Genomic DNA, 61794 nt, shown 5'->3' on the forward strand with positions numbered 1-61794 from the left:
CAACAATAGGAAAAGTCAGCTTCATTCATGAAGAAGGGGGCAACGAGGAGGAAGGAATGTCTGTTTGTTAATGTTGCCCTAAGCTAAACATTAATGAAGTGCAACACTTCAGATGCTTGCATGCCTCAATTATGTCCACCAGCTCGCATGTTGCCTTTCCAATTATGCAGGCTAAAAAATGAGGTACGTGTGAAGAGACTGCTGCCTGCTCATTACCTCTCTCCGCAGTAGTGATTCTGCTTGCTTTCAGATGCTTGCGTGTGTCAGGTGTAGTTACATACACAGGGTTTCAAAGAGCAACAACCAAACGGTGCAAACACACCACGTGGCCTTGTGGAAATGGATTTTAACCAGGGAAATTGTGTGGGCTGTGGGCTTAGTGCTGGAGATGTTGTTCTGCAACCAAGGAGGTGAAGCTTGGAAAGGCTCAGATGTTGTCCGGTGTCTGAGGGTGTTGCTTACTGACCGGTGCTGACCTTGAGGGAAGGGACTGAGAACCAGCCAGATAGGTGATTGCATTATGAATGTTACTGGGACCTTCTTAGTGGGAGTCTGCTGTTCCTTCTGCAGACAGCTCCGTTTTCCTGTTTCAGCTCATCCTGTTAGGTTACACACCACGGCCTTTTTCTTGCGCTAGACACACAGGGACTAGGTAATAAATCTGGAAGGCAGAAACAGTTTCGTTTACCCAGTCCATTTTTATTATTATCATTAAGTGGGGGGAAAAAAAAACCTTGACAGACAAAACTTCCTTCAAAACTGTGCAATAACACATAGCAGAAATCAATGAATGGAGAAAGGACAAAAGACACAGAAGCAATTTAAATGGTATAGCATTAAACTTCACTTAAGGAACCAGATTAGAAGTTGACACTACCTCTAAAAAGCCTCATTAGAGACTGGCTGCTCGTAGACAGCTGCACGTTTTGAAGGATAAATTATAGATGTTACAGCTACTTCCAATAGTGAAGATGCTCTCTGGATCCAAGAGTAACTAAGTCAATTGCACCATTTCCCTTCTGAAGTCCATTTGAAGGAGACTCGAGTGTTGTTTTGGAAAACATTATTTCAGTCTTTCCTGAACACACTTTTGCTTTTCCACCAGCAAATCATTGAAGCTTGTCATTAAATACTACTCCTACAAAGAGATTTCAAGCACGCAGATCCCAATAGTGTGCTGCTCGGTGGGAGTCACAGGCTCAGGGGAGGTTTCTTTAGTGGCTAATGTGAATTTGAGGCTGCTTTTGGTGACTCTAGGAAGGCAGATCGCTCTCTACCCAGAGAGCTTTCCAGTCCCAGAGTCTCTAGAAACCAGCAGGAAGCAATGCCATTTTGAAACCACCAATGCCCTTTGGTCACAAAGCCAAAAGATGGTAGTAGGCATGGATGGTAGTAGCCTGCATTGCTCCCTCACACTCATATGCTCTCTCCTCCCCTTTCTGGCTGGGTATGCGCTCCTATACATCTATATATAACTTGATCTTTGTCCAAGGAAAATAGTGTTTTCCCTGGACTGAAGCTGTGTCAAGGTAGGAGCACATGGAACAAGTTATGGCAGGGTTAGCCGAGGTGTGAACTTGCAGCACGCCAGCTATTCTGCAGCTTGAGTATCTCTGCACACCCTTTTCCCCTGTGGTCACCACGACAGGCTTCACACCCCTCTGAAACCCTCCAAGGGTTTACCTGGGGTACAGGCTGATGGCTGAGCAGCAGAGGAGCTGCTCCTGGGTGTGCTTGGAGTGGGTGCCCCATGGAGGTGGTGGCCTGGGGATGCACTGCTGCCGCTGGGGCCGTTTCACATAGCAGCGGGCAGATGAGAGGCAAAGGAGGGATGTGATTTATTGAGGCTGATAAATCAGCTTTTTTGGCCTTGAATAAGTGTTCAGGTCTCGAGCATAGAAAATGGCACCTCCTCGACTTTCTTGTAAAAACCAAAATCTGCACCCCCCAAAAAATGTGTACAAAACCTTTGCCGAAGCAACATGCACCTCACAGTCCAAAACCCCACCAGATTTTAGTGTTCAACCGTAGTCTTTCATTTATAATGGACTTCAGAGTACCAGTGGGCAGCTGCAGTGAAATGGATGCAAACACAAATTAACTGGAATAAGTTACCAAGGTACTTCCCATACTCTTTTTTTTTTCCTCATGGATCCAAGCATTTCACTGGGTCCCTATGAAGTAAACCCAAATCACTTCCCAAAAGTTAGGGTAACACGTTATGTCACTTTGCATAAGGCTACTGAAACAGAACCAGAACAAAATGTGCATCCACATCCATGTACTGTATTTACACCAGCACCCTCCCACCCCCTATATTGTCTCTGTGAACAAGATTCCGTGCTTCAAAAGTTCATAAAAATAAATTTACCCAGAACTGCATCTGTCCAGCTCATTCCCCACCTGGGGCTCAGACTTCTCTATCTATCTATATATATAAAACACACTAGCCCTGTGAAGTTGCTTTGCTGAGAGCACAGCAGTGATTTTTGCACTGAAGGGAAAGTCTCGGAGGGTAGGGAATGCCTCTGCATTACAGTACTGTCTACGTAAGGTGAATCTGGCTTGACACAATGCCTGGCTGCTGCAGTGCCCCCCCAACCCCTGTGTAACACAGGAACGTGAGGCACAGATCCTGCTTTTGAGTATTACATCAAAATGCTTTGCTGGCAATAGACTGAGCTCTGTACTGCGGGTGCTGCTGAACCACGGGTACAAAAGCCTTTCAGAGTGGCCAGAAGTGACCTGTCCCCCAGCTGATGCTTGAAAGCATCCAGCAACGGGATTTCTGTGGAATACAAAGTGGTTACAAGGGTTCCCCTTGGCATCTGCCTGCCAGACAGAGATGTGCTAAATTCTACTCCCCTTACTGGAGTAGGATTTACCCTAGGGGAGTAAAGGAGCAGTAGTTAACCAATAGTAATTCTCACCAGAGACGTACCAGCTTCTGGGATACTATATTGTAGTTACAGATACCTGTGCCAGATGCATCTGCTTTGCAAGGAAGGGGTTCTGTACTCCAGCTCTGCTTTTAGGCTTTATATTTCCCTGCATAAAATCTGGTTTATATCTTTAGAATCATTTAGTGTCTGGGTCAGATTCTGGTTTCTTTAGCTGTAATTCTAGGCAAACTGAGCTATACATGCTGGGTGGATTTACTCAGCACCTGACCCACTAACAAGGTAAAAATATTGTAACTCTGCAAGCTTGCTGTTACTTATAAAAATCCATTATAGTTTGGTCCCAGCTTTGGGGGAAAAAAACCCTGTCACTGGGAATGGTAATATGAGTAATTGAAAATAGAGTTAGTATTTCTATAGAGTATCAAACCATACAGAACTTTGACTTCTTATACATCTTCTGCATGTGAAATTAAATGGATAAGTCGCATATCAAAACATAGGTGGCCTCTCTCATTTCATCTGTAGGAAGACTGCAATTATAACTTAATCTACACAGCAAAAATACTTTGGATTTCAACAAAGAAAGCAGTGTGACACAACAGTGTGCTGTATTTCATGGGTGTGAAGTTTTGCATATATAGAGCGTGACCTGGGAACATCCGCTTGTGTCGATGCTCTTGGGTTGGCAATAGTTGGATTCATGGGGAGGTTCACATTGTGCTGTCACAAAGAAAAGCTCGGTAGTGGAAACCAGATATTTCTACTGCTTAGCTCTGTAGCCAGTATTATGTCTACTGGAAACGTGAGATGACTAGCGATGGGAAAATAATACATATGCATCTGTATGTTATTTGTAAGGTACTCGAAGGTATAACCACAGCTGCTTTTAGGAAATGCTAATGGAGGAAGACCGAATCCCTGCTCCAAACCAAATGAATTCAGATGTTTAGTATTGGCTGCTCTGTGTGACTGTGGAAAATGTGTATGCGAGGCTGTTTCCTAGTTGTGTACAGTAGAGGCTCCCCCTTCTGTCCCACCAACATACTAGCATCTTGGAGAAGCTCCACAGAGGAGAGGTGTCCTGATTACCTGGGAAGGGTGGTTTAAGTTCAGGTCATGGCAAATCTTTTTCAGTGACATTACTGATGTAAAGTATAGATGAATTAGGCCATGTGCAATGAGCAGTGGTTGGTAGGGATGCTTTTGGCTTATAGGTATGGCAGCAGGAAACCAAGCTCATACACAAAGTATGCGCCGCAGAGTCTTGACTTGGGCTCTGAGATTGCTGAAAGACTGGGTCTTTCAGTAAGGGGGAGACATGTAAAATGGTGGGGGTGCCAGGATACAACTGCCTTGCAAGATAAAGTGGCACATGTTCTACACAATAACGTGTACAATGTCTTGACGACTTTGGAAATCTGTTCTCAGGCAGATTTCCCAATAAATTAACACAACAAAAAATACTTCCATATAAAACAAAACCCAAGGATTTTCGTAAAGTAAAAGCAGAACCTTCAGGGACTATATTACTTCTCTCTCTCTACATATATAATCTCCTGAATTTTATGTTTAAATAAATTTATTCTTGTCTTAGAAAAATAAAAGGAGTAGCCAATTTAGTCAACGGAAAATATCTCACAGACTTAAAAGCATGCCCAGCAAGCATAGCCTTGTAAGACTAAATTAATGTTCAATCAAAGCAATTTGTTACTCAATTGACCTAGTCTGCAATTCACAGTTGATTACTACAAAGTGTATTTTTAAGTTTCTTTTCTCTTTTTTTGGCCCATATAAAAATAACGTATTGCAACTCAAAGTGCATTTTTAAAATAAACCATTGACTATTTTTATCAAATAAAATATTTACACCATTTGGTTTTTACAGTCAGAAACGCGCTTCATGCGATGACCATGGGAACATCATCTGAAAATCCAGTTATCATTGGGGCTTCGTCATCCTCATCTCCTGAAAAACAAACCCAGAGTGCTGTTATGCTGCTCGCAGCATGTCATAGGGCATGACTAAAGAGGCTACTAAAACAGCCCTCAAAACCAGTAGATTGTGGCCTTATTCATGCTCCTACTTGGTTGTTATATCTGTTATATTCCGATTTGCATTAGAGGGAGTGGTTTAAGTGAAGTTGTTAAAAACATCCATCCTGGGCTTTGTACTCTTAGGACAAAATCAAATCTATAGAGATGTTTATGCCAAAGGTGTCCTAAAGCATGACATAGAAGTCAGCTCTTGCACTGACTTCACTGTATCCTTCAATGCCATTGCATGAAACCAAGGCCTTACGTACCTAAATCATCTCCCGAGGAGAATATGGCCGAGCCCAGGCGGGAGCTGTAGTGGCTGTTTGCAAAGGCAGTGAAGCTGTTCTGCAGCCGTCTGTGCCTCATGTACAGCACCACGAAGCCAATCCCCAGGGTCACCAGCAGCAGGAACAGCACCGGTACCACGATGGCAGCCACATCTGTGGATCTACCGGCTTTTGCTGCAGAGGAGTCCTCACCTATGATAAGGGAGGGAGAGAAGTGCTATTTGCAACTGATAGCGCATTTCTCTAGTGAGCTTGTGAGGCTTTCATTGCTCTTTGTTAAGGAGGATGGGGAAAATGACAGGGACTTACCAGTTCCTAGTTCATCATAGAGAAGCGTGGCTGGTTCACCACACATCTGCCCACCGTACAGGCACCTGGCCTGCACGGTGAAGGAATAGTTATGACCTATCTTCAGGTTGGAAACCTTGAAGAAGTTTTCCGTGGTGTTCCCGAGATAAGCTGTGATGTTCATCAAGCTGTCAAACATGTGGATCTCATAACCCTGAGAGTTGTGAAAACAAAGATACATACCCCATATTACTCAGCGGCAGAGGTCAGGTTTGCCTTTCCTATTAGGGCTTTGATGCTTGTTTTTCCTTCTGTACCTAGCTTTGCTGCAATGTGTTGGGCTATCAGCTGGGAGAGTCTCTGTCCGTGCCTGTCAGCGTGCATTGAGCTTGGCCAGCTAAGGGTGGAGAAAACACTTTGGTGTGTCTGGTTCACTCTGTTCTTAGCATCTACCAGACCACCCAAAAGACAGGGTCCAGTAAAGGTGATGTCTTGTTTGCTGACGGAGAATGTGCCACAGATTTGCTATCAGACTCTCAATAATGACAATTCTCGGGTACTACTGATGTGCTGGACAGTGTCCTATTCCCAGTCCTTCCACATGTGTGACAGTTGACCTTTTCCAAGGGGATAATTATACCCTTAAAAGGTGACCGATTGGATCTATCAGCTTTAGTTCCTTAATTGTGGTAGGAATTGAAGCGAGCTCTATCTAGAGGGCTCATCAAAGACACTTCGAGGATCAGAGGGTGTTGGTGTATTATAAAGAGTCTGTGAAAGGAGAATTGCAGGGACTCTGCTCTAGGTTTTTCTGAAACACTGCCTGTAGGACAAGAGATATATCACAACTTACCCGGCTTTCATTGAAATTACTTTCCTTTAATGCCAAACTCTTCCAAAAGAGCAAAATATGGTCCTTTTCTGTTATAATTTTTAAGGCATCAGGTGCAGACAGTGGAACTGCAGAGGAAAAATGGCAGGTCAGGTTTTAACAGTGGTGACACTCTGCTTTTGGCTGAGAAACAGCAACGGGGTCACTTCTAAAACGTAGTTATCTTTAAGGGCTCAGCGCAATACTCTCCTTGGAAAAGGGCTGTACTGGGAGAGAGGATGCTGTGGTGTGTAATCTGGAAGGAGGCTTTCAGTGGGTTTTATGGAAGGACTGTAATGGTACTTCATGCTGTCTCCACAGCCAGCCAAACAGGTGTCTTTCCCATCTCCATCCAGGCAGGAATATAATTCCCCATGCGTTGTCTGAGAGGCTTCCTCTCTGCTCCTGCTGTTCAGGGGTTCAACTGCCTTCCCTGGGAGCTGCAGGGAGGCCTCTCAGAAGTGGGCTTTGGCTGTGGGAGAGGATTAAGCAATGCAGAAACACTCCTGCAGCCCCCAACCAGCACAGGGGTGGGATGGATGATGCGCAGGACAGGCTTTGTGTTCCCTCTATGGACAGTGCTGCAAAGGACTTGCCCTGGCACCCACCCAGTAGTACTCTTTACCTGTGTTGATCTTCATGCTGGATTCCTTGCTCATGTTTCCCAGTTGAACAATCACATGGTATTTGCCTCCCGGTTCAAGTTTCTTAATGGTGTACTCCACTGTACTGTTCCGGGTTTTCACTTTGTAGATTTTATCTGTTTTTCTTACTAAGTCTTTAACTGCCACAGCATATAACTGGAGGGGGAGGAAAGGCACACAGTGAAAGGTCTTAATTTGCTACAGACTTGCTAGTAACCTCGTACAACCATAGGATGGGGGGGGCAAAACATGCATTAAACTATGCCTGTGCTGCACAGAAAGCCTGGGAAGTAAGGTTTGACTCACTGCCTGAGATCAGTGTTTAGATACAGAAAACGCAGTTACTGGAACAGACGAGGGCAGGAGGAAAACCTCAGGTTGTATTTCTTAATGAATGAAAGGACGCAACGCAACCTCCTGCTCTGCCAAAGTTTCCCGTTTTGCCAGGCAGATTTATACCCCTCAGCCTTTGCTGTTAAAGTCTCTGCACCAGAGTGGGAGTGGGAAGCTTGCTGAGAAAATGCCTCGCCTTCAGCGGAGCGAGACCTGACTGTTCGCCAGCATGGCAGAAAACAGAACCAGGCTTTGTTGGGGCTGGAGCGGGAGGCAGAGCCCACGGCACGCCAGGCCCAACGCCTGACCTGTGCGCTGGGCTCCAGTGAGCTGATCGGAGCTAGCCCGGCTACAGCCGCAGCCGGCACGCTTCAGCGACCGCGAGGGTCAACGGAGATGAGGAAACTCAGAGGGGATAGCGCAGAGATATCGCGATTCCCGACATGTCCCGACCCCCGAAGCCCCAGCAGCCCTTGCGAGAGAGAGGCTCACGTGGCGGGGGGCGTTCCCATGGTGACGGTGACCACGCCCCTGCCGCTTGCCTTGAAAGAGGCTCGGAGAGGGCAGCGATGTCGCTGCCCACCGGGCGGGCGCAGGGAGGAACAAGCAGGTCGTGTTGCTGACCCTGTTGCTGGTGTCCCAGACTGCGGACCAGTGTGGTCGCCTCCAGAAGGAGAGCTTGCAGTAAGAAGACTGCAGCAACTCAGACAGAGACCCCGACCAAACCGTGGTCTCTGGATGCAGGGAGTGCCAGAGCCTGCTGCTGCCGGGGAGGGAGGACGGCATTCCACCTGTGTGAGGTGTGAGCAGGTAGAAGATCTGCTTAGCCTGGTGGCAAGACTTAAGGAGGAGGTTGAGACGCTGAGGACCATCAGGGAGTGTGAAAGGGAGATCGACTGGTGGAGTAACTCCCTGGCGGGCCAGTCGGAACGGTTCCAGGGAGATACCCCCCAAAAGGGGAAGGACCCCCTGCCTTCTCACACAGAGGAGGATGGCCCGAGACAGCCCCTGCCCTGTAGCTGTTGCGCAGAGGTAGGGGACCAAAAAGACGACGAGGGTTGGAAGCGAGTTCCAGTTCGGCGTAGTGGGAAGCCCTCCCCCCTTCCTGCCCTGCTTCCCCAGGTGTCCCTCTGTAATAGGTTCGAGGCCCTGGATCTTGAAGGAGAGGTAGGTGAGGATGTGGTGTAAGGCCAGCCTACGAGGCCATATAGGAAAAGGCGGTCGACTTCTCACCTCAAGACTGCCTCTGATAAGAAAGAAAGAAGGGTCATTGTAGTAGGGGATTCCCTTCTGAGAGGAACAGAAGGCCCGATATGCAGAGGTGACCCTCATCATAGGGAAGTGTGTAGCCTGCCTGGAGCCCGGATCAGGGATATCACTAGGGCGCTCCCCAGCCTGGTGCACCCGACAGACTACTACCCGCTGCTGGTCTTCCAGACAGGTGAGGGGAAAGCTGCTTCCCGCAGTCTGAGGGGGATGAAGAAAGACTACAGGGCCTTGGGGCAGATGGTGAAAGAGTCTGGGGCTCAAGTGGTCTTCTCCTCACTCCTTCCATCTTCCACTGATGATGTGGGAAGGAATGGGAAGATTCAGTTCATAAACGATTGGCTTCGAGACTGGTGCTACAGGCAGGGCTTTGGATTCTTTGATAACGGCTGGTTTTATAGGGCACCAGTCTGGACAATGACAAGTGGGAAAGGTTTATCTCACAGAGGCAAAAGGATGCTGGGGCACGAATTAGCAGGGCTCATTTGGAGAGCTTTAAACTAGATTCGAAGGGGGATGGGGCTGTAGCTGGGCTTGCCCCAGTGGGGCAGCGCTCCAGAATTGATGAAGACTGGGAGGCCTCCTATAATCCTAGGGTGAAATCGGTGTGCTCAGCTCGCTCCCTGAAATGTCTGTACACCAATGTGCGCAGCATGGGAAATAAGCAGGAGGAGTTGGAAACCTGTGTTAAATCGGGAGACTATGATCTGGTGGCAATTCCAGAGACGTGGTGGGACAGCTCACATGACTGGAATATAGTCATGGAGGGCTATGTCCTTTTCAGGAAAGACAGGCCAGCCAGGAGGGGTGGTGGGGTTGCTCTTTATGTGCGGGAGCAGCTACAATGCACTGAGTTCTGTCCGGGGACAGATGACGAGCGAGTTGAGAGTCTGTGGGTGAGAATTAAGGGGCAGGCTGGCAGGGGCGATACTGTTATGGGTGTCTGTTACAGACCACCAGATCAGGGTGAGGAAGTTGACGAGGCCTTCTACAGGCAGCTGAGAGCGGCCTCACAGTCACAGGCCGTGGTCATCGTGGGGGATTTTAACTTCCCTGATGTTTGCTGGAAGGACCACTCGGCAACCCAGCCACAGTCCAGGAGGTTCCTCCAGTGTATGGATGATAACTTCCTCCTGCAAATGGTGGATGAGCCGACCAGGAGAGGAGCGCTGCTGGATCTCATCCTCACTAACAAGGAGGATCTGGTTGAAGCAGTAAGGGTTGAGGGCTGCCTTGGTTGCAGCGACCACGAGATGGTGGAATTCAGGGTCTTGTGTGGTAGGACTAGTAGAATAGCAAGTAGAATTGCAACCCTGGACTTTAGCAGGGCAAACTTTGGCCTTTTCAAGCAATTGCTAGGGGAAATCCCATGGGCAAGGCTGTTTGAAGGTAAAGGGGCCCAAGATGGTTGGCATTCAAGGATTGTTTTTTCCGAGCTCAAGATCGGAGCATCCCGACACGTAGGAAGTCAAGGAAGAGGGCCAGGAGACCTGCGTGGCTAAATAGGGAATTGCTGGGTATGCTCAAGTGGAAGAGGAGAGTTTACAGGTCATGGAAGGAGGGGCTGGCCACTTGGGATGAATATAAGGCTGCTGCTAGAGGATGTAGGAAGGCAGCTAGGATGACTAAGGCCTCCTTAGAATTAAACCTGGCGAGAAGGGTCAAGGACAGCAAAAGGAGCTTTTTCGAATACATGGCAGACAAAACTAACACCAGAGGCAATGTAGGCCCACTGATGAATGGGATGGGTGCCCTGGTGACAGAAGATACAGAGATGGCAGAGTTACTGAATGCCTTCTTTGTCTCTGTCTACTCTGCTGCAGGCAGTCCTGAAGAGCCCTGTACCCCTGAGACCTTAGATGAAGTCAGGTCGACGGAGCGGTTTGCTTTAGTCGATGAGGAATGGGTTAGAGACCAGTTGAGCAATCTGGACATCCATAAATCCATGGGTCCAGATGGGATGCACCCGCGGGTGCTGAGGGAACTGGCGGAAGTCATTGCTAGACCACTCTCCATCATCTTTACCAAGTCTTGGGAAATGGGAGAGGTGCCTGAGGACTGGAGGAAAGCAAATGTCACTCCAGTCTTCAAAAAGGGCAAGAAGGAGGACCCGGATAACTATAGACCGGTCAGCCTCACCTCCATCCCTGGGAAAGTGATGGGACACCTTATCCTTGGTGCCATCTTAAGGCATATCAAGGATAAGAGGGTTATGAGGGGCAGTCAACATGGCTTCACCAAGGGGAAATCATGCTTGACCGATCTCTTAGCCTTTTATGAGGAAATAACACGGTGGATGGATGATGGCAGAGCGGTGGATGTAGTCTACCTTGACTTCAGCAAAGCATTTGACACAGTCTCCCACAGCATCCTCACGGCTAAATTGAGGAAGTGTGGACTGGATGATCAGGTAGTGAGGTGGACTGTGAACTGGCTGAAGGAGAGAAGCCAGAGAGTTGTAGTCTATGGGGCAGAGTCTAGTTGGAGGCCTGTAACTAGTGGAGTGCCTCAAGGGTCAGTACTGGGACCGGTATTATTTAATATATTCATCAATGATTTAGATGAGGGAATTGAGTGTACTATCAGCAAGTTTGCTGATGACACTAAGCTGGGAGAAGTGGCTGACACGCCAGAAGGCTGTGCTGCCATCCAGCGAGACCTGGACAGGCTGGAGAGTTGGGCAGGGAATAACTTGAGGAAATATAACAAGGGAAAGTGTAGAGTCCTGCATCTGGGCAGGAACAACCCCAGGTTCCAGTATAGGTTGGGAAGCGACCTGTTAGAGAGCAGTGGAGGGGAGAGGGACCTGGGGGTCCTAGTGGACGACAGGATGACCATGAGCCAACACTGTGCCCTTGTGGCCAAGAAGGCCAATGGCATCCTGGGGTGTATTAGAAGGGGGGTGGTTAGTAGGTCGAGAGAGGTCCTCCTTCCCCTCTACTCTGCCCTGGTGAGACCGCATCTGGAATATTGTGTCCAGTTCAGTTCAAGAAGGACAGGGAGCTGCTGGAGAGAGTCCAGCGCAGGGCAACTAAGATGATTAGGGGAGTGGAGCATCTCCCTTATGAGGAAAGACTGAGGGAGCTGGGTCTCTATAGTTTAGAGAAGAGGAGACTGAGGGGTGACCTTATTAGTGTATATAAATATATAAAGGGGGAGTGTCACGAGGATGGAGCCAGGCTCTACTCAGTGGCAAACAATGATAGGACAAGGGGTAATGGGTACAAACTGGAACACAAGAGGTTCCACTTAAACTTGAGAAGAAACTTCTTCTCAGTGAGGGTGACGGAACACTGAAACAGGCTGCCCAGGGAGGTTGTGGAGTCTCCTTCCCTGGAGACATTCAAAACCCGCCTGGACACATTCCTGTGCAACATTATCTAGGTGTTCCTGCTCTGGCAGGGGGATTGGACTAGATGATCTTTTGAGGTCCCTTCCAATCTCTAGCATACTGTGATACTGGCCACAATGGAGCCCAGGGCAAAGCTGAAGGCCAGAAAGGTGTTTCAGCACATGCCCAAGTTTGCTTTCAGACTCAGTAACAGCTATCCCAGACCTGACTCCTTTTAAATGCAGCATGAATGTTATAGACCTGTAATGCAAACAGAGGAAATGCAGGTCTCCGAGGTGTCAGCATCTTGATGATGACTATCTGAATGGAGTGTAAACCTATCTCACACTCACTTCTCTATTAGCAGCAGGGCAGGGATCTGTCTTTGCATGCAAAGGGACAGGAGAAGGTGCTGTGAGGTATTACCATGTCCTGGTCGGGTGAATCATAGGGAGATTCCCACTTAATGACCGCAAAAGTCTTTCCAGTGTGCACTGAGTGGAGGTGTCGAGGGGGAAGCCGGTTGTCAGGGATCATCTTCACCACAACGTAGTCAGAAGGTGGTCCTTGGTAAGGGGACATCACACGGACCTTGAAGGGATGACGCAGTGGTTAATAGTGTGCCTTTAAGCTTCAGGAGCAAGCTACAGCCCACAGCGCGGATAGGAGTGGGAACAGAAAAGGAGCCTACCAGAAACAGGTACTGCTCGTCCCGCTGCACGAGCACAGTGATGTTGTGGGAGGTCGTGGTGGTGTTGTGAGGGCTCCTGTACAGCTCTAGGAAAGATGTAGCATAGAAGATGCCATAGACCTGTGAAGAAAGCAGCACAACAGGGACAATACAGTTTGGTATGGCCCAGAGCATCCACCCAAACTTTTACTGGCTGTCACTTTCTAGGGACATAAAGAAAAGACCCTTTTTTTTTGTTTGGGCACTCTATTGCCCAAGTTCAGGTTCAGTCTGTCTGTGTGCTCCCCACCCTAAAATCTGGGGCTCATGTCCAATAACACAGCAGTTAATTGACAGACCACTGGAGCATCACGTTACCTGTCTTTCAGCCACTTCACTGCATCAGTGGCTGAACAAATAGACAACATGAAGCTTTCTGTGCTTCTGTTTAAGGGCATCAGGTGCTTTCCCTATTTTTTTAGGGCATAAGATTTTCAGGGCTTTGGAATTCTATCCCAACAAATAATCCTGACTTCAGATTTTGCTTGTGTTTTGAGGTTTTGAGCTAGACCTCCTCCTAGATGGGGGAGAAAAGAGCTGGTGCCTTACGACATTCCTCGGTCCAGTCCAGCTGCACTCCACCGCAGTCTGATTGATGGCCTTGGCCTTGAGACTTGGTGATGCAGGTCTTGTCCCACTGGTCACGACATGTACAAAAGACAGAGGGCTGTCACCCAGCTCCGTCTTAGCCCAAGCAGAAATTTCATAGGGGGTATGTGCTGTCAAATTTGCCACTGAGCAAGAAGAGAAACATGCACTATTAGGTGAGGCAAAGTACTGCGATGGCAGGGTGAGAGCACGAGGAAAGGGTCACCATCACCAAACAGGCTTGGTCAGGAGCCTGCCTCCCTTGGTTAGTGTTTTCACTAATTTTGAGTCATTTCCTTTACACAGAAGCACATGGGACTCTGGTATCTAAGCTAGCCAGTGCTTTGCTTTCCAGTATCGGGATGCTTTCCTGTATTGGGATGCTTGCCTTGCATCTACGCTATACACTCCAAACCAGCAATCTGATTAACAGGGGCATGTATACAAGCCCAAGAAATTGCTAACCTTTTGCAGAGCAGATAAAGAACCATAAACAAAATGTGTTGAGAAAAGGCTAGTGCAGCTCTGGGGGCTAAATCCCAAATCTGCTTGAAATCTCCAAGTCCTGGCAACAGAGGCCAGGGATTTGCTGGCTTGTCCTTTCCAGATGTACTTTATACTAAACAGAAACTACTAGTTGCAAAAGTAGAACACGTCCTTCTGTAAAACCTTCCATTTGCTGTTGACTAAAGCAGAATTTTATACTTAGCACAGAATTTACCTTTTTGGATGGACTTTTCTCCTTCTATGATCAGAGTCCTTTTTTCCTGCCTGTGTGTGTCAAACGTCCAGTAGATGTTCACAACGTAACCGCTGACCTGTCAAGCAGCAAGGGCACACAGAACAGGAACCCTCAGTTCAGCCGGTTTCCATACAGTGAAAGAGTCACTGCTGAAAGTCTCTGCATTGTATTTTCCATCCTAATTAAGAGCTGGGGCAGTTTATGAGTAGTAAGAAATGATTTAGCATGAAATAAGTTAATTCCAGCGCTTACATAGTGACAGCTTATCCCATCCAGTATTTACCACTTACTCAATGCATCCCTTTCCTTCAGTTTCAGAAGGTGAAAATGTTACCTTGATATTAGTAGTCATTTTTAGGCTGAAGCTTATGGAGTCTTCACTGTAGCTCTCAATGTGTATGACAGGAGGAGGAATGACTGGAAGGAAAGAGAAACACAAAGAAGTACAAATACTTATTGAGAGGTAAAATACAGGCTTTCATTATGACAACCAGCTCTCAGACCAGGAATCCCCCATCCTTCGAGCCCCAACCTTGCCTGTAAGCCATACATCCCTCAGAGAAGACACTGACAGGCTGTACTTCCATCATTTTCTGTCAACCACCCACAGTCTGCCTTATCCGTGCCTTGCTCAGAACAGGCTGGAAGCAGAGAGGTTTGGGCTCAGGTATTTTACTTCTGAACTCAGTGGGACAAGCTCATATCACAGTTAATGGCCTTCTGAGGGAGGGGAGGAGGTCTTGGTGGGGACAGTTGCCAAACACTCCTGCAAAGCCAGAAGTGAAAATTAGTACAGTTCTTTCTACCTCTGTTTTTTTATCTGAATCCTGCAGTTTTAATAGCATGGTGTTTCCTTTCCTTCCTTTGTCAGCAGAGTGAGGATACACTTTTATCTGACAAATTAGCAGATGATTTTGACATCGGAATGCGGGTTTGGGAGATAAAGCTTGGCATGAATACAAACGATTTCAAAAGGCTTTTCTAAAAACAGTTTGGGGGGAAAATTGACTGTGATTGAATTTATCTGCTGTCAGACTGTAATGTTGTGGTAGTTGCTGGGAGCTTTAGCAGCCTTTCAGTGGTCTAACCTACATGAGATGCAGAAACCTTCATAATCGTAACCTAAGAGGGAGAAGAACGAGCAAGCATCCTTTCAAAAGGAGTTGGTGGTAATGTGTCTTGCCTATCTGAAGGTAGGATCTAGCCTACGTAAGCCAGAGGGAATCCATCTGCAGTCTAGGAGAGAGGGGCACCTTCGGCATAGGCTTCTTGCCCACTTCCTGGGCAGTACATCCATCCTACATGCCACAGAGTTCAGAGGGAGAGTCAGAGACCTGTTCAGTCTGGTATAGCAAAGTAATAAATAGTGTACAGCCTTCCATAGGGAAGAACAGAGGACAAAGGGGTGGTTATGCTGGTAGTGGTATGCTGATGCTAACACTTCAGGCTTAGCTTCTGCCTTTTTGTTATGTTATCCAAGTCGATTGAAACAACAACATTTACCTTTGCCTTTTATGGTGGTTATGGATTTGGAATCACTCCAGTTTCCCACTCCTCGACTAGTTACCGCAGCAACCTTTTCAAACAAGAGGGCTGGTTAATATGAACAAATGTATAATGCCAACATTGTATAATGCAAAAGGAGAATGAGGTTAAAGCAAGGTTATGGACATGGCAGAGCTCATGGGAAAAGGACTTTGAAGCAAACAATAGCTTAATTACTTGGCAATAAAATGGGTATTACAGAGATAAAGCAGGCTACTTTAAGTCAATTAAAGAAATCTAAGAGGAGGGAGGTGCATCCTCTTTGCAGATAACTGTTCTCTTATGAGATCTTTATGAGAAGTCCAGCAAGATAAGGAGCTTTGGACTCTATCGGTCCAAAGAATCATGCTGGTGAAGCCCATGCAAGCTCTGAATCTAGTTCCAAAGGCTTATTTGGGAATAGATTAATATGGGAAGGAATACCGTGGAAGGAAAGACTTGCTCCAGCCTACTGTAAGAATAACACTGATTCATGGGAGTGGGGTCTCATTAATCCCACCTCCCCGTGAGCTATCCATGCTCATTCTGCACAGGGAGGGGTGGACAGTGGCAGAGCATGTATTTCCCAGGGTTCAGTGTGCAGACTTTTGTTTCTTATTCTTATTACTTCTGTCTATAATTACCCAGCTTCTCCCACGTGCATATATTCCCCACGGGTCGATCTGCTGCTTTTCCTGGTGATATAGTAAGGACCAGATTTGTCTGTGACCCAGATACTGTGCAATTGCAGTGACATTGGAATGGACAATTAGTGCAGATTTCATAATACAGCCTGGCCACCTGGGATGGCCAAATGAAGGGCCTTAATTCAGGCCTTGAAACTATATACATTAGCAGTGCAAATGCCAAGCCCCCATTGTGGGTTGACATTAAAGGGCAGGGTTTTAACAGAATACTATTTTAGCAAGTACTTGACTGTGCAGGACTTAGACCATGCAGTGAAAAGTAATGAGAGCATGCATAGACAGAGCCTTGAAAATACTCACTCTAACTGTGTACAGTGTGTTGGCCTGTAAGTTCTTGATCTCAGTGTAGTTCTTCGTGGTCCTAAGAGATGACCACTCCTTGGATCCACTCCTGCTGTATTCCACCTAGAAGCACCAAAACAAAGGATGAGGGTTCCACTGCAGGGTGACTTGACCCTCTGTGTCAAAATATCGATGGAAAGAAGTATGAAAGCTTAGAAAGGGAGCCAGAAATGAAGCTATGAACTTAGGGTGGCAGTGCTACCTACAGCCCTGCAGCATTTCTTCTCCCAACTTGCTATGATGCTCTCAGCAGATTGCCTCTACAAAATGCCCTGTTCCTGGCCCCCCTCCTTTGCAGGGATAGCTGTGTTCAGACAGGCCAGCCCACGCTGCTGTGAGCCCCCAACAGCCTTCCCTATCCCTCCGTGGACTCACAATGAATTCCCGTATGAGGCCGTGGGCATTCACAGGGGGACTCCAGGAGCTCATCACCACACCCTCAGCTTCTTTATTCAGGGACAGCTGAAGGTTAAAGGGAGCATCTGGTACTAGGGAGAGAAACCAAGGTGTTAGTGACTGTCGCAGTTGTGTTTCCAGATCACACAGGGAAAGTCTAGGACAAAGAGGGGATGGCTAAGCAGGTCTGGCTCATGGGAGATGTCTTATTCCTACAGTTGTGTCCCAAATCCCTATCACCTCCCTCTGGAGCAATGAAGCCTTGCTTGTAACAGCAGTGAAGCTAGGATTTCACCAAGATCTTTGCTCTCTTTTGCATCCCTTCCTTCATCTGATCTCCAATCTGCAGATAGAAGGCTCTTGCTCCTTGTGTGTGGTACTGAACAATCCCACAGGCTCAGCACTGTGAGAAGGGATGAACTTCCCAGGGATACTAAACCACTAAGCCATGGGGAAGAAAGAAGGCAGGCTAGTGACTCAGTGCAGGGCTGACTCTAGGCTGGGAACCCATGGCCCTTTTCCCAGTCCAGCACAATTCCCAGGCCTGTGAAAAGACTCCTTTTTTATGTAATAGGGATACCTCTGCAGTAAGTACTGTGTAAGCCAAAGCAGCATGCACCAGGTCACTGGTATGATCCGTGCAGGTTTACTTACATCCTTCTGGTGCCCGGAGGGTGATGAAGTCATTGGTGTTGTAGACTCGGCTGAGACACTGCACTTGGACTTTCACCTGATAGGTACAGTCAGGCTTGAGGACTTTCAAAACGCTGTTGGTTTTGTTGCTGTGGGTTTCCAAGATCTTCCAAATGCTTTCACCAACTGTCCTGCATGAGAGAGTCCCACCTCTCCAGTCAGGATGGTGTTTAGTAATACAGGGGACACAGCTTGTCCCAAAGAGTGAAGCCATCTATCTGTATGTTAACAGCTTGCTGCTTAGTGTTCTTTTCAATGAAGCCACACCACCAACTTGAAAGATGCTCTTTGAGAGCCTGAACTAAACATAGCTTAGTGACTTATAAGCACCATCCTCTGAGGTTTTCTGTAACTTCTGTGCCCTCATTTCTTGACTTTGTTCTCAATGTTAGTGGTCCCACAAAAGCAAGACCCTCTCCACCTCGAAGAAAGCTACATTACACGAGTAGTGGACAAAACAAACATAGCCTTGGTTTTCTGAGCAGAACTAGATTGCACAGCTCAGTCTTTCAGGCCTGATTCTGTACGGTACTTTGCTGTAAGCACGGGCATATTGATACCTTTGCTCATGCTTCTCCTACCCTATACTTGATATGAGTAGCACCGGGTCATGCAGTGCAGTGGGTGGTGTACCTGTAATAGATGTTGTAAACACAGGAGGTCGAGGACATTCTTTTTGGCCGAGCCCAGGTCAGAGTGATGTCGCCAGAGAAATCAGCCGTCCATTGGAGGTTCTGGACTTTGTACACGATTGTGTCATCTAAGCAGGCAATGGCAAACGTTAGCCTATCGCCGGGAAACAAGTCCTTTCCCACAACAGAAACAAGAGTTGTGTTTGTAGCCCAAACAGGTGGAGGTAGGAACAGCAGTGTGACCGAAGGGAGTGTCTGCACCATTTGAATTAGATGTGTAATTTAGGTGGGTGTTATCAGTGGAGAAGAGCATGCTTGTCAGGAGGCAGTTCAGAGCAGGAACGTACCCCTGGTGCTCTCAGCTTTCCCCACAACCTCTTGTCTGTCTGCATGAAATACTCAACATCATTTTGGAAGCGTATGTGTGCAAAAGGATCAGTGCAAGCTAAGTCACTTTTCTACTTGTGCAATGGATCCGTGCTGTCACTGTAAGCTATCCAGGGCCTTTCTTGGTGTGGTTTTCCTTATCAAATCTTGTGTTCAGAAGGACCCAAGCAAAGGGTGGTAATTAAAGAAGTAGTCTGGGGATTGCTTTGACGCAAGCTCTGCAGCTGAATCACTACCTGACCTTGGGAGAGGCATTTAGGGGGTAACAGGGCTGTGAAGTCCAGTGCTGGCAGAGGCAGAGACTGGTGGTGCTTGTCTGAAATGGCCCCAGTCCATGCCCTGCTCCCACTAGGCCATTCCCTGCTCTCTCCCTCCAGGGACTACGTATCAGAGCCCACATTCAAATGCCATGGCCTGGCCCCGCTTGGGTGCTCAGCTTCGTTCCTCATGCTGTAGAGAAACCAAGTGGAGCAGAGCCAAACTGCTGCTTCATTTTCCCTAACAATCTGGAAATGAAACCCAGCAGGGATGCAGGTCCGCAGACAGGCACGGCGAGATATCCAAGGGAAAAGAGATGGTTTCCCCTTGGTGTAGCAGCCAAGCCATGAATCTCAGCAGCTCCTTCCCCCTCTCCTGAATCTGCTAGCCTCCCCCAATCAATATCTAATTAAAGAACTATAACCTGATTGATGCTCAAACCCCCAAGCAGGTCACTAGAAAAGCAGCTCAACCTCATGGATGTCCAGAGGCAGCGATTGATCGCTGTTATCTGCCCAGGGCCGGCTGCTGCCTGCATCCCCTGTGCCTCCACAGGACCACCAAAGGCCAGTGTGGGAGGACCAGTGATGGCAGCAGGGGACTTGCCATTTTCCCAGGGTCACCCTGCAGAGGAGGACAGAGCTGGAGACCATTGCTTCACTATGTAAAATAGACAGCTTTGCTCCCATCCTCAAGTTGTTTTTCTGTGCTTGAGGCTCAAAAGACAAATTGCTAGTGCAGAAGCTGGCTGGGAAGTTGGGTATAAATGGGTGAGGAGGCAGGCTGCACAGCTGAACGCAGGCAGATGTGTCTAGGATGTTATGAATGCAAGGTCATGTAATCAGGAGAGCTCCTCTGCGTGCTAACACAGAGCAGAGCATGGGAAATGGGAGAGGGCTGTTGCTTACCGGTACAGTTCTTCTCATCACTGCTGTCTGTGCAGTCCAGGAATCCATCACACCGCTCTGTCAACATAATGCAGGTCTCTCCATCCTCACATTTATAACCATTAGGGCATGACAGGGTGCTCTGAGTAGCTGAAAGAGGCAGAATGGTTTCAGGACTCAAGGCATTAAAGTTTCCTCACCAGCACTGGGCTGTTTCCAGTGCCAGTGCTGCTACAAAGCTGGCAGGGTGGTGGGGCAGCTGCATGTCGAGCAAAGTGTGTCAGTCACAGGGCTATCTCATTGTGGCTGCATCTTCTGACATGATGGCATCAGAAGAACCTGGAGTTTATCCCACAGAAAACAACCCCACTGGACTTCTAATGGGAATATCTCTTCTTGGTTGGGTCTTTTTTACTCTAATGCTGCATTTACTGCAAGGATTTCACCAGCAATAACATTCCTCAGTGGCTCCACTGTCCTCACAAAGAGGTTCCCAAGGGAAAGGGCCAGGGAGTCATTGTCCCCTCCTCACACTTACGGCAGTTCCTCTCATCCGTGCCATCCTGGCAGTCCCGCACGCCATCGCACCGCTTCCAGTTGGGAATGCACTTGTGCAGCTGCTGGCACTCGAACTCGAACCTGCTGCAGCGTCCCTGCAGCGCCGGGGAGGTGGCCGTCACGTTGGGTCCTGCACACAGCAGCCAGTGAGGAAACCACCCAAGCCATGAGGCTGCCACAGGCACCAAAGACCAAAACCTGTCTCCAGGTCTCGACTCCACTAGATGGCAATCTCTTCCCATCTAGCAGGTAGGTGGCTGGTGCTGGGATGTCCAAAGCCATCCTCTCTTCTGACTGCAGAGGGCTGGAAAAGCAACTGGTTTGCAGGAGATGTGCTGCACCAGCTCGGAGCTCAGCAAGCGTTAGAAACGACCACGGTGAGAAAAACCCCTCTTTTAACCTTCAGCATAGGAGTGAGTTGGAAAACCCGCTCTGGAGCCCTGCTTCCCATGTCTCTACGCACTCTAAGACCTGTCATTTGAGCAAGGACCTGTTGTAATTCAACCCTGTTATCTGGCAAGGAGCTGAGACCAAAAGGCCAACAGTCCCTGGGGACACGATCCTACAGAGGAAGAGAAAAGCTTACGCGAGGTAGGACAAGCTTCCTCATCAGAGCCATCGGTGCAGTCCTTGTAGCCATCACAGACCCAACTGTTCATGATGCAGGTGCCGCTGTTGCAACGGAAGTGGTTCGGTAAACACGTCGGTGGGATGGATGTAGTGATGGGATGAACTGGAGAACCTGCAAATACACCGGGGAGAGCTGAGCTGAAGTCCTGGTTCCTGCATATGGGCTGTTCCCATCAGACTGAGGGCCACTGTCAGTGGAAGGCAGTGAGCAGCAGGCAAGGTGTTACAAGCCCAGTTGTCATCTGCATCGTATCTACACAGCTGCTAATCGGCATTTCCAAAACCACAGAGTTAAAAGATGCACGAGAGTGCACACTTGGCCATTTATAGGGGATTTTTGGAGCCATGGGAGCTGGCACAGGCAGCCCTGTGGGAAGGCAGCTGATGCTACAAGTAGTCCTTCAGCATGGCACAGCCCAGCCTCAGCCAGGGCTCCTGTGAGCAGAGTGCTGTGTTCCCTTACCCTCACAGTCCTTCTCATCAGACCAGTCCCCGCAGTCGTTCTCCTCATCGCACTTCCATCGGTTGGGGATGCAGTGCCCGTTGCCACACTGGAACTGGTAGTACCGGGAGCAGTTCGGGGCTTCTGTTGGGTTTTCTGACAACAAGAGGAGAGCCCTGTGAGCTCCAGTGTTATCTCGCCACTCTTCATCAGAGTTGAGGCATGGGAGCATCTCAGGCTGGGCCACGGCTGATCCAGAGAGCATCACACTATCTATCTGCCTAAGCAGCGTGGGCAGAGTCCTTTCTCTTCATCCCCAGCATCCCCATTCCTGTTGTCATCACTATTACGTCTGTGTGCTTCATGGCCAGACACCACCTATGGTCTCAGAACCAGCAAAATTCAGACAGAGCTTGGCAGAAAGGGAGAAGCAAGCCCTGCAACTCTGAAATGAAGAGGCAGCTGCTTCATCTGGCTGGGTACAGCTCCTACAGCTCCCCAGGGAACAGTGGTGTAAATATTGAGTCTGGCTGAAAACTGCCTGTCTGCTTTGGGCTGGGAATCTGTGGAGTAAATATGGTCACATATGACTTAGTCAGCCACAAGATGTGCCAGCCGTATCAGGTTATACACAAGTCCTTATGTAAAACATGAAGAATGCTCCTGATATTCAAAGGGGGCTGGAGCTACAGTGACAAGAGACCCTGAGGTACTGCTCACCACAGTTTGCCTCGTCAGAGTAATCGCCACAGTCATCCATCCCATCGCACTTCCATACCAGGCTGATGCACACACCATTCTGGCACTGGAAGCTGAACTGGTCGCAGGTCCGGTGGAACTCGGGGTCCTGGGCTGCATAGAGAAGCATGAGAGGTAAAGACCAAGGGCTTGAGGGAAGCTCATCATTGAGGAAGCAGTCAATCACGGATTTATAAGCAGAGCATTACCAGAGCCACCTCTTAGGAGATGTGGCAGCTTTCTGGTACCTTGGGGGATACATTTTCTTCTCCACGCATCTGGTTTCATTCTCTACCCAACCTCCTTTTGCAAAGATGCACAATATCACACTTACAGCAGCCAGCATAGTTGGCATCTTCATCTGATCCATCTCGACACTGGATGATGCCATCACACACCATGGAATGGAACAAGCACTGCTGCCGGTTCTTGCACACAAAATCCATGTAGCGGGTGCACAGGGGTTCTAGAGAGGTGAGGAGGAGAAGGGATGGCACCTCTGCTGTCCTTGGCAGAAGGAATGCCATCCACTGTGATCTGCAGACCTGAGTGCAGCAGCCAGATTTCAGCAAGTTACACAAAGTTTCCTCACCCGCTAACGCATTGGGGTGCAAGCAGGTTGGCACAGGCACCAGGAAGGGTTTGGTCACCTCCTTGAATACAGCTCCTGACAGCGCATCCTTCCTATGGGCGACAGCCCTGCCAGGGCCTTTTGCTGACACTCACAGACCAGCTGATTTCCCGGGGGGCTCCTGAATGCTAACTAAGGCTTTCCCATTATCTCACCGGGGCTTTTTTTCCCAGTGAGAGAGGCTTTGGCAGACTGTGAAGGGCTGTCAGTCCTCACTGGTAGAACCCCGCCAGCTCCCCGCAGCTCTGGTACTCACCACAGTGCTGCTCATCCGAGGCATCGGAGCAGTCGTTGATGCCATCACAGTGTTTGCTGGTTGGGATGCAAGTGCCGTTGGGGCACTGGAAGCCGTTGCACTTCTTTTCTGAAATGCAGAATTGGGTAGATGCTGGGGGCGGGGGGGGGATTGTCTAAGGCTGCCTTTAAGTAGCCACAGCAGAGCCCCAGTTGTCTTCTCCCTGCTTTTGGAGGGATGGGAGTCATCCCCCTGCGTTTGCTGCAGGTTTATCTCGGTGGGTTTGTAGCAATCCCTCCCTCCCCATTGCAGAACCCCATCCTCATGTTACCGCAGTTGGCAGGGTCCTCATCGGAGCCATCCTGGCAGTCAGCATCACCGTCGCACGCCCAGCGCTGTGGGATGCAGTGTCCGTTGTGGCACTGGAAGCTGGAGGCCTCGCACGTGTGATATACTGCTGAAACCAGAGCCGGGGGGGGGGAGGTCTGAGTGTGGGGCACTGCCACATCCCCACCAAGCTGCAATATGTGTCAGGCCCCTGGCAAGAGATTCCAGGATCTCCTGGGTCACACTGTGGTCTTTCCTTCTCCTGCTGTGCATGCTTTTGGAGGCTAGCAAGCCCTCCCAAAGATGTCCCTTTGATCTCAGCCTTTTGAGTGAGTGGGAAAAGGTGGCAGCGGTGGCATCTTGCCAGAGATGGCAAGAAACATCACAGCATAAGCAAGGCTTGGCGGGGCGGCGCGGTCCCCCATGCAGGGCAGGACAGATCAGAGACAGCCTTTAATTAAGGCAGGCAAGGCTGTTCTGTGTTGCCAAACCAAATTAGAAATGCAATTCTCCTCGGGTTTCCAAGGGAGGAGGGCCCTGGCTTTCCTCAGGCTCCTGTCACAAGAGTATCTGCCTGTGGCGTATCTTGGTTGAAGCCTAGTCTATGTTGTCGCTTTAGAGACAAATACTGTTCTTCATCCAGGAGAGCGCTCGTCGTTATTGAGCAGAAAAGCAGTGTTCAACTTAATTAAATTGCACGATGGTGGATTTTAGGCTAGCGAGTGACATGCGCTTGCAGATATTTCAAAATACTGCAATCTTGTGGCAGTAATATTCTATTAGATATTCAGTGTGAAATGTAATTATTTGAGATAAGAGCAATAATTGCCGCTGTTGAAGTCAGATGAAATGTTTCTCCAATAACTGTGATCCTCTTAGATAATTCCAACTTCAGGCTTTACAAACCTGATACACTTTTTGAAGTAGGTTCCTTTCCTGTAACAGTTCTCCCTGGAGAAACTCACATGAGAGATAAGTGATACCATTATAAATTAAACCTTATATAGCCACGCACTTGGAATACTAACAGTGAAGATCCCCTGCGCCATGCTATAAACCCAATAGGCTTGAGGCATGGTAAATGCCACAGGAGGTGAGCACGCAGGAGCTTGGAGGCCTGAAAGGGATCTTCTAGATCCACCCCAAGCTGAGCTGCAGGCTGCCTGGCTGGGTGGTGCAGTTCACAAGCAGGGAAACTGAGGCACAAGATGTTAGCTGGTATTTATAGCATCTCGGGCTGCAAGTGTTTGCAAAGGAAGGTTATTGGTCACATCAACATGCTCACCAGTGCAGTTTGCTTCATCGGACCAGTCCCTGCAATCGTTATCACCATCACACATCCAGGAGAGACGAATGCACATCCCTGAGCTGCAGCTGAATTCATCACTTTTACACTGATGGGCCTCTGCAAACAAGCACACGCAGTTCAGATGATGTCAGGACCAGAGGAGAGGAGGAGGAGGAGCAGCCAGTACCCAGTAAACACGTAACACCCTGCCCCAAACCACTGTGCCCTTACACAGGGACAGGGAAGGAGGTTTGGGTGAGGGCACTCACCGCAGTGACTTTCATCGCTGTTGTCCCCGCAGTCGTCCTCCAGGTCACATTTGTAGGACAGTGGGATGCACGTCCCTGAGCCCTGGCAGCGGAACTGGGTCTCGGCATCACACACAGTGGTAGCTAACACAGCGAGGAAGGAGAGGAGGAGGAGCAGGAGGTTAAGGTGGTGGTTGGGAAACAGCTGCTGTTGCCCAAGTGCGTGTACTCGATGCATGGAAGTGAAGCGAGAGGGATGGCATCCTACAAGCTTCGCTCGATGCTGCTCCTGTCTTTAAACCCAGCCTTTTTTTCCATGGTGCACTATTCCAAACCCTGCAAGCTCTGCAAAGCTATGGAACATCTGCCCCTCCTGCATGCATTGGCAGTCCCTAATTTTACTCAAAATGAGACCTCCATCTTTAATGTGTGAACTTGATTTATTAGCTCAACAAGAAGCCTATGTCTGCACGATGCAGACAGAAAGTCGCTTTCTATCTGCACTCTTTTCCTCATCATTGGCTGTGTCCTCAATTAGGCTCAGAAGACAATTACTGCAAGGACAAACACACACCCTCCTGTGAGAGCTGGCATCAGTCTCGCTGCATTTTAGACGTTTACACCTGAATTGGTCAAGGGGGAAATACTGGCCCTTGCAGGACACAACTCATCTGACTGGCTTCAGATGCCTATCAAAGGAGCACCTCTTGCTCTCCATGACCGTCAAGGGAGCATACACCATAAGCTCAGGTGCACTGCCAACACAGCAGACATCTAAATTTGGACAGGCAGACACCACCTCAGGACACTTACGGCAGTTCTTCTCATCACTCATGTCCCCACAGTCATTATCGTTGTCACACTGCCAAATGCTGTTGATGCAGTTCCCATTGAAGCATCTGTACTGATTCGGCAGACACGTGTTTTCTGGTGCAAAAGGGAAAACAAAACCGAGCTGGCACGAGGCATGACGCTGCGCTTTCAGAGGACAGGCCATACTCCTCCTTGGAAAGATCATGCCGACCTCTTGCAATGGCAGGAGCCACCCCTCAGTATAAAGCCGCAGCAAGAACCAAGCATGGTTTTACCTTCCTTTATGCAGGTGTTGTTCTTCATGATGTAGCCACGAGGACAGTCGCACCTGACCTCCCCTGTGGGCAGCACGGTGCTGGACACCCCGTCGGGGCACTTGCAGCTCCTGCCATTGTTCGACTTGGGCAGGCAGAGCAGGCTGCAGGGCTTGGTGATGCAGGCGTTCTCCCCTGGTGTGAGGGCAGAGAGGAAGGGGACGCTGTTAGGACAGAGGGCTGGAGATGCAGTGGGAAGCCCAATTTCACCTGATATTCCGGGTTTTGGGTTCATATTCCCACTGGGAGCTAGCTCTGTTAAATCACATCCCTAAGTATCATCTACGCACTCATGCCATTACCTGTTGTCTTTCCTCTGTAAAAGATTTTCATATCCATGATCCCATTCAATCGACCCACTAAGATCTCCATTCTTGAGCCACTGTTTTTGGATGCTCTGAAAATACTCAGCTGTGACCAGTCGTTCCAGTAGATTTCATTCTGAAACACAGGCTTTGCTCTTAGCATGCATGCTATGGAAATGTGTGCGGACAGGAAAGGAGCCGCCATATACATACCTTAAACACAGCAATAGCATAAGGGTGAGGGAGGCTGTCCAGGATCACAGACCTCTGCATCCCATTGAAATCCACCCTCTCAATCCTGTCCATATAGGCTTCGGTCCAGTAGATCCAGTGGTCATCCACAGAGATGCCATTTGGCCACCGCACGCCCTCTGAAACGATGCACCCAGCCGATGACCCATCCATGTCGCTGCGGTAAATGCCAGCTCTGGAATCTCCCCAGTCTGTCCAGAACATCAGCCTGGCAAGAGGCAGAGAGATTACTCGACATAGTAACAAACCAGCTCATCAAAAGGAAACGGGGCATGAGCAGAGGTTTGAATACTTTACATTCCGTATCTCTTGCAAGACATGCTTTGGAAAAAGGGAGCTCTTTGCAATTCAAATGAATGCTACCAACAGATCTACAAGCAGCACAGAGGCTTCCTTAGCTGCAGGCTCTGTGGTGTGAGTGCAGCTGTAGGTTACCTTGCACTGAACTGCTTTGCTTTAGCACATATGCCTAAATACAGCTCAGGTTTGTCAGGGCTGTATTTGCAGTGCAGCAAAACTGTAGCTTCCATTTGGCTCTTGAATTTGAGTACAGCTCAGTTTCTCATGCATTACTGCAGTGCTTTCCTCAGTGACCAGACCAGTTTTACTGGCAGGAAGAGTTATTTACTAGTAGATATGTACAGATAGGAAAAGCAGCAGTTAAACTGAAAGGAGAAACAGTTTGTGATCTCTGCTCCTGCTTTAGTTGGGTATGAAATGGCAGGAAGGGGCTGCATGGGGCAGGACTGCTGTGCTGCCTGCCATCACTCCTGTCCCCCCATCCCACCCTTTGGGACTGAGTCTTAAAAGCTTTCCATGCAGCACAGTTCCTCATGTTTGCTTCTTATGAGGGCAGCAGTGAAGGACCAGAATGATTCCCCTGGTGAACACCAAGGCTACTTGCGATGCTTTCTTTCTTACCCATCTTGGGGAACTAGAGTGAGGGCTCTGGGTCGTTCAAGGATTGAGGAATTGAGGACGGTGAGTCGCAGGTCTCCGTCTGGATTGGCAACCTAGAATGGTAACCAAAAGCCAGGAGGGGCGCCTTTAGTGCGGGCAGTATGGGAGGCAGTTGTGCTGGTTAAAGTTACATGCAATCTATGGTAGGTAATCACTGCTCCCTAATAAAACAGCTGCTGTGGGCACAGGGAGCAGTTCCTGAGGTAATAAAAGAGGGTAGATCCATGCATTTATTGATGTTTCTACGTGGCAGAGTGAGCACTCTGTGTGCCCTGTGGTGGCTGTGCATACTGCACAAGGATGTTGCTTTTTCTCCGTTTCTGCTGTGTGATTCAGCCTCACAAAGTGACCTCGTTTAAGTACACAGGGCTGAGTGTTGTCATAGCCTGTTTGTGTTTAGATCCAATGAAGTGGCATGTGGGTCAGTGTTCAGTAATGTCCCATCAGCAACAAGATTTCAGGGCAGAAGCCAGCTTAGAGCTCGGGCACCTCAAAGATGCACTGTGACACATCAGTGTAGCCCGGTGAGCATAGCTGTACCTCAATTTTGGGAATCCCAGCATTGACCCAATACAGCAGTTGACTGAGAGGTTCAAAGGCCAGCGCTTCCACTGTTTCCAGCCCGGTGCTTATGATTATTTCTTGCCCGGAGCTGCCGTTGAGACAAAGACGCTGCAAAGAAAGGAATAAATCAGAAAAGCAGATGAGGAACTTGCTCATGAGCACAGTCACTAACAGACAGCTCGGAGGGAGGAGTACCCAAGACAAACATTTGCGTTGCAGGGTGTGTATGGTGCAAGGAGGCGATGCCACGGGTGGCCAGCACTCCCCACCTCACCTGTATAATGTCAAGAGTGACATCAGCCCAGTACAAGCAGTTGTGGTCGTAGTCAAAGTCCAGGGCGACCGCCCCTCGTAGCCCAGCCAGGGGCAGCTCCTCGCTGACACCAGAGGCAAGGTCGTAGCGATGGATGGAGTAGCGGGTGGCGTAGAGAATGAACTCGTTCTCCTCTGCAAGAACACAGGGTGCCTTATTCAGAGGCCATTTTAGGCTACTCAAGGGGCAAATAGGTATTTTGTCTTACTCCTGGTGCTTGTTTTAGCACCTCAGCGTAAGGAAGGCAAAGGCCCTTTGTCTCAGTGGGCTTAGGTTAATGGGAACACACTAATAGCCTTGTGCAGGTCCCGTGTGTGCCCAGGAGCACACTGCAACCATTGTTTCTTCCAGGAGGAGCCGAGCACGGCAAAATGTGCCGTGACCCTTCCTTCCCATGTTAGTGCACTGCCAATTGGAAACTAAATACTGATCTCCTGCTTCTCAAGAACCTCATAAAAAGGTGGGAGTGATGGAAATCTGCAAGTCCTGGGGGACACGGGCACTGCAGTTGATATCCCAGAGTGGGTTTTGTTTCTGTATCGCGCCGAATCCAGTGTAATGGGATCCTGGTCTGGGGCAAAGTCTCCCTGGCATTAGCACGCTACTGGTAAAGGCCAATAATGCTCTTAATGAGTAAAGCTAATGTCAGTAAGTAACTCTGGCTGTGCATCCCTAATGAGATAATAGGGAGATACGAAACAGATACGGTACATGAAAGTGTTACCATGGTGCGAGCCAACACGTATCTGAAGACGATCAGTAAATACTCTGGGAACACGGCACTTCAAAGCCCAGCCCGGTGGGGACTGCAGGTTTACTTTTCAGTCAGCAGGGCCCTTCTCAGCATGACTAACAGCTCTCCAAATAGCTCAAGAGGGCTCAGAGGGGTGAATAACGTGTCATGCTCTGCACGAGGAGCAAAACTAAGCATGGCATTGGCATGAATCCCAGCAGAGGGAATGCTTCCCCAGGCACCTGCTGCTCTGGTTTGCAGCTGGAATATCTTCTGCACCCTCAACCATCTTAGGATGACACAGGGAAACCTCACGCTGGTGGGTCTGTGAGCGCCTTACACAAGCCTCTTCCCCGTGTCAGGCTCGCTCTTGAGCTGCTGTGCTGCAGCATGCTAATCACGCAGCTCATGACGGCAGATTAAATTAGAGCTGTAATGAGCAGAATGCAAATAACACTGGCAGAACAGGGGCAGGAGGCTGTGTCAGTGCTTTGAGAGGAGAAAAGAGGGAGAGGGGTGAAGTTTGGTGGGCACAAAGCAGTCCTGTACGTACTCACCAGCTAAGGGGCACGGTACCAGCTCCCCTTCGAGCCGCGACTCGATGTCTCCACCTGTACAAGTGTCCCCAGAGATCTTTCGATAGCTGCAACATACACAGTCATGCAGTTTATCTCATGGAAGCTATTAACATGTGCAGCTAGTATAAGCAGTGTTGCTTTGTTGCAATGTATGTCTAAACATGCAGTTTGTTTACTGCCACTTATGGGGTGTTTGTGTGGGGGTTTTGTGGTCATTTGGGGTTTTTAATCACCAATAGGATAAATCCTCTCCCAAGTCAAATACATACCCTCGAGTCCTCTTGTAAGTTGAGCCAACAGGGCAAGGGACTGGTGGATCATATGGTTTGCCAGCAAATTCAGGGTCAGGGACACAAACTTCTAATGATAAGTCATCACTCAGTTTAAAGCCAAAATCACTGCAAGAAGAAAGGTGTAAGGAAGGATGGATGGAAGGCAAAAACTCAGCTGTGTTACACTATTGCTCTGCTCTATTTCTGCATAGAAGTTTAAAGGACCCAAAGCATCTCAGAAGTCTGTTATTATCAGTATTTAGCTGCATAATAATATCGTACAGCTTCTCTCTCCAGGGAGCTTCAAGAGCATTTTGGATATAAGCTTGCCCAAAGTAGGCAGGTGAGGCAGCAAGGCACAACTGAGCCAGTGTGCCCTGAAAGCCTGGCTGTAAGCCCCAGTTCTGCTAGTTGGCTTAGCTCACTGGTCTCTTGGCTTTTCCTGTTGGTAGAATGGGAGTTACAGTGTGATCTGTTCTTTGGAAAACACTGTGGAAGAGGTTGTGTCAATCTCATTTTACATGGAGTCCAGGGCTGTGATTCTGAGGCAGCAATTAGATCCTACAAGCCCTATTCTCAGTCTGCTCATGATGAGCTGGACTCAATCTCTGCCTCGGCATCGGACAAGCAGAGCTGGACCCCTGTCCTTAACTGTGTGTACCGGGCACTCAAGCAGTCAGTCCCTGCACAGCAGTTCACTTTCTAACCCCAAACATCTGCATCAGGTGGCCAGAGCATGGTTCCTAATCGTGAGAGCTGTGCAGGGTCAGTAATGTGCTAGTTGCACATACAATGATAGAGTAGGTCCAGTTGCATCCCTGTTGCTAAATGGTCCCTAAGTTTTTTGGTGGAGGATCTCTCTATGTGATGGGAAATTGTCTGTCATCATTTGAAAGAAGGTGATGGGTTAACAATGCTTTCCACTTCTATGGAGCCTTTCAGAGGCTCCTGAAAGGTTCTAAAGACATTAATTAAGTCTTATGCCCTGTTATTAATGAAAGGATGTTTTCAGTCTATTTAGTTTCCTCTGTGCTATAAAATCAAGCAACAATACACAGAGCTCAGGAAATTGGACGTTTGTTCACTTTGAGCGATTGGTCACAGGTATTTATCTCAAACTTCCAATCCAAACTAAAAGAAATTAATTGGTATTTACCATTCAAAGTCTTCCCTTGTACAAGAGCAGTTGGAGACCATGACAGGCCTGTCAAAGTCTTCCCCATTGAAACAGGTTGCATGAGGAGTCCTCCTTTTGAAGACAGTCTTATGCCCCAGCAAGCATTCATTGCCTCGCTCATCGGAGGGTGACCACAGTTTGTAGTCATTCTCTGTGCAAGGGACCCCTAAGAGAAGCAGCAAGGGGAGGGGAAAGAGAGCAACAGTCCTTGTGGCACCCCAGAACAAGGGTTTAAAGGCAAGAGAGCAGCAGATGTCCCTCAGCACTGCTGCTGGTGTGTGCCCAGTGAGGATGCTGGAAGTGAGAGCAGGCACACTGGCACCCAGCCATGCACTGCAATAATGCCCGTTGTCCTTTCCCTCCCGCTGCCCTCCTCCGGCACAAAACGAGTGGCTCCCCCCTGGCTGCATGGCTCTAGCCCAAAAGAAAAGGCAAAGCAGGAAGCATTTCAGCTCAGGGCGTGCAGCGGCACTCAGTGACAGGAGGCAACAAGCAGCTCCGTCGCGGTGACAGTGAATCTGTGATGCCTCATTTAAACGGAGTCGTTCTGGTTACCAAACAGATCCATTTCTAACAAAATGTCAAGGGAATTGGTTATAAATTTTAGTCAGGGAAATTCCTCTGCTGGGTTTAACTGCTCTTTGATTAAAATGCTGCCTTGCAATCAAAGCTGAAATGGGTTATAAAACATTCATAGCTACAAGCCTTCAGAAGGATCCTTTCTCTTTTTTTTCCCCTTTCCTCTTCAACAAAGTGCTCAGTGAGGATAGAAGTGATGGGGAAGAGCACAGGGGACATTGAATGCCTTCAGCAGTCGTGTCTGTGTGGACATGAGGTATAAGGGACAGGCACCTAAAAGCAGATGGCCTCCACAGGAGATGCCCTTTATCCCCTGCCTCCCTGGGACAGCCAGCAAAGTGGGGTTGGTCTGCTGCTGATGGGACTTCAGGGCATTTCACTGGGGTCTTTTTTGGAAACCAGAATAGAGGGGAAGAGCAACAAAAGCGTTTCTGCACCCCATCTGCATTTAGGCACCCATCAGTGGGAATGTATGAGCCTTGGATGATGGAGTAGTTTGGCTCATAGCCTGAGGTCCCTAGGTTGCTTTGGGCTTCTGAAAACCTTTCCTATGCCACCTCCACGATCTCAGCCCCCCAGAAAGGGTATGTTAAGAGCTCTCTTGCACCCCCAGGGGTACTGGGCACAGGCTGTGCAGCGTGGGACTGGCTGGTTTCTGGTGTGAGGGCTTATTAGTGTGTGCAACCTGCAAAGCTACAGGGTGGGCGCTGACAGAACCAGCGTCAGCGATGGCTCTGTCACTTGTCCCCTTACCCAGCACATCAGTGGTGTTGATCTGCAGTATCAACCAGCTGTGGCCATTCTCTTTGTACGAGCCAAAGATGGTGAATATGGTGCTTTTCTCCCCGGGCTCAGTGAGCAGTCCGTACACAAACACTGGCTTCTCTGAGAAAGTGAACACTTTCCAGGTTTCCCCTTCATTTGTGCTGTACCTGGAGAAAGAGGATTGGGAATGCTGCTAGGAACAGGTTCTGCTGGGCACAGGGCACTGCCTCCCCCTACTCACTTGAGCTGGTTGGTCTCGGTGCCTTGCGCAATGGCCACAAGAATGCCACCGTGGTCACCCCAGGTGTAATAGTGGGGTCCAGACAGCGCCTGGAAGAGAAACGCAGCCAAGGGGTGCATCAGAGCTGTGCTGAGTTAAGGGAGAAGCTTGGATGGAAAGCATGCTTTGACAGGAGTACTGCCTGACCCGAGCTGACGTTTGGGGTCGCCTGGGTTGAGCCAAGTACCTGGAGGCACCAGATCCAAGTGTTTATGGGCTGACATCTGTAGGCAAAAGCAGCCAGCCCCATTTCCCTAAATGTAGAGCTGTGTTTAGGAGCAGCACTGTGCCTCGTGCAGGGAAAGAAACACTGGAAAAAGTGCTGTTACATCAAACCAGAGACCACTGCTCCCCCCTTAGTCTGCAGGTCATGCCTGCCAGGCTTTCCTGACACTCAGCAAGGGCTTGCCACCTTCCTCGGGCTGCAGGTACGTGTAAGGTGTTTTGAATGCTCAAACTGGGGACATGGCATGCAGAAACAAGCTCTGGAGATAGCTTATACATCTGCTACACTACTACTGTAGTGACAGGACAAGAGGTAATGGGTTAAAGCTTAAACAGGGGAAGTTTAGATTGCCTATAAGGAGGAAATTCTTTCCTGTGAGGGTGGTGAGGCACTGGAATGGGTTGCCCAGGGAAGTTGTGAATGCTCCATCCCTGGTGGTGTTCAAGGCCAGGTTGGATGAAGCCTTGGGTGAGATGGTTTAGTGTGAGGTGTCCCTGCCCATGGCAGGGGGGGTGGAACCTTTCCAACCCTAACTATTCTATGATTCTACCCACCCCACAGAAAAGTACCTGTATTTCATGCTCACCTACAGCTTTTAGTGACCACCAACACAAAAAATCACTTTTCCTTTCCTATCCCAGGAGCTCAGTGCGGTTGAGGGTGAAAATAGGAAGCATGTACGTGCCTGAATCTGCTCGCAGAACGCACTTGGGGACGTTCTTAGGCAGGGCACGGAATGTATTGTTTCTTTCTATGCTGTGCTGTGAGATCATAGCAGCGATCTGGAGAGCACTGAGCCTTCCAGCCTGCTGCTTGCCAAAGCCAACAGGGGGGAGCTGGGTTACTGCTTCTCAGCTCAGGGGTGACACTGCTGAGTGGCGTTCTGCACCTCTGCTCGTGATACAAAGGGCCTGAGGAACTCGGGAGCTGTTAACCGTGGGTCAGCGCTTCCTCGGCACGTTTAAATTGCACTCCAGCACAAACCTGCCTTGAAGCACCTCAAAGTCTCCACTTCCTGATCCCCATCCCTAGCCATGAGAGCTCCTCAAGGCTCCCATAGGGATAAGCAACAAGTCCCTCTGCTTTCAGAGGTGCCCGCTCTCACCCAGGGCCAGCCTCTGACCCACGGTTGGCTTTGGCAGCAGTCAGGAGCTGTGGGGTGTCCCCACCGCTGTTTCCCAGTCCTCATCCCAGACCGCGCAGCACTTGGAAGAGGAAAAGGAGGCCGCTTAGTTCACAGATTTAAATGGCTTGCAGATGTTGGAATACCATGTTACACTGGCTGCAGAACGCACAGGCAGACCACAAGTACTGCCGCAGACCAGAACACCCACTTAGTAAACAGCAACCTCCCCGTAAACTGAGAGCAACATCCCATTTTTCTGGAAGATGGCTCCAGACACTCTCCCATCCTAAGTCCTGGCTGTCAGCCCTGTCTAAAAGGGGCCAGATGACCTGTGCTGAGGGCAAATCCTGCCAGTTGAAAAGAAGAAATAGCTCTCTCCTGTGCTTGAACACACCACCTTCACCAAGAGCACTAAGAGGTTCACCTCCATGCCAACCCATGCCTGGTCCTTCACCTAAAGACCTTTGTGCCTTGGTTTCAAGGGACATTCAGCACCTTCCAGCTACAGCTCTTGGACACGCATGTGGAGTTCACCTTTAATGCCCAAGAGCTGCACATCACTTATCTATATTTCTGCCACCATCCTACCTGCTACACCACTGCCTTGGCTGGGCCAGCAAGCAAAAGAACATCCTTACCTCTCTCCACCTTGCTCCGGCACTGCTTGAGACATAGACGTTGGTTTTCTTTGCCATGTTCTTGCCAATGGAACCTAGGATAATGGGAGAAATCATTCTTGAGGCATGCAAAGTGATTGCTTAAAATGAAGCCAGACACCTCTAAACTATTTTTATCTGACTGAAGAGCTGATTTTTCACACTATAAATCCCTTCAAAAAGCAAATATTTTGAAGACTATTACAAGTTTTAAAAGTATCTGGGTAGAAAGCTATGGCTATAAATATCATCAAACAAAACGTTTAAGTGTCTTCTTCAGTAGTAGAGCGAGACAAACAGGAAGTTCTGTATGTTCGAGACACCCTTCATGTGGAGAGTGGCAGGAAGGAGGATCAGAACGAAGCAGACAAGGTTTCTCACATCACTGTGCTGCAGTAAAATGTACATGCTGTAATTACTGTATGGGGACTGCAGCAGAGGAAGGATAGCAAAATGTACTTTGGTAACCTGCAGATACAAACTAGATGCTGCCAGGTTCCTCATGTCCTAACAACAACGTGCCCCAAGCCCCTGCATGGCTGCAGTACCGGTGGCGATGATCAGTCCTGGTGCCGACTCCTTGGACAGAATGGGCATCCTGCGCAGCTGGAAATTCAGCAGCTGGCTCAGGCGCTGGGCTAGGTGGAGGGAGCAGCCCTGGGAGAACTGGAAAAGCAAAACACAGTTCATTATTCCTCCATCGGGTGCCCTCGTCCCACCGAGTCTGGCTATCTCCACTTGGAGGGATGCTCTCCGAGCGGGATTGCGCTCCAGCCTCTTTTGGAGGATGTTTCTCCCTGCCCTGCACTACCTCACAGTCTATCCGCTCCCCATAGCGCGTCTGCGCTGGGGGCTGCAGCAGCTCCCAGGTCCCCCCTTTGTCAAAGGTGATGACGGAGCGCATGTTCTCCTCGCTGAAGGAGCCGTTGATCAGGGTGGCGATGTAGACACCCCGCACGCCTTCAACACGATGGAAGTCTGCAAAGGGCTCGTTGGCAAAATACCTGCGAGGGAATGCAAAGGTAGGATCAGTGAATCGCAGCCTCCCTCGTCTGGGGAGTGGGAGAATATCAAGCCTGGAGATCAGGGCAATGCTTTGATCAAACACTACAATGATTATGTCTGATATTCCCCTTAGGCACATCCCATGTTACCTGACTAAGGTGTCACTTCCAGCTCCTCCCGGGCTGTAGTAGAGCACGTTTTCTAAAGACAAGGAGAACTTCAGGCCTTCTGCCTCTGAGATGTAGAGGTTGGTACGGTTGTCATCATGGCTGACACACACAAACACCTGGTCCTCCGAGGCATCGGCAACATAATATTCCTTAGGAATGTAAATGACAGGTGAGCAGGCTTCATAGGTGTGGGCATACAAGCAGGGTTTACATACAGACTGGTTTAGTGCTTCCTTTTAACTGGCTTAACGTTACCCTTCCCTACACCCATGTGTATTTCTGCTCAGCCCATCCCCTCCCCAAGCAGGATCATACGAGGTCCAGCTCCTGCAGTGTCTAGTGAAAGGCAGAGAATTGGTGTTGACATCTGAGGGTATCCTTGGCACAGGAGGGAGAGAGGAGGAGGTCCCCTTGGAAAGCATCACTTACCTTAATTGGATGCTTGGTTACGAACTGTGCCACACGCATCGGCTTGCGGTTGAAGGAAACCCAGAGCTGGACCGAAGGCGGCTGCGAGCCGCCTGGCAAACGCTGCGGCAGAGCAGAGGGATGTGTTAGGAGCAGCTCTCACCCCCCAAATCACCTTCATCTCCCGCGGCAGCCAAAAGGCAGCCTGGGGCAGACCCACACAGTGTGATGGGTCTCTATTTGTATGCAGGCAAAACATGGCCTGTGAGTGATGGAGACCAGCGCTCTGCTCAAGGTCTTCAGGTGGAGGTAAGGAGGCTGGATTTAGGGGTTTAATTCCTCCTCTTTCTGCAGAGCAGTTTGTCCTTGCCTCCCTATTTTTAGCAATTTGCACAAAACGAAAGGCGCCAGCAGGAAGCCGAAAAAGTAACAGGCTGGGGGCAACCTGTTTCGTATGGGATGCCAATGGTAAGAACCTAAACCCAGATTTAGGCTCCAAAAATAAGTGGCCTGGTTTTCCCAGGCTCCGTATTGCTAAGCAACCGTGACTCCCACGGGAAGGAGCACAAGTCAGAGTCCTGGGTGCCTCTAACACCCAGCCTGGCCTCTCCCCATTGCGCTGCTCCCATTGCAGCCCAGCTTTGATGCAAGTGCCTGATTCCAGACCTGGGGATGTCATTTCCAAATCTGGGGTTTGCAGCCAGGCTGGCCTCCCTCCCAGTGCCTGTGTTTCCCATCAGTCTTTGCCTGAGCACGGAATACAAGGGATTTCAATGTTGTTTAATGCAACACCAGTGATTAGAGCTGTACAGAGAAGCGTGACGGTGACTCTGAGCCTTCCAGAAGCAGAAAGAACCCCCAGATTGAATTCATGCATGGAAAGGCCCCTATACAAACCTGCCTCGCACTCTCAGGATGTTGCTCTGTGAGCCTGGTGGCTTCTGCACAGACACAACCACCCCCCCGTGTCTCACCAAACGCCAACAGCAAGCCTAGATAACATCTCCTGCAAACCACAGCAGGCTTCAGAGCAGGCATAGTGCCAAGGGGATGGGCCCCAAGAGTTGCAGGCTGTGCTACCTGCAAGAGAGACTTCTGAGAAACAGAAAGTGCTCTGCAAACACGTCCCCTGGCAACGTAGGAAACTCTACGTGGTTTTGCAAGGAGTCACCCCTAAATGGCAAAGGTTGCTCATTAAAGCAGGCTCGATGGCAGCAGCAGGCGAGGAAAGCAATGCTGGCATGTTCTGGAAGGAATAGGACTCTACCCCTCTGGTGTTGTGGCTCTGATTGTCTAGAAAGGACTTGCCCTCAGAGAAAGCACAGATGCCTTCTAGCTTGCTTTCAGGTTGGTCTGAAACTGTCCCACAGCTGCAAAAGGTATAGGGGGGCCCTGGTTGCAGGGGGACCAAAAGGCAGCTTTCACCCATCCTCTTTTCTTAGGAAAGGAGACTGAAAATCCAGCTTTCTTTCCAGGCTGGAGCACATTCGGCTACATGGACCTCGTCCACGTTTGACAGTAATCCTCTCTGACAAGCGGCCTCCTGACCACCAAGCTGCTGCACCACATCCCCCTTCTCCTCACCGGCTTTCCCAGGCATCCTGTGGCTTTTCCTGGATCCCAGCACTTCCCAAGCTGACCTAGTTCTGCCCAGCCTGCAGAAAAGCACCGACCATCACCCTCGGTGGTGTTTCTCGCATGATACTCACCACAGATTTGGTTGCAAACATGTATTTGTCCCTGAGCTGGAAGTCTTCAACATCCTCCAGGATTATCTCTTTATTTTCTCGGCTTTGAAAGAAATCAGTGCTGCGAATGACAGTGGAAGCCCCAGAAGGCTCGTGCCGCTCGATGTACACTGTATTTGGCTTGTCATAGGGCTCAACCCCCCTGGAAAGGACAACGAGAGAGGTGGTGGTGGTAGCTCTGCACCCAGAGCAATGCAGAAGGCAGCAAGTAACAAGGAGCAGGAATGCTTTTAAGAGATGGGGTTGGGGACAGGTAAGAAGCAGGGTAAATGTGGAGCACCCCTGGTTGTATGTGTTGTTGGCTGTCTCTTGTCCTCGTGGTACAGGGTCTCTGCTGGGTTTGGTACCCATGTCCTTGGTTTGCACAGAGCAGCAAATGAGGCAAGAAGTGAGGCGTGAGAGAAGACAGGAGCTGGGCAGGTATCAATACATACGCAGGTGTGATACATACCAAGAGAAAGACTTCACATGTTCCTGAATCATTATCCAGGTCTGGCCAAAATCATCTGATTTCCAGAGCTGCAATGACAAAAAGAAAGATGCCAGTGGGACTGGACAACCAAAAGAGACCCAATCCCTTAAGGAGACCCAGTCTGAGGCAGCAAAAACAGGATGGACATGTGTCCATCACAAAACCATTAACTACTTTGATGACTTCTCTTTACATGGCAGCTACCTGGAACAACAGCAATCTTTATAGCTTCAGGAGAGTAACCTAAACCAGCAAAATTTGTCTTACAGCCTCCTACCCAAAGGGTTTCCCACTGTCTGTTGCCCACCTGGTTTTACACTAACTCAGACATAACAATAACGTGGTGTGATGTACCGATGAAGGGCGACAGCAAGGGTAAATATCTGGGCAGAGCCTCCTCCCCCTTGGAGGCTGTTGCATCCCCAAGCACAGCGACAGGCTGTTGTTGTGAACATCAGTAAGGTAAAGGTCAGGAGGAGAGATAGCATCTTCCACTGCACCAAGGAGAGCAGCAGCAACGAACACACCAGCCCGCAGGCACATCAGCTCCCCTGCGGATCCTGTCCCCCAAAGGTGTCCCTGAAACCAAGCACTGTGCTGGCACCCAAACTGTGACTTTTGCCTCTGTTTTGCAGGTACATGGATACGGGCAGCCAGACCCCAGCCTCAACAGCCAGGCCAGCAGGGAAGGTATTGCTCCTAGCCAGCTCCATCCCCCTTGGAAGGCATCAGTGGCACCCAGCACGCACCCGGTTACCACCAGACTGCAAACACTGCATCCCCATTCACATGCTGGAGGATGCTTGTTTTGCTTAAGCTGCCTGGGTCTATCTGGAGATGTTGTAATTATTTACAATCTTTGCCCAATAGCTCCAGGGGAAAAAAACAAAAGTGTTTGTTTTCAAGAAGCAATTTGTTGTGCAAGACCGAAAGCCAAACCACATGCCCACATGAAATACTGCAGAGGTCAGTCCTGCCTCAGTGCCAGCACTCCGTGGCGAGTTACAGCTGCAGTAGCTGGGGAGATCAATACAGCCAGGAGAAGCCTGGAGGGACCAGAATATACGAAGGAAAAGGGAGAGGAAATCTTTAAGGAAGCCATGCTACAGGTACTACAAACTCGCTGCTGCAGAGGTCAGAAACCAGACTGACCTGTAGGAAATGGGTGTCTTGGCCAGTCTGGGACAGCTCTGCATGCAGCAGTCTGAGATCAGACACCCTGCACAGTCAAAGCGTGAACCCACATGGTGCTGGCATAGGGCAGGGTGTCTCTTGGCTCACTGTAAGGTCTATGGGGCCTGGGGGAATGCCACAGCAGAGGCAGGATGCTGGCCCTCCCATCTAAGCAGAAGTGCTCACCTGTTTCTTCGGATGAGACCTGTCGAAGCCCAAGAGGAGGTTGGGGTTCCTGCTGTGGAGGAGGAGATCTGCTGCTCTGAAGGGGATCGAGAAGCCCTGGATAGTGCTGCAGAAGTCGGTGGTGATCCAGAGGTACGGGACAAAGGCATCCACGAAGATATACTGGGAAGAGAGGGACCAGCAAGGAAGAAGGAGAGCAGGCAGTCAGGCTCCAGGAGGTCAGAGCAGAGCTCAGGCTAGCAATAACAAAGGCACGCATCCCGGGGGAGCCTTTGGGAGGGCAAACTCTGCAAGAAAGGAATTTGCCTGCCAGGAGAAAGGTGACCTTGGTGTAGATAGATAAAGCCTGAATTAACATTTGCGGCTGTAGCTCTGTAACAACACTAGTGATGGCAACACAGCTTGTCACTCTATAGGGACGAGTTGCTAAGGATGCAGTGCCTTTACAGATACTCCTCCTGTACCAAGGAGCAGCTGTACTGCTATGGGCACTGCCACCATGGCACCGAGGACCACGCATGTTTGTGCTGTTGGTGGCAATGAAGTGGCCCTGCCCTGCAGCCTCCTCACCCTCTTGTTGTCAGCTGGGCTGTGGTAGAACTGAGCTATGGCCACCTCGCTGCTGTTCCCCGTGCTGAAGCCGAACCTCTCCGAAATCTTCTTAAAACTCTTCCCGTAGTCGTAAGATATGTAAACCTGCAAAGGAGAAGCCCCACAGTGACACCGTGCCTGGTACAGCAGCAGAGCAGGAGCCCCAGGGCAGCACCGGGCTGCATGACTTACATCGCTGTTTTTAGGACCCAGCAAAGACAGGCTGTCTCTGGCCAAGGCCACGATCACGTTGCTCTTCTCTCCAGCCCAGTGAACGACCATCTGATTGTGGGAATCGTTGAGGCTGACCTGGAACACCAAGGAAAAGGGCACCCTGAGGCCCAGCTCCACACCACACAGTGGTGGTCCAGCATGGCCCCACGTAAAGCAGCATCTTTCATGAGCGCGTTGGCAATATGCGTGCTAGTTTTCCCTTTATAGAAATAGGATTTGGGAGATGTGAGAATGAAAACTAAAGCCAAGGACAGAGATAGGATCTCAAATCCAGGCTAACTAGGTGAAGGGCCACAGGGAAACAGGTCTGCAGCGAGTTCTTCTGTACCATGAAGGACGTGCTGGTTTCCAACACAAATGCAGCCATACACGATCCCGTTATCCCCTGTGTGTGCATTGGTACCTGGCAGCACTGTATCAGCACCAGTCATGAAGGACCACTTTTGATGGGGAAGCTATCTCAGCACCACTGTGGCTGGAGCTGAGGGTGCAAGAGCCTCTGGGCAAGCCTGTAGTAACCATGAGCAGCAAGCAGTGGCCATAGCTCAGCCACGGATGTGCATGCCTGAGCCCCTGCACACCACTATAGCTGCAGCTCAGCCAATGGCTGGTGACTCCTAAGCTCACGGGAAGCTGTAAAAATACAGGGCTAAGCCTTCCTTAGGCCTGGTACCCTGTGGCTCCTGCTGTGACCCCAGGATCAACAAGGTAAGAGGCTGATTTAACCTCCATCACTGACTGGCAAGTAAAATGCTTGGGAAAAACAAGGTCTTTATTCTGGAAGAGAGAGGGGTGCAAGTGAAGCAGAAGCCCTCAAATCCCTCTTATGCAATAAGTTCATATAAGCAGGGGGGAATTAATCAAACCTCCATGGCTCCGAGCTACACTGCCTGCCTCGCCAGAGGACCCCCTCCCCACCATGCAAACTATGCTGTAGTACCCAGATAGCAAACACAGCAGAGATTTAGGTCAGGCAGCAGCAGCTACAAAGCAAGCCAGCAGTAGCCTTGTGTGCCCGCTGGAAAATAAAGCAGCGATGCTGTTTGAGGATGCAGGGGAAACAGGGCAGAGAAGGAATTGCTGATGCCCATAGAGACAGCTTTGGGTTTGAAATCCAGAGCAGCTCCCAGCTCCAATCACCCTCCTGTCCTTTAAAAGCAGAATAACCCCATCTGTTATCTCCTACATCTCTCTTTCAGCAGCACTTTGCATTTTTGCTCTCTACAGGAAATCCAGCACTAGGACAGCTTCAGAACCTGAAAACCACAGGAGACTCCTGCCTGCATCTTGCTTTGAGCTCAGCAATAAAGCTCTACAGCTTTCCCCTCCATGGCCTAAAAGACATGGTAAGCCCCAGGTAGATGTATTCTCAGAGCAGGGACACTTGTGTCAGTCCCAAAGGCCAAGGACACCTGTCTGGGCTTTTTGGAGCCAGCTGAGCCTCCTTATTCATTAGCCATATGACTTTAGGCAGCATAATTAGGGCAGAGCCCCTGTATAAAGGCCAAACTGGGGTTGAACAAGGTTTGGTCCTCTTTTAGGAGGCAGGAACAAAAAGCAGCACTGAGTACATAGGGACTGTGCTCAGCTGAAAGTTTAGGAGTAGCTGAAGACTGCTGGAGCGTGCCTTAGTAAAGAGAGAGAAGACAACAGAGGGATGCCTTATGCTGTAAGTCTCCCTTACTCCCCATGAAGGGGCTCATGCAGCAGCTTGTCAGGTTTAGGAGCCTCACCCATTAGTGTCTGCCTGTTCCTGGTGCAGGACACCACAGCCAGCAGCCCTGCTATGGCCCTTTGGAGCTTTGTGGGGACCCAAATGGCTCAGGGGAGCCACAAACAGGACCCCAGGTCTTTGCTGTCTGGCAAAGGACACGTGGGGCATTGTGGCCCAAGTGAAAAGCACTTGATGTCTCATTGTCCAGGATGCTTTTTGTGCCCTAGCTTTGCAATAAGGCTGTGGTTATCCCCAGCATGAGTAACCCTGCCCTGCTTGCTGGGATAAGGTTTGTTTGGTAGAAGCTCAGTGTTCCAGGCTTCCCTAACAGGGGAAACCTTTCTCAGGAACTGGTTTAACCTATGAAAGGGCAATGGCTGGTACCTAACAGAAACATCATTTAGCATAAACTCCTCTTAATGGGGAAGTGCTTTGGTCTTTGCCAAGTGATTAAGTGTATATGAAATATGCATGAAATTCTAACTTGTCCTCCTAATATGCAAGATGCCAAAGGAAGTCCAGGAGGGGAGAACTGGAGCCAAGGCATAGCAGAGGCTGTTTGTAGCTCTGGTTAATGTAGTTAATGCTGCTAGCTTTGCTCACACCAGATATTGATTTTTCTGCTAACAGTATCTTCCAATGACTTAATCCCCTGCAAAAATGAGGAGAGAAAATAGCCCCTGGAGCTGCTGTCCCATGAAGCACACCCCAGGGCAGGTAAGAGCTCCCTTGTGGCTCAACCCACCCTGGGCTGGGAGGGGGAATGTTGTCTGGATGTGTGGTACTCTGCTGAGACAATAGTACTGCCTTGCCCTACTGAGGCAATGACAACGGGTAGGTGAGTGGACCTGGGTGCAAAGTGTGCAGTGCCAAGCTCCTTAAGCACCCAGTGCTGGGGGGAGTGCCCTGATCCTGTGTTCCTCAGCACCTGCAATTCCTAAGTGGCAGCTCCTCTTCCCCTCACATCATTTTCAGTTGGTTATGCCCAGATTTAGAGAGGTTAGTGCTCATCAGGGGTGGCTCACCCCTTGCACTGATGAATGCAGCGGTAGCAGGCCAGGGGATGAGAGACTGTGGCATGGGTACCTCACTATAGCTGCTCTCATGGCTGCATCTCAAGCCTTTCCATCACTGAAGGACTCTAAATCTGAGCCTTTGAACCACCAGTGAGGTCGAGATGCTCTGCGTGGGAAGTATGAACATCCCCATGCAGAAATCACACCATTAGCTGTGATGAACTGCAAGCAGCTACACTAGTGACTTGTAACAGTGCCTCGCACCCGTGCGCAGCGACAAGTGTCAGGACAGCATTAGGGGCTATTCTAGGTGCTGAGTAAGCTTGGAAGCTAACTGTGTGTGTCGATGGGTTTGCTCTGTTGAGGATTAATGTTCTGGCTATAGGACTTGGACCGCAGCTCGACCCAGGCGCTTGCTATTAATCAGGAGGTGACGCAGTGCGACTGATAGGGACTGAAGCTCAATGCTGTAAAATCAGGGGTGTGCAGAAAAAAGAGACCTGAGGATCATTTATGTGTTTTCTTGTCCGGATTATGCAAGTGGAGATGGGATGCCTACAAATAATGCCTAGGAGATTTCTGAGTAGTTAATGGGTTATTACTATGGCTTGATAAGTGAGGGCATTGCAGAGCAATGCGTCTGTGTAGTGATGAATGGCTGTTGGAACCCTCAAAGTTTAGCCAGCAACTCAAATCTTGACTTGAAGTCTGTCAGGAGATGCTTGTGGAAGGGGAATCAGCTAAACATTTGGTACCCAATAGCCAGGGGAGTGAGGATGGGGCTGAAGAAAGCTATTGCTGATAGGAGTAAGAAGTGAAGTCGCAGCTCTGTTAGCACAGGCTTTAAAAGGCACGGCGCTCTCACCAGGCTCCTCATCATTCCAGCTCGCTGGAAGCTGCAGTGGACAAGTGCCGGGCCTGTGCGTCCCGGTTTCCTCTGCTCCCCCCCGGCAAGGCTTACGCAATAGCCTGGCATCGTGGAAAGTCGAGTGTCATGGGTGGCTGCTGCATTCCCGGCACGCCACGCTCCCACTAAAGCTTCATTACTGCACCTTCTGCTCTGCGCCCGAGCATCTGCTTCTAGCCCTGCCGTGGTATTTGAAAACACAGGCTGTGCCTGCCATAGCGCTGCTTGTGGCTTGGACTGAAAATGCCAGGGTCTGAAATCATTGATATGAAACACGGGTGACTCATTTCACAGAGTGCCAGGCCCATGTTAATTTTGTTAATACTGAAATCATCTGCTTTGCAAGGCTGTTTTCTCTCTGCTACCAGCAATAGAGCTCTCTGTTAGCTGTTGTTCCTAAGGAGGAAGGAGGGGGGAGATGAGGTTGAGGCATGAGTCCTGCTTACCCCAGAAATGAGCAGGTCCCTCAGTGAGAGGGTCCCAGAGGTTGGGGGATGACAGAGAATTGAGGTTGCGCTGGTAAATTTGGGCAAGTGCTGCTGAAAATCACTCCTCCATAACTAAGGCACGGAGGAAAGCAGCAGAAAAGGTCTAAAGCGCTGCCGGTGAAGCGTGCCATGAGCTGGTTATTACAGCTACAGAAGCTTAAGCGATGCCTCTGGGACGCTGCAACGCTTGCTTAGTCCAACAGCAGGATCCGAGAGGAACCTGCTGAAGGGAAAACAATGAATAAACCCACAAATACCTTCCTGGCTGCTACCCTGCCAGGAGCAGGAATTGTGTAGCTTCCAAAGACCTGTCTCTCCTGGCAAGCTCAGGCACAAGAGTGAGTGCCAGGAGCTGGGAACCTTTGCAGGGCGGCTGGGAAAGGGGCAGATGCAGTGATGGGAAGGGCTATCTGCCAACACGAGGAAGGATGAAAAGGCTGAGGAGTTCTCCTCCTCAGCCCTTTGTTAGGACATGCCATCACCACCCAGTGCACCTCCATCATCTAAAGTCTGATCTGGGAAGGTCTCTGCCAGGCTGGCAAACTAGGTCAAAATTAAGTACGGTTCAGTTCCAACGCAGTGATTGATGTGTCCATTCACATAGCTGGATGGCATTTGCCCTGCACTTCTCTCCTTCTCTGAAAGAAGAAAGGCTCTTTGGCAGTTTGCAGGTTGGGAGGGAAGGGAGCTAAGGTGGGACTCCCTACCTGGGATGTCCTAATGGCCTCAGAAGAAGAGAAACTTCAGCTCTCTCTGCTCAGGCTCTATCCTGATCATAAACTCATAGTGTTTTAGGGTAGTTTGCCAACATGACCCAGGCCACTCTTCTCCTTTGCACTGAAGGCAGGTTTGGATGTCACCAGGAAACAAGAAGCTTGAGAGCAATGAAGTCAATTGCCCCAGAAGGGAAGGAGATGCGCTGGTTGTTAGGGCAGGCAGTAATGCTGGTTCGGCGGATGGGGAGGCACAGAGGTGATGGCCAGGCACAGAGTAGGAGGTGGGGGGGAGTCTCAAGGCCTCAAAGCAGCAAAATGGAGGGTGATTTGGCTGCTGCAGAAGCAGCCAGTGGCTAGATATAAGATGCCTTTAGTCTCAGCATGGTTTAAGGCAAAGGTTTCTTGTGAGTTGCATGATTTTGGGGGAGGTTTCAGATAAGCCCTTTCCAAAGAAGGGAAAGGGCTGTCTGCAGACAAAGGTTAGACCTGTACGTGTGTATTTGCAGCCCAGCAGTGTAAATGCTCTCTGTAACTGTGATTCTCTCTCTTGCCCCTCAAGACTGGCAGACAGAGGCTGGCCTCCTGTTCTAGCTACGACACGACACTCGCTGGACACCAGCCTTATGGGCACCGAAGATGCTTCAGCCCAGCACACAGGTAGGCAGCCAAAGTGGCTGCTTTTCTTTCCCTTCTCTGTTGCATTAAGTGAAGTCCTTGCAGGTGATGCGGTTTATGGCTGGTTTTCCCTAAGAGGGGACAGGATTTACAGGATGTGCCCCGGAAATATAAAACCCTGGAGCCAAGTACCCTTATCCAGGTCTGAGTAGGGATGTGTAGGCAAGAGCATGGAGGCTGTTAAAGGACTGGAAGGTGAGCTGCAGCCTTGGTATTCAGGGACCTATAACAGGAAAAGGAGAGCAGTGTGTGCTGTGGTTGCTGGAAGGGGTTTGGGGAGTGCTGCTGAACCTGGGGGGTGTAGGCAGCATTTGTCTTGCCATGGGGATGCTCCTCTGCTGTCAGTGGCAGCCTAGAAAAGACCTGTCTCACATGAGTGCTTGCTTTGTGCCGGTCTGTCCCCTGTAACGCTCGCCAAGAGTCCCGTAGAAGTGAGGGCTGTGCAAGGGAACAAAACCCACTCTGTCTCAAAGCTGATGGTATCTGGAATCGTGTGTTTGGTGTCTTGGTTGCTGGTGCTTTTGGAGTGAGAAAAGCAGAGGTAAAGCTACAAAGGCACAGGGTTTTAGGCTGCTGGTCATCTTATTCATTGAGGTTCCAGAAAGTTTTGCCACACATGCAAGCTGCGGAAGCCTGCCCAGCAAGGATGTGATCTATGGTGAGGATCTGGACGAGGAATCTTATGTCTTTGGTGTCTATGGCAAGAGGGCTCTGAGCCTGTGTTTGTTACTGACTGTGTTTGGCTCCTGAGGAGCCACAAGGGTTTGGACTTTCTTCCTCTCCTTGCTTGTGGCTTGTGTGAGGCATCCTTCCCTCTTGCTCTGGTCCCCCAGCGTCATCACCCATGGTAGCAACAGGCAGCACTGACCTTCTGCACTGTGCTTTCCTTAACCTCAGAGCTAGGCTGGGCTCTAAGCTGTCCTACGAGGCTGTGTTCAGACCACAGTTGAGAGCTGGGGAAGGGCAGGGAATTTCAGGGCACAAGCCAGCACGTAGCATATGGCTAAACAACCTGCCAAATGCACAGGAGCAGGATGTGTCCCAGATAAGGGACTGCAGTAGCACAGCACTAGGATGCTCGGTCCAAGCATTGCTTCTTATGATGATGTCCCTGATACAGGACCACTTTTTGACTGCAGGATTTTCTGGTGCCAGTGCCCAGAGGACTTGGGGATCATTAGGTTCTTGTGACAAGTTGTGAGACCCCTCAGCATCACGTGCACAGCTTTCTGGCTTCCTAGGTGTTAGCATCTCCATGCGGTCAGATCTGTACAGGGGCTAGGACACACAGGCTCCCTCTTGTCCCTTTTTATTAAAGCAGACCCTGATTTAAAGCCCTGTGTAGTGCCAATAAACTCTTCCTGGTGACACGAAGGACCTGGGCTTTAAAACTCGTACATCCTGTTCTCCAGGCAAATCCCCTCTGAAAGCTCAAGGCAACAAGGAAAGACCAAACAGTGGCAAACTGTTGAACTGCTTCCTATTAGTTCTGTTGTGGATAGCACCAAGGTTACTGCACTGCCTTTTAGCTGCAGCTGTATGACCAAGCAATAGCGGCTGCTCCTACCAAAGCAGCTCTTTACCTGCCCCGGGCAGGTGGCTGAGATGAAAGCCATGGGGAGACAGAAGGGCAAGTGCCACAAATGTCTTGCTGTGGATGAGAACCAAGTGCCATGTTTGTTCTAAAATGGGGGAGCTGAGTTATGCTAAACCCAGCCAAATGTTGAGGAGGTAGAAGAGGAGGCGAAGCAGATTTTCAAGGCAAGGAGGAACAGCTTTTTCTGTCCTTTACATGGGGAAATGAGAGCAGGGCTTTAGGAGCAGCACCAGCCCCTTGTGTGCCCCTCGAGCAGCTCTGCAGCCAGCCCTGCCTCACGGCCGGCTCTTTCTCATCCTACAAGTAACAAAAAGGGGAAATCATAGGGCACCCAAAAGTGAAAGTGCTATCTAAGGAGGTAAATGCAGATGTTCCTCTGCCGGCTGGTGTCCCCGTGTCCCCCCTCTAGCAGCCTTTCAGACACATGATAGGACACAGGCAGCATAAGCAAGGAGGGTTAAGTGGGGCAGAATCTTTAAGGCTGAAGCTTTCCATTGCAGGCACCCGGGCAGCTCGAGTATAATTCCTTATCACCCCTAAAGTGATGGTTGTGTGGAAAAGGGAGGGCAAGGGGGAGCCTTTAGGGTCCTGCCAGCAAAACTTGCCAATGAATCAAGCCCAAGAAGGGATACTTTCAGAAATAGCAGTTTCTATGGTTTTTTTTTCTGATGAGCAAGTCCTCTCCCCCTCTTTCTCAAGGAGCAGTAGAGGATGGATTAAAAATGCAGTGGAGGAGCCCTTCTTAAGGAGAAGGTCACGGTGCCTCTTCCATCAGCCACCTCCCTCTGCCCAGCTCCTGAGCATCGAGATGCTCACCAAGAGCATCCCTGGGTGAGGAGCTGCTGCCCACCGCCCGCAGCAGGGAATCGCTTCCCATCCGGAGAACTAGCAGAGAGGGGACAACCTGGCCCATCTCCCTAGCGCATGCCCTTGGCCACCCGGCAGCTCCCGCTGGAAACGAACCCCGGAATATAACCCGCAAACCTGAGCAGTGCCACTACTTTGGGAAGGCTCTGGGAGAAACGGGAAGCGGAGGGGGTCAGGGATCAGCAGCGCGCTTCGAACGGGGCAGCGACCCGTACCCAGGGCCCGCCGGGCATCCCTATGGGGGGACCCCCTCCATCTCCCCGCCGCCAGCCCCGTGGGTACCGCGCCCGGTGCCCCCATCCCCTTCGCGTCTCACCTGCCCGTACACCTGGATGGGCTGCGGCGCGGGGTCGGCGTGCGGCGGCGGCGGCAGCAGCAGCGCGGGGTGCCCGCCCGCCGCCAGCAGCAGCAGCAGCAGCAGCAGCAGGAGGCGGCGGGGGAACGGCCCGGCCCGGCGCTCCCCGCCGCTGCTCCGCGTCGCCATGTTCGAGCCGCCGGGGGCCGCGGCCGGGGCCGGGCGGAGCGGAGCGGAGACGCCGCGCCGCCGCCCGGAGAGAATGTGCAATGGGCAGCGGAGCCGCTCCCCCCCCAACCCTCCCCGCGGGGTCCCCTCCCCGGAACAAGGCGCTGCGCCCTCCTCGGGGGGGGGATGCTCGGGACCCGAGCGAGGTACAGGGAAAGGATGGGGTTGGAATGAAGCCAAGCGGAATGACGAGAGATGGAGGGAAATTGCACGAGAGTCAATGGGATAAACTCAAAACAAAACGCGTCAAAAGCATTGCAGCATCTTCCTGCTGCGGGGATGCGTGAGGGTTTCAACCCACCCTCCCCCAGAAGAGCAAAGCTGCACTTTTCCTCCCCAGCAGTGCGTGACCCTCAGCCATAGGCCTAAAGTACCCCCAGTATCAGTGGGAAGTGGCGTGATTGTTCGTACAAGCACCCAGGCTGAGGTTTAAGTGTTCAGGATCTGCTTGGCTTGTGGTTTGGAACCCTTTCCAGCCTCCTGGAAGCTCTCTGCTGCTCGCTCCCACAGGTCCTGCTCACAGCAGTGTACCTGGTCCCTCTGCTTTCTCCAGGTCAGCTTCTAATCAGCTTCTCTGGTCTTTTATTTTCTGTTCCCAGGAAGCCCCCTTTGGTTTTAAACACCCACCAGCCTTGCACAGCCATGCAACTGGGGCAGCAATGGTCTTCCATGCATTGGTTTGAGGCTCCTTGCGATGTCTTACGTGTCATGGGAAAGAAGAGCAGCCAGTAGAGATGTCTCTTTCGTATAGCCAAAGATGTGTGAAGTCTGTGTGGTATAAATGCATAAGGGAGATGATCCTGCTGCTGTCCTGGTATTTCTAACACTGTTGGGAAAGCTTCAAAGACAATGGATGTGACCCAGCAGTGAAGGAATGGGAGTTTCTAAATCCCATGGACAGCACCAAGGCAGTCTCGTTCCCCCTCCCTTCACTTACTTTAACAGCAGAAACATTGTCCAGTGCTTTCCCTGAGGTGCTTTCACCTAGAAACCTAGTTAATGTATTTCAATTACCAAGTCAATACAATTATAAGCCCTCCTAATAAAGCTTTTAGCGGTCTTCACTCAGTGTAATGTCCCTCCAGAGGACTGGAGGTCACCATGGGTAAGGGCAGAGGGAGTTTTATTGCATGGGAATCCCAGTTTCACTCTGGAGTGGGCAGCTGAGAGGCACCCAAAAAGGCCATGGCATCATTCCCAAAAGCACTGCCATGTCCGGGTGTCCATCCCATTGCACATGAAATGACTGTTCTTTGCCAAATCCTCCCAAAAATCAGGAATAGTGTGAGGATAGGATAAGAAATAGTAAGAAATTAGCAACTGGCTTTGTTAGCACTTTGTAAAGGGAGGAATTTGATGAGTGGTGGGTTCAGCATCCTCCTCCTGGCCTCTGTTGAGCACTCCAAGCAATGGTTCCTGCTCCTGCCTTGGAACTCCCTGTGCCAGGTCCCTGTGGTGGGTGCAAGGGTGGTATCAAGGACTGCCTGGGTGAATGCAGTGCTGGTAAATGCTAGCAGATGAATAGCTCTTTCTGTGTGCAGGGAAACACACGTTTCCTTTGCCAAGGTATTTTTTTGTTTCTTGAAAAGAAAAAGGCTCCTGCTGTAGAGGGGAGGGGCAGCAGAGCAGAGTTGATTTGAAGGTCCATCTGGATTTCATCAGCAGCAAATACTGTGAACTCCAAGAGCAAGGCGAGGAGCCCCTGGCCCCCCAGGTTTCCTTCCCCTCTCCCATTCACCTTTTCCTGGTGTAGCTCTAGAGGTTTTGGAGGGTTTAAAGGACCACGGGGGCCAGAACAGCAGCCCCCCACAGAGCCTCAATGAGACTGTGGGTAGAGTTGTTTAAAGGATGCATTCATTCCATGTTGCTGGAATTGGGGAGTGTTTAAACAGCCTGATCTGAGCCCCAACAAGTGGGGATGCTGGGGATGAGAGCCCGTGAGCAAACCAAGGTGTGTGTCCAATGAGCAGGTCTCTGAGCAGAGCTGGGAATTTGCTTTTGTTCTGGTTTATGTGGGAAGGATGAGGGCACATCTCCCCTGGTAAAGTGGGCCCTTGATGATGCTGTAGTTTGCTAAAGCAATGGGGATGCCTGCTGGGGATGCCTGGGGCATTTGTGGATCTGTTCTGCAACTAAAGTACTTATTATGGTTTGTGTGATAGGTTTTCTCCTCAGCCCAGGGAATTATTGCCACAGAGGGGCCCTTCAGTGGCTGTCTGGCAGGTCTAACAGTCCCAGTGACCTTGGCACAAGGAGCTGCAATCTTAGAGCGCGCTCTCGCCCCAGTGCAGTTGATTTCCCTGTGCCTTCCCTTGCCTTTGTGCTTGACAAACATCCAAAGGCATTAGCATACGCTCAGCACTAACAGGCTATAAACCCTCAGTCCCGAGGAACCACCCCGGATAAGACATTCAAAGCCAGTAGTGTGCTGTCTTGTGAGCCCAGACCAGCCGTGCCTTAGGCAGTGTCTGGCAGCTCCGGGATGCCGCTCATGCATCCTGCAGCACAGCAAAACCTTTTCTGTCTCTGGGCCCCATGCTTCTGGGGCAGCAAGGAGGAGGAAGGCTGGCTGGCCATGCAGGTGCAGCTCCTGCTGCTGGTGTGCAACATCTCCATCTTGTGGTAACAGCAGCACCAGGGTCCCAAATACATAACTGCATTTGGCTGTCGACTGCTTCTCACTCCCCAAGTGTCTTCCCACGGATTTCCTGCTCCAAGGTATATGCCTGACCACCCTGGCAATGGTTTTGTGCACACTTTAGGGGTTGGCAAGCCCATTGCTGTGCATTAGGCTTACTGAAGGCAGACAGACAGGCTGACGAGAGAGCCTAAGGCTTTTCCCAAGGGTCTAATGTCAGGGAACATTAGGGCAAGGTTACCGTGGTGGTTTGCTGTGATTTGACGTGGGCTTTGCCTTGACCCTTGGCACTTCTCCGGGCTCCAAGTTAATCAGCAAACAGGGGTCAGGGTTCCCTGTGCAGCTGGGGGAGAGCAAGCTGTGCAGGGAGGTGAAAGCACAGCATGGCCCAGGCAGGTGACTGCACCAGCAGGAGAACAGGACCTCCCAGGGCAGGCTTTCCCTTGCGGCACAGGCATCTCTCATCCTGTTGGGTGCCACGTGGTGCAGCGATGTGACCTCGAGCTGTATCTTGCCTGTGGGATGGCTGAGATAGAGCATACTTCTGCAGGGAACAGCAGAATCCTTTGCTCTAAGGGGTTTTGTGTCGCTGTAACCCTGGAGGGGGCTCACCGGGCATAGGAGCCTGGCTGTATCATGCCAGGGAAACATACGTGTGCCCTATACTCCAGCACTGTCCACGTGCTGCATGTGAACAGCCTCTGGTGAAGTCCCAGCCCACCCTCACAGCTTTGCATCAGTCTGGATGTATGTTCTATTTTTCTATTTTAATTTCTATTCTAACAATAGAATATTATATATTCTATTTTTCAGGTGACATGAATGGCTTTAGGAGCGAGAGCAAAGGGACCATCCAACAGCCAAGTTGGCAAGTAAGATTTATTGAATGCAGGTCAGACCCCAAAGTGGGATGACCGGGTTTCAGCAGGAAGCACATCGGGCATTAAGAGGAAAAACCAGCCACGAGCCCTCAAGAGCAGAGCAGCCCCCACCCCTTCCTTCTGTGCTCCTACTCCTTCCCCAAACCCAATGTCCTCAGGGAGCCCTAGGGACCCACAGGACTCAATGCCTCTCTTTGTCCTACAGGATGCTGCTTCCAGGATGCACCCCTTCAGCACCCTGCAGGACATCCCTAAGAGAGAAGAAGGATGACAGCATGTCGAGCACTGAGGAATCACGCTGCGTCCTGAGGCCGCGCTGAGGAGCCATGGGGAGGATCCACATCATTCCAAAAGGTTGGTGTTTGCGGCTTTTTTTCGCGACACACAGCTCAAAAGAGACAGAAAACCAAAAAGCAGCATCTTCAGCATCTTGGCCGGACTTGACTGCACTCATCCCAATGGACTCCGTGTTGGCAGCGGCGGATCGGCGACAAAGGCATGGAGCACACACGAATGGAGACCCTGCTGCGAGCGTGTTATTGTTCTGCTTGTGCCATGTTATTGTTCTATCTGTGCCATTGTTCTTTTTGTAAAGCAGCAGCACAGTACTGAAGGGACCTTAGTAGAGATCCAAAGGCAGCTGAATTGGAACAGGGGGAGCAGGGCAGGTCTGTAATGTAGAGTGAGGCTGGACTCCGCCGTTTCGGGAGCAGGGAGGAAGGCTAGAGTGCTCACCACGAATCATCCTGTGTCAGTCATGCCATCAAGGGACAGGGGCTCTTTGCCTGTAGGAAAGTAGTCTCAAGGCCAGGGAGGAACAGGATGAGATGCAGCCGGGGAACCTCATCCCAGAGAAGGAATAGGCTGGGAAAGCCTACTCAGTTTTGGAAGCCGGGGCACCATTGGGTACCCCCGGCTCTTTCTCTCGGAGCTTGCGCAAGTAATCGTGGGGGCCTTTGCCCTCAAAGGCCGTGGGGCTCTTGTAGGAGCCACCGATCTTGTCCCAGAGGGTGAAGTACTGCCCATAGTTGTAGTCAAAGTACAAGTGGTGGTCGGTGTGGTGGGCTGAGCCGTTGATGATGTGCCGCAGGAGGCGAGGGACGCGGTAGTCGCCATCGTGAATGGAGATGGTCCAGACGTTGACGAAGATGTAGAGGCCCAAGTAGGTGACTTTGTGTAGGGGGAAGAGGAAGGGGTAGATGTGGTAGGGCAGGCTCTGCATGAAGCCATCGACAGGGTGGAAAGCATGGCTGGCGAAAGGCGTCGCAATCTTCCAGAGGTGGTGGGGCTTGTGGAAGCGCTGCAGGGAGAAGGTGCACTGTCAGTGCTCAAGGCTGATGGTGATGGTGCCCTCTTTTAGGGGGTTTTCTGGCCGGGGCAACTCATTGCCCAGGGGCTGTCACCACTCAAAGGGCAAGAGAAAGATGTACACCCTCATGGGCTTTTGGTTCCCACTGCGTTGTGGACTGAGGTGGCCTCCTACAGCCACACCAACCCCACTGTTCCACCCACATGCTCCCAGGGAGGAACATCTTAGTCATGGCCCTGGAATGGGATGAGGGCTCTTGTCTGGAACCCACCAGACCCATCTCGTACCTTATAGAACAGTTTGTGGTGGAGACCACGGTGTATCCAGTAGATGCCCATGTCAGTGAAGAATAGGAAGGACAGCATGCTGAGGAAGACACCGGACCAGCCTGGGGGAACAGGAGCGTTAGGGGTGCTAGAAGGCAGTGAGGAGCTGGGGTCTGCAGGGGCCAGGGAGGCACACTGGGGTCTGTCCCACCAGGGAGATAGGGTCAGACAGTCTCCTGGGACTTGGAAAAAGTGAGCCAGGCACTGGTTTATTGGGAGCAGCACCCAGGGAAGTGAAGGCCTTATTTTGTGGTGTGGGACATGTGTCAATCAGTCTGTCCCCAAGCCAAGGGTGATGGTCACTTCCTCATGCTGTCCTTAGGGGAACTTGGGATTGTGACTATTAGGTGGGACCAGCTGGAGGCAGGAGGTACCAGGGTGGACAGTTCTGGACTCTTACAAGGTGCATCATCATCAGGAGAAACAGGGGCATGCCACTAGCCAAAGCATTGGCCTGGCTGGGGACACAGGGGAGCAGCTCACCATACGGGGAGTCCTGGATGTTGTCATAGAGCTTGCTGTAGCCCCGCACCTCGGCGAAGAACAGGGCGACAGTGGGCACGCTGATCCAGGGCAGGGAGCGCAGCGCGTAGGTGATCTCCCGCTGCACTTGGTTCTGTGAGGATGCAGCAGGAGAGAGCGGTTGGGGGGCGAGGGTACTGCAGGAGGTGGGCAAGAGCCCCCAGAGCCCCCATGTCCCAGCCTCTCATGATATGTGTGCTGTGGTGTGGGGCACAGTGTGATGCCTGTCTGTGGAAAGCCATGCCCGCAGCACGACAGGGTGCTGGGTCTAATGCACTGTGCAGATGGTACTTGTTTCTGGTCAGGAATGAATGAGGGCATGGATGGGGACCAGAGGGATGAGTGAGGCAGCCTGTGGCTGTTGACGGTGGAGAGTGGGACGTGATGAGTTTATTGGTAGGGCTGGGTGTTTACTGGGGCAGGGGGTGACCCACAACTGGAGTGTTCAGTCCCAACCTTAGGAGGACAGGGCAGTCTGGCATCTCTGCCAGACTCATGTCAGGGGTGGTCTCTGAGCTTATCTCGGTGCCTTTAGGGGGCTTCTAGGGGCTCGGTTTGGAGGTTGAGGAGGGGATTAAGTCAGGCTTGTTGAGCCTGGAGAACAGAAAGCTCAGGGGAGACCTCGTAACTGTCTTCCAATATCTAAAGGGGGGCCTACAGGAAATCTGTAAGAAATATACAAGAAATGGTGGCACGCAGTGAGAGGACAGGGGGGAACAGTTGTAAACTGACAGAGGGAAGATTTAGATCAGATATTAGGAAGAAATTCTTTACTATGGGGATGGTGAAATGCTGGAACAGGTTGGCAAGAGAAGCTCGTGGTGTTCAAGGCTAGTTTGGATGGGGCTTGGAGCAACCTGGTCTAGCGAAAGGTGTCCTTGCCCTTCCTGCCCCTGGCAGGGGCTTGGAACAAGATGAGTTTTAAGGTCCCTTCCAGCCCAAACTATTCTGTGATTCTATGATCCCATGAGCAGGGGCTGATATATGGGAGAAAAGCAGGGGGGGTGGCCTGGGGTGCACCCACCTCTAGGAACTGAGGATGTTTCTTGAGTTCATGGTCAAAGATGAAGTAGTAGCTGAGGGTGCCAAAGAGGAGGTAGAGGGCGAGGGCCCCCAGGTTGGTGATGACGAAGAGGCTGAGGAGCTGGCGGAAGGGCTCGCCTTCGGGCCAGCCGGAGGGATACACGTAGGGTGTGAGGATGTGCTGGTCGGCAGCAGCCAGGACCAGGTCCATGGTGGCTCCTGCAGGAAAGAGAAAGGGTCAGTGTGACTGGTTGCGGGAGGTGTCCCACCTCTGCAGCCCCTGCTCAACCATGGGGCTTATAGGGGTCGGGTCCAAGCACTGCATTAGATCATGGGGGCAGAGAAGCCCTTAGATGCCTCACGCATGGTGGCAGGGAGGTCCTGACATGCCTCATGTACCTTAGCCAGGTGTGTTGTGAGGCATGTCAGGGAGATGGAGGTTGTGGGGTATAAAGCATCTTCCATGGTCTTTATGCCGCACAACAGGTACGGGCTCCCCTGTTTGTAGGACAGGGTCCCATCCGGGTGAAAGGGTGGCAGCGGTGTGTAGGCTTTGGGGAGCACAGGCTCCTGTTTTGGCCAGCATATGATGCACGGGGGGGGGGGGCATGGCAGCATCTGGAGGGCGATCCCAGCAGCGCCTATCGGCGGTCCCGGTGCGAGAGGGGCGATACCGGCGCAGGGGGTCGGGATTGATGCGTTTGGATGCGGAAACGCGTCCGGGCGCGGTGTCAGTGCCGGCGGCCCCGCGCCGTGCGTACCCCCCCCCCCCCCCCCCCCTCCGCGGTGCCCCCCTTCCCCGTGCCCCGGTCCCCCCGTACCTGCTGTGGGTCCCGGAGCGGCGGCGGCCAACCGGCGGGGGGGGGAAGGGACGGGGCGGGGCGGAGCCTCCCGGTATCGCCATGCGACGTCACCGGCGGGAGCGGCTCTCGCCACCGGCGGGGGCGGTGACGTTGCGGAGGGGCGGGGCTACGGCGGTGACGCGTGTAGGGGAAGCGGTCGGTGTGCGCGAAGGGATGCAGGAGGTGGGATGTCGGGATGCTCTTCCCTAGGAGGGTGGCAGTGCTCAAGGCCGGCTTGGAGCAACGTGCTCCAGTGGAAGGCGTCCCTGCCCCGTGCAAGTAGATGAGCGTTAACATCCCTTCGAACCCAAACCATTCCATGATAACCGAAACAGGTGGTTGTGTACACAGTATTTATTTCCAAAGGTCTGGAATGCATCTTGTTGTGTAAAGCAAAGCCCAGTTTGTCTGCTTTGGGTGAGCAGAGGAGGGGTTGCTGCGCTGCAGTGTGCTTCATGCTGCTGCTTCTCGTGTAGGGTCAATGGTGGTTTACTTCATGTTACTAAACACCTGTGTGCCCTGTGACCCATAGGGAGGCTGTGGGTGATGGGTTGTGTGCTAAGAAACCAGTCTGTCCTGATGGTAGGGATAAATACTGTGTAAGCTTTGCAGTGTGCATTAAGCCAAGTCAAAATGAAGGAATTTCCCAAGGCATGATTTGGAATGGGTAGGTCTATAGATGGTGATCCAAAGTCTGTGCAGATGCTTAAAAACCACTGCATATTCCGAGTTTTTTTTTTGCAGAACAATGTTCTGTTCTCAATGTCCCCGTTCTGCTTTTGTGAGCAGGAATTAAGGCATAAGTATGTAAGTGAGATGGCGGTGATTTAAACTGAGGCACGCAGGCCCTATAACCAAGAATTCGTAATCATTTCCATTGCTGTTTGTGGTGACAGGATAGCTGCAGTGGTGATTTCTCCTCCCTTTACCATAGAGGAGAAGCATGGGTGTGTTAATGCCTGTTTTCAGTCATGGGAGGATGGTACAGTAGCTTGATCTTTCAGTTGCCTGCTCTCATATTGTCATATTTTAGTTTGTGATTCTTTTCTATGGAGCTTAATTATCCTTTGATAAAAAAAAAGATAGTGTTCACTGATAATGTAGGAAGAAGGGCAGGAATACTGTCAATTGTCTTACAGGAGCCCTTAGGGACAAAGTCTGCTATGGTTCGTAAGGGGAACTTCACTTGCCCGAGTTAGTTTTTGTAGCGGTGATGAACAGGACACATGGATTGGGCAGTACGTGGCCCATTGTAAGCTCCAAAGAATCTCTGTAAAGGGCTGTGAGTGCCACAATTACATGAGGTTTCTGTCATTAAGTGCTGCAGGTTGTTTTATTGTTGGATTATGAAGATCTTGGTGTGTGTAGACTCGGTGTTGCAGTGATCACAGGGGAAGAGGCAGGATTGTCAGGAAATAAAAGGAGACAGTGATGCTGTGGATGGGGAACGGCTCATATGAGGGTTTCCTGATTCAAAGTGATGGATCTTGGAATCCATAGTAGCAAAGTCTGCAGTACAGACCAGGGCAGTCTGGGACAACTGGTGCCAGTGTGAGATAGTTCAGATTTACTAACTGGTATTCTAGTTGTCATTAAAAATGAAATCAAATGCTTCATAAACTAAAATGCATTGGTCGTAGCTTATCCTAAAGCATACTTGTTAACAGTGCAGGTAATAAGCCTGCATTATTTGTCTACCACCTTTGTAAAAAATCATATGAAAGAGTTAGATAATAAAATTAACTGCCCGGATTGCTAGTAGCTTATCCCTAAGAAGACTTGGGAATAGGGAGTGCAGGAAATAAGATTTTTAGGACACATCCTTTGATATTAAATTGTTGTTACATTAGGTAGTCTGGAGAAGACGAATTGAGGAGACCTGATGCTCTGGTAAAAATCTATCAAATAATAAAAGTAAATGAATTTTCAGTAGCTTATATAGGTAGATACTGGTGTGTGTGTATATATATATATATATATGCAGCTATATATATAGGGTACACAGTAACTTACATAAGTGTGTATATTTATGTATTATGGTATATATTCATTATATATGGGTATATATATGTATTTATATAGTTATATATAATATTTGTATTTATATTTATTTGTATGTATTTATAGATCCTTGAATAAAATATATTTGTGTTAATACATAATAGGGTGTTTATCACAGTATCACAGTATCACAGTATGCTGGAGATTGGAAGGGACCTCAAAAGATCATCTAGTCCAATCCCCCTGCCAGAGCAGGAACACCTAGATAACGTTACACAGGAATGTGTCCAGGCGGGCTTTGAATGTCTCCAGGGAAGGAGACTCCACAACCTCCCTGGGCAGCCCGTTCCAGTGTTCCGTCACCCTCACTGAGAAGAAGTTCCTTCTCAAGTTTAAGTGGAACCTCTTGTGTTCCAGCTTATACCCATTACCCCTTGTCCTATCATTGTTTGCCACTGAGTAGAGCCTGGCTCCATCCTCGTGACACTCCCCCTTTATATATTTATAGACACTTATAAGGTCACCCCTCAGTCTCCTCTTCTCTAAACTATAAAGACCCAGCTCCCTCAGTCTTTCCTCATAAGGGAGATGCTCCACTCCCTTAATCATCTTGGTTGCCCTGCGCTGGACTCTCTCCAGCAGCTCCCTGTCCTTCTTGAACTGAGGGGCCCAGAACTGGACACAATATTCCAGATGGGGTCTCACCAGGGCAGAGTAGAGGGGAAGGAGGACCTCTCTCGACCTACTAACCACCGCCCTTCTAATACATCCCAGGATGCCATTGGCCTTCTTAGCCACAAGGGCACAGTGTTGGCTCATGGTCATCCTGTCGTCCACTAGGACCCCCAGGTCCCTCTCCCCTACACTGCTCTCTAGCAGGTCGTTCCCCAACCTATACTGGAACCTGGGGTTGTTCCTGCCCAGATGCAGGACTCTACACTTTCCCTTGTTATATTTCATCCCGTTATTCCCTGCCCAACTCTCCAGCCTGTCCAGGTCTCGCTGGATGGCAGCACAGCCTTCTGGCGTGTCAGCCACTCCTCCCAGCTTAGTGTCATCAGCAAACTTGCTGATAGTACACTCAATTCCCTCATCTAAATCATTGATGAATATATTAAATAATACCGGTCCCAGTACTGACCCTTGAGGCACTCCACTAGTTACAGGCCTCCAACTAGACTCAGCCCCATAGACTACAACTCTCTGGCTTCTCTCCTTCAGCCAGTTCGCAGTCCACCTCACTACCTGGTCATCCAGTCCACACTTCCTCAATTTAGCCGTGAGGATGCTGTGGGAGACTGTGTCAAAGGCTTTGCTGAAGTCAAGGTAGACCACATCCACCGCTCTGCCATCATCCATCCACCGTGTTATTTCCTCATAAAAGGCTAAGAGATTGGTCAAACATGATTTCCCCCTGGTGAAGCCATGTTGACTGCCCCTCATAACCCTCTTATCCTTGATATGCTTTAAGATGGCACCAAGGACAAGGTGTTCCATCACTTTCCCAGGGATGGAGGTGAGGCTGACCGGTCTATAGTTACCCGGGTCCTCCTTCTTGCCCTTTTTGAAGACCGGAGTGACATTTGCCTTCCTCCAGTCCTCAGGCACCTCTCCCGTTTCCCAGGACTTGGTAAAGATGATGGCGAGTGGTCTAGCAATGACTTCCGCCAGTTCCCTCAGCACCCGCGGGTGCATCCCATCTGGACCCATGGATTTATGGACGTCCAGATTGCTCAACTGATCTCTAACCCATTCCTCATCGACTAAGGCAAGTCGCTCCGTTTACCTGACTTCATCTAAGGTCTCAGGGGTATAGGGCTCTTCAGGACTGCCTGCAGCAGAGTAGACAGAGACAAAGAAGGCATTCAGTAACTCTGCCATCTCTGCATCTTCTGTCACCAGGGCACCCATCCCGTTCATCAGTGGGCCTACATTGCCTCTGGTGTTAGTTTTGCCTGCCATGTACTTGAAAAAGCTCTTTTTGCTGTCCTTGACCCTTCTCGCCAGGTTTAATTCTAAGGAAGCCTTAGTCCTCCTAGCTGCCTTCCTACATCCCCTAGCAGCAGCCTTATATTCCTCCCAAGTGGCCAGCCCCTCCTTCCATGACCTGTAAACTCTCCTCTTCCACTTGAGCATACCCAGCAATTCCCTATTTAGCCACACAGGTCTCTTGGCCCTCTTCCTATACTTCCTACGTGTCGGGATGCTCCGATCTTGAGCACGGAAAAAGCAGTCCTTGAATGTCAACCAACTATCTTGGGCCCCTTTTCCTTCAAGCAGCCTTGCCCATGGGATTTGCCCTAGCAATTGCTATGAAAAGGCCAAAGTTTGCCATGGTGTGTATATTCATTTATTTGTATTCAATTATATATTATATTGATTTATAGTGATTTTTTTGTATTTCTATGTAATACAGTGTATATTCATTTATTTGTATGTATTCATATGTAAATTCATTTATATGTATTTTGGATTTATATATTTATATATATATATTCATATATATGTATTTATTCATTTATTTATTTTTTTATATAAAATAGGGTATATATATTTGTATTGTATGGTGTGTATTTATTTATATTAATATATGTATATTCATTTATTTTTTTGTATTTCTATGTAATACAGTGTATATTCATTTATTTGTATGTATTCATATGTAAATTCATTTATATGTATTTTGGATTTATATATTTATATGAAATATAAATATATTCATTTACGTGTATTTATATGTTATAGTGTGTATAGTCATTTATTTCCATTTTTTAAATATCTATAAAATAGGGTATAAATTCATTTATTTGTATTTGTGTAAAATGGTGTGTATATTCATTTATTTGTATTCAATTATATATTATATTGATTTATAGTGATTTTTTTGTATTTCTATGTAATACAGT

General features: G+C 50.1%; 2 protein-coding genes and 1 long non-coding RNA gene across 4 annotated transcripts; 1 reads left to right on the plus strand and 2 right to left on the minus strand.

The window, feature by feature from the left end:
- Positions 1 to 4464: 4464 nt before the first annotated feature.
- Positions 4465 to 49337, minus strand: SORL1 (sortilin related receptor 1). Of its 2 annotated transcripts, none has more exons than XM_062608825.1 (48): positions 49140 to 49337; positions 40802 to 40918; positions 40589 to 40714; positions 40019 to 40180; positions 38639 to 38706; positions 38149 to 38329; positions 36461 to 36562; positions 36011 to 36180; positions 35668 to 35860; positions 35405 to 35522; positions 34839 to 34912; positions 32810 to 32898; positions 32557 to 32735; positions 31204 to 31390; positions 30045 to 30173; positions 29755 to 29840; positions 28426 to 28598; positions 28128 to 28259; positions 27549 to 27640; positions 26589 to 26835; positions 26373 to 26511; positions 26032 to 26205; positions 25757 to 25870; positions 24965 to 25087; positions 24693 to 24812; positions 23412 to 23534; positions 23102 to 23209; positions 22549 to 22680; positions 22197 to 22328; positions 21498 to 21632; positions 20991 to 21146; positions 20385 to 20534; positions 19868 to 19996; positions 18316 to 18442; positions 17644 to 17813; positions 16969 to 17081; positions 16552 to 16656; positions 15524 to 15596; positions 14355 to 14437; positions 14000 to 14096; positions 13240 to 13424; positions 12652 to 12771; positions 12387 to 12551; positions 7012 to 7186; positions 6369 to 6475; positions 5537 to 5729; positions 5207 to 5419; positions 4465 to 4869 (listed from the first exon to the last, which is right to left on the minus strand). In XM_062608825.1, exons 1-48 carry the CDS (start codon positions 49305 to 49307, stop codon positions 4802 to 4804), a joined length of 6522 nt encoding a protein of 2173 aa, XP_062464809.1. In that variant the 5' UTR covers positions 49308 to 49337; the 3' UTR covers positions 4465 to 4801. The 2 variants fall into 2 exon arrangements, with proteins under 2 accessions (XP_062464809.1, XP_062464807.1); XM_062608823.1 differs by having other exon boundaries at positions 23412 to 23537.
- LOC134158663 (uncharacterized) lies at positions 45953 to 53260 on the plus strand. The gene is made up of 2 exons (XR_009962847.1): positions 45953 to 46341; positions 52798 to 53260. It is a non-coding gene; the product is annotated as an uncharacterized LOC134158663 (long non-coding RNA).
- Positions 52846 to 56294, minus strand: SC5D (sterol-C5-desaturase). Its single transcript, XM_062608841.1, has 4 exons — positions 56047 to 56294; positions 54984 to 55116; positions 54462 to 54562; positions 52846 to 54165 (listed from the first exon to the last, which is right to left on the minus strand). Exons 1-4 carry the CDS (start codon positions 56254 to 56256, stop codon positions 53740 to 53742), a joined length of 870 nt encoding a protein of 289 aa, XP_062464825.1. The 5' UTR covers positions 56257 to 56294; the 3' UTR covers positions 52846 to 53739.
- Between the last annotated feature and the right edge of the window lie 5500 nt (positions 56295 to 61794).

Source organism: Pezoporus occidentalis, unplaced genomic scaffold (genome assembly GCF_034315485.1).
Source record: "Pezoporus occidentalis ecotype Australia unplaced genomic scaffold, CSIRO_AGI_Poc_V1 ctg130, whole genome shotgun sequence".
Classification (NCBI taxonomy): Eukaryota; Metazoa; Chordata; class Aves; order Psittaciformes; family Psittacidae; genus Pezoporus; species Pezoporus occidentalis.

What these genes read in the sequence shown, in the direction of transcription:
- SC5D (XM_062608841.1), bottom strand. Translation starts at nt 56,256, where the DNA reads ATGGACCTGGTCCTGGCTGCTGCCGACCAGCACATCCTCACACCCTAC. An exon ending in AACATCCTCAGTTCCTAGAG is followed by an intron (nt 55,117 to 56,046) that starts GTGGGTGCACCC and finishes GCATCCTCACAG; the next exon opens with AACCAAGTGCAGCGGGAGAT. An exon ending in ACCACAAACTGTTCTATAAG is followed by an intron (nt 54,166 to 54,461) that starts GTACGAGATGGG and finishes TTCTCCCTGCAG; the next exon opens with CGCTTCCACAAGCCCCACCA.
- SORL1 (XM_062608823.1), bottom strand. Translation starts at nt 49,307, where the DNA reads ATGGCGACGCGGAGCAGCGGCGGGGAGCGCCGGGCCGGGCCGTTCCCC. An exon ending in GCCCAGCTGACAACAAGAGG is followed by an intron (nt 40,181 to 40,588) that starts GTGAGGAGGCTG and finishes CTCTCTTCCCAG; the next exon opens with TATATCTTCGTGGATGCCTT. An exon ending in TGATGAGAAGGACTGTGAGG is followed by an intron (nt 21,147 to 21,497) that starts GTAAGGGAACAC and finishes GTGTATTTGCAG; the next exon opens with GTTCTCCAGTTCATCCCATC.